Source organism: Camelus bactrianus, chromosome 12 (genome assembly GCF_048773025.1).
Source record: "Camelus bactrianus isolate YW-2024 breed Bactrian camel chromosome 12, ASM4877302v1, whole genome shotgun sequence".
Classification (NCBI taxonomy): Eukaryota; Metazoa; Chordata; class Mammalia; order Artiodactyla; family Camelidae; genus Camelus; species Camelus bactrianus.
Genome location: NC_133550.1, coordinates 33,262,928 through 33,335,016, shown reverse-complemented (window position 1 = coordinate 33,335,016; position 72,089 = coordinate 33,262,928). Strand labels below are relative to the sequence as shown.

Below are 72,089 nucleotides of genomic sequence, written 5' to 3'. Positions count from 1 at the left end.
CTCAGCTCTAGACAATGGAGCTATAAGCATGACCTTAGACTTCTAAGGGTAGCCAGGTTCTAACACCCAGGTAGCTAGCCTGGGTGTGGGATCTGCATCTTCAGTTAGTGGAGCATTGAATAGACTCTGCCTTTTGGCTATGTGATAGAGACCACAGAATGCTTATGTGCCAATCCTGGCTTGGCCACTTAGTAGTCCTCTGACCTTGAACAAGTTGTAAGATGAGATAGTAAGAGCATCACTCTTGTAATATTGTGAGGCTAACTGAGTTTAATGTTTAAACATTGAGAATGTATACATGTTAGCCAATATCAATTCAAGCCTCACAGCCTGACACCGACATCCCACCACACACTGCAGGATGCCTCAGCTTTCACACTGTGCCCTCCTTGTCTTCACACGACATTCACGAGATCATGTACTGTCATAAGAAATGATTGAAAGATACCACCTTTGAGAGTGTGCCAGCGGATGCAATTACTACACCTGTTCCCTGGCTGACTATACCACAGGTTAAGAATGTCTTTGCAAAACAGGAAGACATATCCAGAACCAGGACTAGGGTGAAAAAGAGTAAGGTCCATAGACCTCAAAAGTGAAGGAGGCACTCAGACTGAGGATCATGCAAGCGCATCTGCCCATGGCTTTAAGAACAAAAGCTGCAGGGCTATGATTTCAGAATTTGAATTACTGCTGGGTATATAGTTTATATAAGAATAATTCATTTTCTAGACAAGTTGTAGTTCTCAAAAGTCGTAAAAATTGAATTATAGCTTAAAAACGCTGGGGGAATCTGCTACTTAAAGGAATTAACTGGTGAGTGCATTTGTAGAACCAAGAATCCTTTAGAGAATAACTTATTTTTAACCAGAAACTGGATTTGCCTACATTGTATTTGGTTCTACATTCTTCCTAAAAATTTCCATGTGTTATGCATGTAATATTTGTTTTCCTGATAGCAGAAGAAGTAAATTCATGTGAGGAAATCTATGTGCAAGAAAAATGCAGCCTTGAGGGAAACACCAAAAGGTCCCCAAAAAGTGGTATGAATTTTTCTATGTTGTTGTATACCAGGTTCCTCCCCGAGGGGGAAAAAAAACTTTAAAGTGTGCATCAGGGTTTTGTGAACTCTGTAAGAAAAATGGTCTTGCTAGAGTTTTAGCCACATGGTAATTCTCAAAAAAAAAAAATCCTTTATCTTTTTAAATCCACTCTTTTTTTTCCTATTTTGTGAATATGTGTTACTGTCAAAATATTCTCTTTTTCTTTCCTTAGCTCATTCTGTGGTCCTTTTTTTTTTTAACTTCTTGAGTTGAACACAGTACATTAATTTTCTATTTCTTTTGGATAGATGCATTTACTACTACAGCTTTAGCTGCATCTTACAAGTTTTGCAATTAGTGTTTTCCTTTTCAAGTTCTAAATATTCTAAACTTTTATTAGATTTCTTCTTTGTTCCATAACATATTATGGGTGTTTTTTAAATTTCCAAACATGTAGATTTGGAGAGAGGGATAATCTTTTTAACTAATTATTTTGCTTTGTGGTTGAAGAATGTGGTCTGCATAATATCAGTTCTGGTATTTATTCAGTTTTCATTTGTGACCTTCAACAGACTCACATTTTGTAAATTTCCATGTATCATTGGAAAAATTAGGTATTTGGTAATTGTTTTATGCATGATTCTAAATATATTTTCATTGGATAAACTTTGATCATTGTTTTGTATATGGGAGTGATGTGTGAGTTATAATTTCCCATTTAAATTACAGATTGGTCAATTTCCCCTTGCAATTCATTCAGTTTTTGCTATGTTTTTGAGGATTATTTTCTTAGGGGAATACAGTTTTCTGATTATATATTCCTGGTATATATATATTGCTATTCTCTGTGTAATGATACTGGCTTTTTTGTTTGTTTTCACTAATAATGCTTTTTGTCTTCAGGGCTATTTAATTTAAATTAATATCATTATATCAGTTACATTTTGACTTATAACTGCATAGTATATCTTTTTCTATCTCTTTATGTTAAAAATTTCTGTATAAGTCTCTCTTAGGTATACCTATTATAGAAAAAGCATATAACTTAATTTGTTGTTGTAGTTTTCATTTTTGCTTTAAAGTCCAGTCTAGAGATTCTAGGAAGATGGTAGTGACAGTGACTGCACAGTTTTCAATCTTACTGACTCCCCACATTAAAGCAGACACAGCAATGTAAATAGAAAAATCAAAGATCCATGGGCAACATTTACCACAAAACTAGGCAACAAGGTATCCCCTAATATAAGCAAATGGGGACAAACCACCAACAGCCATGAGACTCACATGGTATTGGCATCTATGCAAGAGAAAGTAGAGGGAAGCAAATGGGGTTGTGTCTAATGCTAAACAGAACCCTCAAAAAGCCAATAGTTATTCACTGGGAAGCACAAAGGGCCAATTTGAGAATGTCAGATGAAACTGAGGATGGATTCTCTCTCTCTCTAATATTGAGTTCAAGGAGCATGAAGTAGGGACTGAAAGGGTTGTAGTAGCTTAAACCTTATGAACTTTTAAAGCTAAAATGGGGTTCCTTCCAATTAAGGAACCATACTGTGGAAAAACTACTAGAAGTAGAATAAAATTTAGCAAAATTAAGGGAAAATTAAGATTAAAAAAAGAGATTTCCACCCAAGTGGAGAAAGGATGACAGGCAGGAAATCTTGGAAAGCAAGTGGCCATATTTTTAAACATTACATAAAAATAACAAAAGAGGGAGCTTTGTGACATTAGAAAAGCTTTTCTGAAACCTGCTTCATTCTAAAAAGTCAGGAAAATGAATTTCACACAAAAATGAGCAACAGAGAAGTATCAAGGTCAAATCCCATATAAAGTTATAATAATAAATGAGATAATTGAGAGCATGGTAACATTTGCAGAGATGATGAAAGCATGCCAGAAAAGTATGTCCACAAAGAAATCTAAGTGCAAGTTACTGCTTCAAAAATAGTTCTAAAACATTAAGAAAATTACACAGAATATGAAAAACAACATCAATTAGAATTTTTAAAGCTGAGAACTAAAATGATAGAACTCAGGAAAGAACTAGGAATAAAAGAAATTATCCTTTAAGAAATCAAGAGTAAAGCAGAAGGATATAGTACGAAAAAAACACACAGGTAATGAGCTAAAGGAAACAGAAGGTGAAAAAGGAATTTTTTAATCAAAGGAAATAAAGACATTATAATAAAGATATTAAAAAAGAGTTCTAGAGAAAGTGACAAATACAAAGATGGGCAAAGAAGATCTAATATACATACACTAGGAGTCCCTGAAGAATAAAATCAAAACAAAGGAACAGAACCAACATAAAAATTCTTTTTAAAAACTTTCCTAAAATTAAAAAAAATGTTTTGAGACTACATATTGAAACACCATACCAAGTACCTGAGATTGCTGACTCAGAAAGACCAATATCAAGAAAATTTTTAGTAAAATCAATAAACTTTAAAGAAAAAAGGAAAAAATCCTTTGGGAATCTAGAAAAAAGTATATGCGAATTACAAAGGAAATAAAATTAGATTTACACCAGACTTTTAACAGCAATATTATATTCCTAAAGAAAACTGAGTACCATCATTAAAATATTTAAAGGAATAAAGTAAGAGCCAAGGTCTACATATTCATTGAAACAGACTTTAGAGAATGTAAGACACAGATGAACTATAATCAACATGTAAGAATGAATGGAATACTATTCTAATGGGCCTTTCCTGAGGAATTTACTAGAGAATAAGTTTCAAATAATCAAAATGAATAAAAACTAAGACTAAATAAGAGCTTGAGGGAGTGTGGTGTATAGTGGATAAATGCTCTCTCATAATGTAGATACTGTAAACTACTTTTAAAATACTATCAGAATGGTGAGAGATAGGTACCAAAAAACCTAGAACAAATGTATATTACATGATGAAGGATTCAATTTAAAATCATGAACAAGTCAAAAATGTCCTATCAACACTTCTATTCAATACTGATATTCTATTCAGTATATCAGTGCTCCAAGCCAGTACAAAGTGCAACGGAAAAAACAACTAATTAAAAAGTAAGAAAAAAATGTTGTAATTCAGACATGACAGTCCAAGAGGTGATAAAAACTATTAGAACTATTAAGTATTCAAAAACTTCTGGATATAAAATCAATGTATTAAAAATATATGTTTCCATATATCAACAAAAACAATAAGAGTATGTATTTTTTTCAAGATACCTTTGAAAACAGCAACCAAAACTTACATGATATCTAGAAACAAATATAAGTGAAGATATATAAGACTTTAATGTAGAAAAAAATCATAAAACTTTATCCAAAGACTCAAAAAGTGATTGAAATAAAAGAAGAGTTATACTACATTCATGGATGAGAAGATTCAACATCATAAAGGTATGAAGTCTCCTCAAATTAATCTATAATTTGACATAATTTCAATTCAAATCCTATTTTAAAAAATGGTCCTAAAATTCACAATACAGATCAAATGGCCAAGCATTTTTGAAAAACAAACTAGTGTCCTCACCCTACCAGACATCAAGATTCATAAGAAAGTTGTAGTAATTAGGATAGCATGTTTTAGGCAGCAGAGTAGATCAACAGACCAACTGAATGGGTCAAGGACCAAGAAAGAGAGACACATAAATAAAAATTTGAACCCTAAATCATAATTGTTTTAGTTGGTTTTATTCTAGAGTCTGAAATCAACTATTTTGTCAGGGCTTAGATTTCACTATTATAAGGTCCTGGACTGGAATTGGATCTATTCTCCTAGAATCATAACCTTGTTATACATAAAATAACTTTACATTTCAGAGTGTTCAGTTTTCACACAGGCTTTTTTTTAGACTATCCACTAAGGTAGAGTGGAAAAACTTTGGCACGGAAGGCAAGTATTAATTGCAGTGTTATTTTTTGTCAGTGGCTCATTGTGAGTGACTCCACCCTTCTTTTCTCATTTGAGGATAAAATGCAATAATATTCACAAAAGCAACTCAAAAATTCTCAGGTATCCTACTGTCTCACAGCCAAAAGTAATAATAAAAATAGCTGTTGGACCCTTTATCATGATCCAGACATTCTACTGAACATTTTATATGAATTATAGGAGTAAATCTTGGAAACAACCTTATGAGCAAGGTTCAATTATCATCCTTACTTTACGGCTGGCACATTAAGGGTAGAAGGAATTAAGTAACTTTCCCCAGATCAAGGTCAATTAGATAGTAAGTAACAGAGATGGGACTTGTATCTATGTCTGCTGAACAGCAGCACCTGGTCTCTTCATTACTTCTCCACAGTCTTTCTATAAACCTGTGTCATCGCCCTATTTGAAACTCAACTGGTACATTTTCAGTCTTAAAATCAGAGTAAAGGAAAAATCATATAATCTGAATTAATTAAAACCAACTGATTATCTCTCCCCAAAACGTCTTTATGGTTCTAAGCCATCTTTATTTTCTAACAGAATCTTTAGTCTGCTGGCAAGAAATGCACAGGTGGTCAGCAGGCACTTCTGAAAACCAAACAAAATTTTAAAGTGTGAGAAAGTTGGAAGGATGCTGTTTCCTGAAACAAGAGTCAACTCCTAATGCCTCATTTATGGACTAGGTCTTACACTGACACATGAAGAAGCTCTTTTAATTAACTGCTTGGAATTTAATATCTTCACATACGCAAGGCAAGTCGACTTGCCCAGGCAACCAGATACACTAAGCTTTGTATATTAGTTCTGCTCTTTTGGCTTCTGAATGAAACTTCTAAGTCATAGGCATTAAGGCTGTCTTCGGTAAGTGGTTTTTCACTCAAGTGTTCTTCAGGAAAATTAGGATATGCTAACCAGTGGCAGAGAATACAAGGTGACCTAGCAAATTAAAACTTAACAATAATAATATTAAGCGACAAGAGCCCAAATTAAGAGATCCAGGAGATTAATTTGCTGAGTGTCATGTGGTCCTCAATAATTGTGGACAAAGAGGTCTTCAGAGCCTTGCCAAAATATGAAACTAGCTATTAGGCAAACTATTAAAATGTGTATCTGTTTTTGCATGGCTTTTTCAGATACCATTTCAAAGAATTTAAGGTGAGTTTTGCCACCTTTCTATAGTGTTGAATTTGAAGGCATATCTTCGGTCTCAGTAACACTGCCAAACTCAGGTAGTTTTTGTATTCATCTTAGTGGTCCCTGAACTTTCACTTTAACAAACTCAGAGTAGTTTTTCCTAAACACAGAATATTATTTCTACTGATAGTTTCCTTCAAGAAATTTAAGAGTTTCACTTCAGACAAGCATAACACTTTCTAATAGAATTTCTTTGTTGTATCATTTACACCTTTAAATTTTTCTTTAACATTTTATTTGAGCTATTTCACCTGTGTCCACAAACTATATTTATGAGATTACAATCACCTTAAGAGTAATAAATATAATAATTCCTATTCATTTGTAAATTCCCCCATCAAAATTCATAATTCTTCATGTAAAAGTTCTACAAAGCTCTTCTGTCCTTCATAAAATTTAACATAGATTATAACCCAGAAGAGACAGGCAGTAATTTACTTTTTTGTGTGGAATTAAATTTCTTTAATTAAAGTTTCTAAAGATTTAACTCTATATATCAAATCTTATAACTTCCATTTTCCCCTCATTTAACGAATATTTATTGAGTTTGTACTATGTGCCAGAAACACATTTATACTACATTTCTTTTGAAACAATTTTTTCACAGTTACAGAAAATAGTACCATAGAATGTTACAGCTAGAGACAGCCTGGGAGTTACTAATTCAATACACTCATTTTACAGAAGATGAGGGAATTTTGCAAGAGTATGCAAAAGTAGTGTCGGGCCTAAGGGGAAATAGCTGGTTAGTGCCACAATGGGAACTGACAGCCAGAACTCTTGACTTTGATGCCAGGATTCCCCCCATCACAAATTACTTTTTAAAATTTCTAGCATATTTATGGGTGAGAAGTTCACCAAAATATGCCATTTATTATACCTGGAAATGGTTATTGGTTGCTGCTTGTTACAGAAATTCTACTTAATAGAAGAGAAATAAATCTGTATTAAGAACATTTATAATCACAGTCAAGAGAGGTAAAATTATTTGTATCCTTTGATTCAGTAATTCTACTTTTATGGATTTATCCTGGGGAAATAATCCAAGATACACACAAGGATTCATGTACAAGACTCGCTGATGCAGGCATTTTACCAAAATATCTAACCATAAATTATGTGACACCTATCTGGCAGAATACTGTACAGTTTCAAAGGACGTGTGGTCATGTAACAAAACTTACTTAGTATAATGTTAAGCTTTGAAAAGGTAAAATTGTATGCAGTCTAATTTCAGTCCAGTAAAATGAAATTAGATGTGTGCAGTAGGACATTCTAGTCTGAAGTAAATAGACCAAACTCATAACTGTGGTTATTTCACATTAGTAAGACTGCCAACAATTTTAATTTTTTTTCACTTTTTCTGCATATCCAATTTTATAAAACAAACATGTATGCATGTACACTAAGAGGAGTGAAAAGGAATGTTATCTTTAAAAGTATACCTCCCAGTCAAGGTAGGCCTGGCAGACGAGCAAGCTGAATGGACACCACAGGAAAAAAAAAAAAGTTGATATAAGTGAAGCCAAAACACCTCTCTATTTTCAACTTTTTAATGATTGCTTTGCTACTGGCCTGTCATAGTTATCTTTTCTTTCTGAACTGAACTTGAGGGGCACCCAGAGAGTAAGAAATGCTCTGAGAAGATAATGATCCTTGACAGCCAGGTCACCTATTCCTGGCAAGAAGTCCCTCTCCTCTCTTTCTGCACACTCTCAGCCTTACCACCCCAACCTGCATTTGAGATCATGAGGCAAACCTCATCATGCCCCTATATAGCTGTGATCCCAGGTCACTGTGTATAATTCAGACTCTGATCCCTATATGCCTCTATACATCCCCTAATCGGAACCAATCTCACATTCCTTCATGACTCCAAACCCTTCCACTGCAGCCTGAGGAAGGCTGCTTGGTCAGCAGCAAAATATCTCACATTGCCAACCTCTTCTTCAAATATCCCCTTCAATATTTTTTAATTAAAACATATCCGATTTACAATATTGCATTAGTTTCCGGTGTACAGCACAGTGACTCAGTTACACATATATATTCTTTTTCAAATTCCTTTTCGTTATAGGTTATTACAAGATACAGAATGTAGTTCCCTGTGCTATACAGTAGGGCACTGTTGTTCATCTGTTTTATATATAGTACTTTGGATCTGCTAATCCCAGTCTCCTAATTTACCCCTTCCCCACCCCTTAAATAATCCCATTCGCAGCAACATGGATAGCCCTTCACTTTATTTTTCAACTGAAACGTAACTGTCTCCTGAGGTCCTTCCTCACTGGAGAGAAGCTGTTTTCTCTCCCATCCTCTACCACCGGGACTGTGGTGGGCTCCATTCCTCTGTGTTCTTCAGTGGGACTTGCAAAATACTCTCCTCCCCAGCCCTCCTTAACAAAACCAGTTCTTGTAAAGCTCTCCATCAGAACATACCCTATCCTGGAAATGCCTTTATTTAATGTTCTGCATTCTTAGCTTCAAACCTGAGAGTGATGCTTCTAAAACATATCCCTAGAGTAAACCTGTGCTTAAAAGGTTCACCTGGCTTTAGGTCATAGACGTGCTGTGACACTGCCACTATAAAATGAGTTCTGTCATTGGTGTCCATTGTCAAGTGAAATAAATGTTCTCCATAAAAGCTGCTGAAATGGTTAGAAGAGAAAGGGGTTTGATCCAGAGGGGGCTACCCATTTGATTACTCTATCCTAGAGGATTAAGACAGGAAATGAGACACCATCCAATCAGGACAACTTCCCTGAGCCAAAGAAAGAGCCCTAAAGACCTTGGCATCTGCAGTCCTCAGCACAGTCCAGGCACAAAGTAGGCCCTCTGTATATTTTTATTAGCTGACTCACTAATGGATTTTAACACCATTCCACATGTTCCAACTAGTTTAGCCGATAAATTCCTGTAGCCTGACATTTCCCATTCAACCATCCACAATTTAGCATGTTATTTGATCTTTTGAATTGACTGGCTTACTTAATGACTGGAATTTGTAGAATCTGTCCCATAGAAAAATAGAAAACAGGTAGACCTAAGAGCAAAATAAATTATGTTTATTTAAAACTCCAAAATTAAGGTCTGAAGCTAAAGCACACTCTGATCATATGGGCTTTCATTTGATTGGCTGATTATTTTCATTTCTTATGGTTCCCCCCACACCTTTATTTATCTGGCTACCTATGCAAATAGCCCCAGGTTACACTGTCACTCATTCTTTGAAACATTTGTTTTCCTCCAGCCAGTATTTATCAAGTGCCTTCTATGTAGCAGGCACTATGCTAGGTGCTAGGGATGCAGTAATGAACAAGAATGACAATGTCCCTGCCCTGTTTACTTTCTACCAAAGTGGTAGACAAGTGCCTTAAATATTTTTATTCTATTTCATTCTGTTCTATTCTAATATACTTATATTGATATAATAAAATAACAAAAATTATTTCAATAGAAATTTGTAATTAACAAAGTCATTTCACAGCCTGTTATCTTATTTGATGCTCAAAAGAAAGCCCCACGGGGTAGGAAAGGGGACCAGTTTTACTGATGTTTTACAGATGACAAAATCAAGATACTGAACATAATGACATTCATTAGCAGATGTTGTTCCTAAGGGACTGAGAATCACATGCAGTAGGGGACCTGGGAAAGGGCAGGGGAACGATCAGGAGTAGCATCTAGTGGGGAAAATACAGCCCTTACACACTGCTCACCATAACCCTTTGGGAATTTCTTAGGCTATTTGTTCATTTTGACTTTTACAGGACACATGCTGCTGCAATAACTCTATTTATCACCATGCCTGAACCTCTAGCCTTGGGGGGTCTGTTGACCAAGGCTACCTGTGATGTTCATCTTAAACAGATATCCTTCACATGGGCATTTGGTGGGAAGACCCCTCTCACCAGATAATCTATCAGCCTTGCAGGGAAAGGACATGATCTTTGCCCAGACAAATTTACTAACGTCACCTGTGGTAGTGTTTAACTCCTTGAAGACACACACTGTGTCTTCTTTTAATGAACTTCTATGAAAAGCTTCCGAAAGCATTAAATAAGTACATTATTGAAGAAGGCCTTTAAGATCAAATCATGATAATTATATAGAAAATATATATTTTTGTTTGGAAAGGATATCAAAGTTCTGAAAACTAGATATCCAAAAGAGAAAGAGGAAATTCCATAGAACAAAATCTGTAGGACTGGTTGCACTTCTTCCTGTATCTTTACGTTACTAGCCCACTGACCTAGCCCTGGATTGGCCAATCGAGGCTACATAGGAGACTGTGTACGGACTGCGTCAGCAGAGAAGTCAGGAATAGGAAATTTCTATTAGGTTATCTAAACTGATCAGACCCTTTTATAAGATTATTTTTTCTCTATGGTTAAAGTAGCTATATTTGTATCCCTCTGTGGCTTTTCAGTTCTGAAGAAATTAAAAGAAATAACAAACAAAAAAAAAAGCAAGGGAGTGTCAACTCGGTCAAGATAAGCTTGTGCAAAAGCAGAGGCTGTCACTTCCACTTCCTCCTTGATCTAGGGGTGTACAAAAGCAGCAGTCAGATGGAGCCCTGGCTAATCTAAAATGTTTCTTGCTTAATTTGACTATTTAAACTTTTAAACATTTTTTTTCTCTTCTACATCTTAAGAGAAAAGTAGCATATTTTTAGATTAAAGAAATACCATATTTTATGAGCAGGTGGAAAGCTAGAAAATTCCAGTCACCAGGTGTCACACTATCAAACAGCACACCAGGTGTAAAAAGTGGAAAAATAACCTTCTAGGGTATCTGGGGAAAATTCCAAGAAAAGCCAGACAGTGATTATCTTAACCCCTGGCAGCCATTTTGCTTTGCAACTTGACTACAAAGAAAATATGACTATTAAAAAGATATATGCTAATGAGGGACACTTTCAAAACTAAATCTAGTAAGAAGCAGACAGAGAGCAGAGTAGAAGCAAGGCGTACCTGTTTTCAGCATCACTGGCTTTTTCTCACATTATTCCTCAGCTGCAGTGTTCATCCATTCTTCACTGGCCTGCGGAAATTCTGCAGATCATTCCAGGCTCAGGTAAGATGTCATCAATTCTAGGAAGCTTTGTCTGGTTCCAGTCAATTCACCAACACTGTGCCAGGCAGTCAGGAGTCAGCAATGATGAAAACAGACATCGGCCTTAAATTGCTGAGCCTCTCATGCAAAGAGAGAGGTCATGCATTCAATAAAAAACAAACTGACTGCCGCATGGGCCAGGCACCATTCTAGCAATGCACATTAACATGGGTAGATAGCAAGCCCTGTACAGGGGGGAAAAAGACAGTTACAATATGTGCATGTGTATGAATTCATGCAGACTATAAGCAAGTAAGCAGTATCACAGTTGTTTATAAAAAGAATTAGAATTATTTCCAAAAATAACAATAAATAATGTTTCAATAGTAATTTATACGTTACAAAGCACTTTCACATCAAAATCTTATTCAATGCTCAAAGAAGCCCCATGGAATGGGAGACCAATAGTTTTAATGACATTATTTTACAGATGACAAGTACAAGGAGTAAGTAAATGTGGTAAACTTAGAAACACAGTAACTGAACTGGTTACACTAAATTGAGGAAGGGGTTACCTCTAAAGAATGAAAAAGGGTGAGGAGTGGGATGGGAAAAGAGAACTGAGGTGACTTCAAGTTTGTCTGCAACTTTCTATTTATATTATTTAAATAAAATACAAAGCAAAAGGGGCAAAAGGTGAACTTTAATTAATTCTTGGCAATGAATAAACAGTTCTTCCTTTATGAGGCTCTACTTTTCTGCATTTTGAAATATCTCTTCAGAATAACAAAAAGGAATTAATAGCCTTTACGAGTACTTATACTTCCCTCTGTGTCTTTACCACATATTGTAAAAATTAAATGTGAGCACAGAAATGAAGATTCTAGACTGGCTAGTAGCAACAAACATCTTTTCCTTTCATTTTCTTTGTCATTCTTTTTCTTTCCTTTCATTTGCTTTCTTTCCTTTTCTTTTCCCTTATACTCAGCAATTAAATTATTCTGTTTTATATAACAATTAGAGCAAGTTGTTCATATGTCTTCACCCATTCATAGACTGGAGTATCCTGAAGGCAGGGCCTCTGTCTCAGTCACCTTTGCATATTTCAGAGACTGGCATCACACCTACTTAATTGGTACGTAATGAATGTTTGTTATAGAACACACACACAAAAAGGACTTAATTCTAAATGGTACTAGCAGAACTTGTTTGTTTTATTTATTTGTTTTTGCTTAGTGGACTGTTCTTTCATTAGGATTCAGGAATTTTTTTTAAATAAAGATTAAAAAAAAAGTCACTCAGGATCAAGCTCATGATGTCTTTTAAGTGTGGCTGTCTGAATTACAAGTCCTCCTGGACTTGTAAGCAAGATTTGGTTGCATTATACGTGGAGAAAAATGAGGACTTAGTATTGATTTTTCCCCCTGATCCAAAGAGAGTGCAGGTGTTTAAGCATTTATGAAATTGATTGACTCCCCTCTAGCAGCCAATTGATAATAAGTTTAAGCTTTGGAGTGAGGCTGTAAAAGGTTTGATTATATTAACAATACTAATAGTCATGGATTCATAAATCTTGAAAGAAAGGATGCATATGTCACATATAACGCATGAAAAAGTTGTTCTTTTATCATGGATAACTCACTATTGTGCAGAGACCTAGTTGATCAGCTATTCCATTATTTGAATAAGTATCTGATGTCTTGTTTTCTTTCAAGAAGGCAGGTGCAGGATGAAGCAGGAAGCCTGCCAAGAAAGATGATAAATTACCATTTGGTGCTGGCGACCAGAGCTCTGTGATTGCAAGGCTGCCAGGAATTAAGAGGGAGAGTAACCAGAAACGAGGAGGGAAATGACTTCTGACTACAACTTTAGAGGTGTTTACTTTTAATCTTCATTACCTTTGTGGTATTTTAAGGGTCTCTGTTAGTTCTGTAACCTGCAAAATGAAGTGCTGTTTTAAAACAATCATACACCACCTCAAAATATTGTATTACACCTACTGAGGTCAAACATGAAATCAGAGTTCACAGAGAACTGGTCAGCAGAAGCAAATAAATGGCGTAAGTAGACAAATGATGTAGTAAAGCAAAGGTGCAGGGTAGCTGCAGCTTCATTTGGGAGGGACACCTGGGCTGAACCCCTAGGAAGCACTCTGCCCAAGCCAACTGCACTGAACAGGGGCATGCTGGGATTGGGTTTCACCCTCCAAAACTCAGAAGAATTTTTAAAATAACAATAGTAGTGATTATAATCATGGTTCCATGAATACCTCCTGCCTACAGGATATCTTTCCTACTATCCTAAGTTCATAAATCAATGTTTAATATTCATGCAATGACTCTATCGGAATCACCATTGGTCATGGCTGTTCTTAATTTATTAAATTCAACCAGGATTTATTGAGTACTTAAAAAGTCCCTGTCAATCAGGTGTTGGGTATATACAGAGAGAAGACCCAGACCCTCTGACATCATGGTCTAGAGGGGGAGAGACAAATCCAGTGCAGTGTGCAAAGTAGTATGGTTATGGCACAAGTGGTGTCATGGGAGGGTACCTGAGCTCTTAGGTGACATCTGAACTAGAAAACAGTGGGGTAGTTACTTGAACCATTGAGGAAAGAAAGAACTAGAGATGTAGACATGAGTAACATAGCCCTTTTCAATATTCTAGCTTTATGAATGGAACTCAGTGAGAAAGTGTGGATGGCAAGATGTGAAACAAGAGGTTCTCAGGGTTTATACCACAAAGGATTCTGGATTTTAGATTAAGGAGTTTGGAATTTATTCCAAAATTAATGACACATCCCTAAAGGATTTTAAGGAGAGCCATGTGATCCATTAGCATTTGGAAGCAAATAAAATATGGTGGACACTCTCATGGAAACATGATCTAAGTACTACATGAACACAGAAAAGCAGCTATGTACTGTGGGGATGGATTGGGGTAAGTCTAAGAGGTTACTGTTAAGATGCGTTTTAGAGGATCAGTAGGAGTTCACCAGACACAAAGGGAATGTAGCACTGCTATCACACGACAGTGCTAGGGGAGAGACTGAAAGAGAGAGAGACAGAGAGAAGGAAAGAAAGTGAAAGAATGAGAAAAGGAGAGAAAGAAGAAGGAAAAAAGAGGAAAAGAAAAAAAGTCAACGGAGCTTTGAAAAACTAGAAAAAAAACCTCAGATTAGATTTCTATTATTGGTTTTCTGTTTATAGTCATTCAGCAACATCTAGGTCTTACAAATGAAATCCAAAACATGTCAGATGATAAGTCAAAGGAGGTGAAACCAGTACTCACTATCAAAATTGAACTTATTATCATTCTTCAGTTGTGCCAATATCAGAGTGAGATCATTTTGAGTTTCCCAGAGCAAGTGAGGGAAGAATTATAAAACAAAGGACAAAAAACAAGAACCCAGAAATGTGATTTGTATTATTTGCTTGGCCAGTAATTCTGGAAATAGTCATATTTTTTTTTCTCAGCACTAATATAGTGGACAGCAACTTGTGTGTCACTAAAGAGCTGTGTAACTTTTGTAAGCCAAAGTAGCCTACCCTGTAAAGCAGGGCATTGGGCAGGCTCCTTTCCATTTGGGGTTCAGCACCCACCTACACCCGTTGTTTGCACTCTAAGTTGGTAACCAATTCTTGCTACACTTCAAGTACAACAATGGATTAACCACAACAACCAAATAAGCCACTTTGAAATAGTTATCATTGGGAAGATACAATGCTCAGATGCAATTTTCACATAGAGGTGAAATGAAATTCACTCTCTGCATTTCCATCTGTGACTGTGTCAAACAGGTAGCCCTAGACAGTGGTTTTGAATCAGAGGAAGAGCAGAAAAATGCAAGGGAGAGGAAAGAGACCCATCTGCTGGGATGCTGGGTCTGCCCCTTATCGATTGCATGGCTCCAGCAAGGTACTGTCCTTGAGCCTTGGTTTGCTCATCTGTAAAATGGAGGCAATAATGCCTATTTCACTGGATTTTTATGAGAAGAAAATGAGATAGAGGAAGCAAAACAGGTCAGTGACTAGCGCTTAGTTAAGTATTAAGTAAACAGAAGCTTTAGTAGGATGACAGTGAGGCTGGATTGCTATGACCACAATGAAGAAGAGCAAGGACATAAACCACTGGAGGATGCGGTCATTGGGGCCAGTGGATCCACACTCAAATGAAGTGCCCAACACATCTCCAGGATGTGCACTGGAATGGTCTGACTGGTTTCCCCCATGCCAATACCTTTTGATAACTTTTTCAGAATAATTCTTTCAAAAATCAACACAGCACTGAATATTGGACACATGGTACTATAATTAACTGCCACCTTAACCACTGGAGGACACATCCTAACAATGAAATTTCAGCTCCACCACCAACTCTGTGATGTTGGGCCCATCATTTAACTCTACCAGTACATTTTCTCAACAATGAAATGAAAGGAGTGGACTCTCTAATTTCATGATTGTATCTCTGTCAGGTTGATTAATATTCAGGATGCAATGTCTAAAGATCTAAGAGGTGAGAATAGGAGGTGGTATGGGAATAGGAAGACTAATTTAAGCATGACTTTAGACAGTGTGGTGGAATAAACAGGTCAGAAGAAGACCATGCTCTCCTGGAATAAAACACTGACTGGCTGTTATTTCTAGTTCTTGAGCCTCATACCTGTGTTGACCTTAAAAAAGACACTTAGACAAACTGCTTAGCTGGGCATGTTTGGACCAAGTAAAGGAATGATGTGAACACTGAGTGCTTACTATGTGTCAAGCACTGGGCTGAATCATTTCATCCCCCAAAGAGCCCACCAGGCAAACTGAAATCCACACGCAATTTCCCACTTGACAACGATCACACAGCTCATCAGTGATGATACCAGGTATCTGCCTCCAAGGCCTGTGCCCCCAACCATTACGTTGAACTGCCCCTCATGAGAAATTGTTTTGAAAACTTGATCTCATTTAACACATTTCCAATAAAAAGCACCCTTATATTCTAACACACTGCCTCTGACATCTGGTACAGAGACTGGATGTAGAGGGGTTCTTTTCCCTACAGAAAGTAGACTCATGGGAAATAGTGCAAGATGAAGACTAGATAGGATGGTAGATATTGAATCAATGGAAGTCTGTTTCTCTAAAGAGAATTTAGTGACCAGCGAGTCTGAACTCTTCCTTATACACAGGAGAAAACTGAAACCCAGGGAGAGTAAGTAACTTAGGTCTCTGGGACACACAGCTAATTAGAGCCATGGTAAGAGGACAGCTCAGGCCTCCTGACCAGCCTCACGAGTGACCTGCTTTCTTTGTCTCTTGACTGTCACCCATGTGCTTTCTTCTCAGTACTTTTCCAAGCTCTCTGCTTCCAACAAATCATAAGTTCATTACATTCACCTGTAAAGTCTAGTTTGCTCATTTGTTCCCGTTTATTTTTATGCTACCTATATGTTCCCGAGCAGAGACGAAGGAGAATATTTTTAACACAGGTTGTTTTGTTCTATCTTCAACACCTGATGATGTTCAGCTGTTAGGACATTAGTCATTCTTTCTGTGTTGGTGTGACTCAGTATCCCACCCTCTGGGAGCTAGAATCCATGTTTCCAGCTTACAGTTACCACTCACTCACTGGGTGACCACTGGGGAGCCTTGCTCAAGGTTCAGTTTGATAAGAGAAAAGTGTGTGGCCCTCCTCTCCTCCTTAGGGTCACTAAGGTTTTAAAAAAAAGTAATAACAGAAGAATAAGAATATGCTGTGTGTACATAACATACTATATAACTAAAACTATAAATAAAAATTTAATGAACATAATGACTGCTATTAGTAATTATTTTAAAAATAAACACAGCATTTAATATTGGCCATACCCAACTATAATGGAAAACATGCCCTCTGCCAGAGGACACGCCCTAACTATGCAATTTTAATTCCACCACCAACTGTAATCTCGTGCACATCATTTAACTCTCTCAGCATATTTTCTCATCTATGAAATGAAAGGACTGGATTCTTTAATCCCTAATGTCATGACTGAAAATCTGTCTAGTTTATTAATACAAGATGCTATGACTAAAGCTCTAAGAGGTAAGAATAAGGAGGTGGTATGGGAATAGAACAATTAAATTACTTTAGGAAATCAGCAATTAGGGGAGAAAAAGAAGAAAGAGAATGAGGAAGAGAATGGGGAGGCGGAAGAAGAGGAAGGGAGGGGGGAGGGGAAGGGGAAGAGAAGTCCTTGTCTCTTGATGATTTCATGGGTCTGCAGTTTTAGATTGACATACTTGCAGAATGTCTCAGGATACTGGCTATTTGAACTAGAAAGCTAAAGTCCAGAAAGCAGAAAAAAAAATGATACTTTTTTACATCCCCGTGGTGAGTATTCAATGCACTATCCAGGGTCAAGAAAAATCCTTCCAAGAGCATCCCTCTGCCCTCTCCTCCTTTCTCAGTTCATCTCTCCTTTCCAAAGTCATGATACAATATTATTGAGGGCTTAATCAGGGCCAGAAAACATTCTAAGTGCTTTATCATGTATTCATTTATTTTATGCTCACAAGGACTCTAGGAGGTAGGTACTGTTAGTAAACCTGTTTTACAAGAACAGAACTTGAGACACAGAGATGTTAAGTAATATACTCGTGGCCACGCAGCTGTCAAGTAGCAGAGCAGGATTCTAACTCAGAAGTTGCAGTCTGTGCTCTTAACTCAACTCTCTCGAATCAGATGCTCTTGTGTTCTCCACATATGAATTGGTTAATCTTGGATTCATCTAGCCTGAGTCTCATCTTTAAACTGGGAACGAAAAAAAAAGCCTACCTCCCTGGCTTGTACCTAGTATGGCTTGTACCTAAGTATGAATAACACCTATTATATATGAGGGGCTCTATCATTTTTTTCTCTTTCCCCCAGGAGTCTCAAGTTAGGTCTCTCCATTTCTTAGTCTCATTCTTCTTGTGGGCCATTCCTCATTTGCTAACCTTTCTCACTGTGACTGATTTGGAACCTGATTTATCATACATTTGTTCATCTGGGCATGAAAATGATGTTTGTTTTTCCGGTGTGTGTGTGTGTGTGTGTGTGTGTGTGTGTGCGCGCTCTTGTTTTACACCGTATTTTCATTTGGACAGAATAAATGACTCCTTCTCGAGGTTTAGCATTTGCTATCTGAAAAAAACAGAATTACATCCTTTTCGAATTTAATAAACAGAAGTTTCCAGCTGCTACTCTTTCAATCTAGCCAAACACTTTATGCTCAATTTGAAATTGGCCTCCTTTAGTTTCCAGGGTCCTAATTGATATGCCAAGATTGAACTCCCTTTTCTCCTGATATCTTAACTGCTTGGTTCTATCTTAACTGCTCCATCTCATGTAGCATATTTTAAAGAGTTTTTTCATGAGAAAAGAGATAATCTTTGGAAGAAAAAAACATCACTTTTTTTCCATCTATAGTTCATTTTTAAAATTTAAAACAAATGCCTTACCTGAGTTTAGTGGAATTTCAATCCTTAAATACCAACCCTATATTTTTATTGGTATCTCATACATTTCCATTTTCCTGTGGCTGGTAATTTGAAAAGAAGAAGCTTATTTCTATGGATATTTCGTCTAGAAGCTTCAGGAATAATTACTGGAAAATCTGACAAAAAAGAAAGAAAACAAGTTAATAGAATTAGAAAAGATATAACAGATACATTTTAAATTATAAAAGACTATCACGAATAACGATATACCAATAATTTTGAAACCTATATTAAACACTAATTTTAGGAAAAAATGTAAAAAGCCAATATTACTACAAATAGAAACAGAAGACTAATGCACGAACTTGTTAAAGGTATTGAAATTATATGCCTAAGAACCTTTCCCTCCCCTCCAAAACAGCCCTAAGCTCAGATAGTTTTATACCAAACCTCAAAGGAACCAATAATCTTGATCTTAAATTGTTCCAGAGCACAAAACAATAAGGAAATCAGCCCAGTTCACTTCATGAGGCTATGAGTTTATATTAGGTAAATTAGGTAAAAACATATTAGAAGAGAAAAGTTAGTCTTATGTCATTTAATAAAATAGATACAAAAATGCCAAATAATAATTTTTTTTAATTTTTAAATATATCATAATGAAGTAGTTTTTTTTTTTCAAATCATTTTAAAAATCCATTCAGTTCATGTTAATGGACTAAAGGAGAAAAAGTACATGGTCACTTCAGTGTATGTTGGGAAAAAAGCTTTTAGAAATTTCAATGCCATGCCAATATTTTTTGAAATGTTAAAACTACAAATAGGAGAGAACTTCTATAACACGGTAACAAGCTATCTACCAAAAACCAATAGCAAGCATTATATTTAATGAAAAAAATTCACTCATCTTATTAAATGTTGGGAAAAGACAAGGATGACTTCTTTCATTATTATTCTTCCTAGTGTTGGTGGAAGATTATATACTTTTCCTAATAATTACCTGTCCTCTCTACCAGGCCCACTTCTACATAGCTCTTCTCTGGGACCCTCCCCTTAGGAGAGTGGACTTCCTGCATCACTGTCATCAAGTTTGGCCATGCCACATCCAACAAGAAACTCTGGGTTATCATGTGGTTCTACAATTGCTCTTTTCCCTCTGCCGTCAAAAGGCCATTTCTCAGATAGGGGCTGCTGCTTCCACTGGATCCCAGGAGAAAGGAGACAGGACTGCAGCCACCTACAATCATCTGCTCCCCATGGGTAAATGATCAAGAAATAAGTCTCTGATTTTGACAACCTCTGAGATTTGAACATGCTTTGTACTATATCACAGCATAATGAAAGCTGATCAAATACAGTCTTGAAGGTCTTTCCCAACATGAAAATTTTATTTTATCTTTTTTGGCCTTTAAAAATTTTGTTTTTTTGCGGGAAGGGAGGTAATTAGGTTTATTTATTTATTACTATTACTTTTTTAACGGGGATACTGAGGATTGAACCCAGGACCATGTGCATGCTAAACACACACTCCATCACTGAGTTATACCCACCCTCCTCAACATGAAAATTTTTAAAAGTTAGATCTAAGGACTGAAAGAGAAAAGGCAAAGTTTTCATGATTAGATGATATTATGATTTACAATAAAAACCCAAGAAACGCAAAAAACTATTAAAACTCATAAAGTTCAAGCAGGTTGCTGCATATGAAATCAATTAAAATATCAATAACTTACACCAGCCAAAACACAGAAATGATACTCATCTTAAAGAGGTGGACCATAAATCCCCATCTCTTATGTGTGGGCTACCCATAGTGACTTCCTACCAAAGAGTACAGCATGGGATGAGGAAGTTAGTTGCATGGCACAAAAATCTGACAGATATACTTTGCTTTCAAAAAACTTCATAATCTCTAGCACGTGCTTAATCACAAGCTGAACTTTTGATTCCTTGCCCCTGGTAACAAAGAGAAATCTCCAATTTAGGACTCAAATAAGTTACCTGGGTTCAAATCATAGCTTGTGTCCCCTTGAAAATGTCCAGTTTCTTTGTCCCTCTAGAAAAATAAACAGCCACTCAAATAATAATCCCATGATATTTAACAGTTCGTATTTGACTTTATTTCTTGATTTAGCAGTTTTTCCATGGACTCGGGTACATATGCAATAGATGGGAAATAAGTATGTGTCAAATGCTATCCCAACATAAATATATACATATGTGATCATCTTTTGGATCCTAAAAAGATGGGATTAACTTGAACATCAGAGAGACAAAACACAGTGGCACATCAGAGACGATGGCATTCAGAGCTAAATCTTTAATAACAATTAATACCTAATATACACTGACACTTCCTATGTGTCAGATATTACTCTAAGACTTTGACATGCATTGTCTATGTGTTTAATCCCCACAACAACCCTCTGAGGTAGGGACAGCTCTTGTCAACCCCACTTGGGAGATGAGGAAACTGAAGTTCAGAGAGCATTAGCCAAGTGGAAAACAATGGAGCCCAGATTTGAACAGCATTGATCAGGGCTGCATTCAATCGCATACAGTAGCAACCAGGCTTCAGTGGCTTAACCAAATAAAGGTTCAGTTTTTCTTACATAAGTGTACAATATATATATTCTTACAAAATATAAGTGTAGAGAACTCAGGGCTCATATATCAACTCAGGAGTCATCAAAGACCCAGTGGCCTTCTATCTTCCACCTGTCCCATCCTTAGCTTGTGGCTGTTGTCCTCACTATCAGGAGAGGACTGCTCCACCTCCAGGCATTGCATCTGTCATGAAGCAGGAAGAAGCAGAAAAGCAAGGGACAAAGGACATGCCAGCTGAGTCTGTTCTTTGTTATCAAGAAAATGGCAGCTTTTCCAGGAGAATTCCATTTATAACTAGTTGACCAAAACAGATTAACACAGCTAATTTAGCTACAAGGAAGTATGGAGATGTGAATATTTTTAACCTAGCATATTGTTGTCCTAAATAAAACTGGAGTTCTGTCACTAAGAAGCAGAGAATGGATATTGGGTAGACAACCAGCAGTACTCATCACGAATCCAGGTGGCTACTGGATATTAAAGCTCAAATAAATGTGTTCATAACCTCTAAGGCAGCACAAAGGTCAGATATTCTACCTCTACCCCCACACAAAAAATATTTTGAGGCCAACTTGTCACTTGAGTGGTAGTTTTTGTTACGTGGCTTCTTCTAAAAACCCAGTCCTGGAGCGCAAAGGAAGCCTGAACGGGGCCATGTTCTATAATCACCACTTGCCTCCCATACCCCTTTTCAATGCAGTAAATGACCATCAAGCCTTCTGCTCCCTAATGACCAAACACCGAAAATAATTTTCTTTGAGAAGACTTTGTTCAACCTAATTTGTGAGTAAAATTTCCTAAGGGCAGCAGTGAAAGGTCTAAGATAATGAAGAAGTCTTCAAACTCAGGAGAACTGATGAGATCTGCTCTCAAAGTTACCATACACCATTAATCAATTGTTACTAGGCAGAGTCATGGAACCCAGAGAGGTCAATGGATCACATGACCCATGGCATGCCAAACTGCCAGCGTCCTGCTGCTTAAACTACAGCAGAAGTGACTCTGTAACTATTCTCACTTAGCCAAATTCACAAACTTTTTCATAGCCAGAATTCAGTTCAGACTGCAGAGTCACTGAATAAAACAGAGTAGAAAACCTAAAGGTGGGTGGTAAAGTGTGTGTGTGTGTGTGTGTGTGTGTTTTGAGGGGGGAGGTGTTACCAAGTAAACAAGACAAGTTGGTCCTACAGTTTACAAAAAAAAAACAAATTGAAAATAAAAATCACATTTAACACATGACCCAGTTTAACTTACTGTTTCCTTATTTGAAAATTGTAAGTACTTTTATCCATTATTTCAATATGCATTTAAATTTAATCTTGTGCTTTTTTTTTAATCTAAACCACAGATGCTGTATTTCATCATTTTCCACAGAGCATGGTACTTTGATTTTTCAGATGCTTTGTAAACCAGCTGCTATGTTAGATCTGGGATAGATCTTGCCTTTCTTTGACTTCTGCTTGATACTGCTTATACTGTAAGATGCTTTCACTGTTTGTGAGAGCATCTTTAGATGGTTTCTGAAAGGTAGTTAAACATCTCAGCATTGCCATTAGCTATTTCTTACGTTAGTAGAATACAAAATCTGAAACTCCCTCTCTGTTAGTTCATTCTTCCTCTGCTTCTAGAATTTCCTTAGTACTAAGGAAAAACATAAATTAAAATAAAAAATTAAATCACTTATTACAGACAACAGGGTAATTTTATTTGGGAAACAATTCCCTCCTACCTTGGTTCAGCCTGTTCGTTTTAGTCATACTTGGGACAAGATGCTGGGCACCACCACATTTAACAGAAATACACAAAAGGCCTCCAGAGAAACCAACTGGGGAGTGTTAAGGTTCTATTTCCACATCTGTTTAGATACAGAACAGTTAGTGCCTGGAAGCCCCCAGTTTTAGTTCCTGAAGTAAGAGAAGTCCTCTAATTTGTCAAATAAAAACTTTCTCACATTTATACTAAAGCAGAAAAATCTGTGCATATCTAATTAACCATGACAAAAGGTGAAGAAGCGAAATGATCTAATTTAGGACTTCCGGTGTCTATTTTTGGTTTAGGCTAAATCTTTTCTAACTAATATCACCAATTCTTAAGTTCTGGAAGTCAGACAGCATGTCCAATGACATATTAAGGAATCTTTCAGACAAGGGCAAAAGAGAAGCAGAAGTTAAATCTTACTTGCCTTTTCACTGGCCTTCCACATTTAGGAATTTACCATTGTAAAAATAATCAAGAGTCCATATAAGAACATGTGAAACAAAGCCATCATATTCATTACAAAAATACTTGCTAATAGTGAACTCTGTAAATCACTGAAATGCCGCAAAATAATGGACTGGTGAATTTCATTATTATGGTGCAATGAAATTCTCTGTAGGTATTTGCAAATGTAATGAAGATCACTACTTATTGACATAGCAAAGATATTCACAGTTCACTGTGATAGGAGAAAAAATCAGTTTATAGAACAATGTATGCAGTGTGAGCTCATTTTTGGAAAAATAGTGCAAAAATGTAACATGCTAAGAAAAAAGGTAAAAGGATATGCTCCACAATGTAAACAATGCTTGTTACTCGGTTGACCAGGCCACAGACAATTTTCACTTTTTCCACGATAGACAATGCATGTCAAGGTCTTAGCATAGTATCTGACATATGGAAAGTCTCCATATATGTTAGGTATTATTTGTATTAGGGTTTTAGCTCTGTCAGCCATTGCCTCTGATGTCATTGTGTTTTGTCCCTCTCTAAGTAATATCTTTTTCTTTCCTTTTTTTTAATGATAATGACAAAACTATGCAAGAAGTGATTTCCATTTTGAGGGGAAAATAAGGTTAGGGGGTTGGGGAGGTTAGGGAGAGGTTCCTGCAGCAATGCCTGCCTTTCCATCTGGGTTAGTGACATGCGTGCAAAGAGCCTAAAAAGAGAAGTGGAGGGAAAGTGAGAAGGAAGGCTTCATCACACTAAATGAAAAGCAAACAATATGCATATCAACATCCTGAGATGTGACCACTCTGCTGGGAAAACCCAAGACAAAAGAATTATTGGACACAACAGTTCAAAGCATATTGCACCTGTCAACGCGTCTATCATCTTCTATAGAAATGCACCATTCTAAGAGAGAAAAGAGAAACTTTCGCAAAGTCACTCAGGAACAACAGCTTACTTTGTCTCCTTCCTCCAGCCAACTCCTCCATCTGAAAGCCATTTAGCTCCATGCTAAAGATTGCCTGGAAGGACCAGACAATAGGAAGGTCTCTTTCATTGTCAAGGACAGTTACACTTTGAAGATGACGCTCAAAAGAGGTTAAGATGGGTCAACAAGCAATTGTTAGGCCTATGCAAGGACATGTGAAGAGAACATTGTTAAAGTCACACACAAAAAAACTCTCAATCTCAAAGAATTCAACTTTAACCTAGAGGAGATGTGGGAAGGAAGGCACTAACATGCAATACTGATTTCACCCCAAAGAAGAATTAAGAGGGGAGGGGATCTACCCCTAAAAGGCTTAATTAATAGACAGTTTGGGGATGGTCTTTGCCATTCCAAACATCCACCCACACTGTGTATTAGAAAGATAAGCGTCTTTTAGGGCAAAGTGAGAAAAATGTGACTTATCTAAAAATGAAGCAAATGCAAGTGATGTTAACTCCATGCTGGCTATTACATTTGTTAAGAATTATATTTTCTGGATATGCTTTGGGGAATATGTGTGGCATTTAGTCAGATGATAGGTAAATGATTGGGGGTTGGTGTGTATATTTAAATAGTAGTTACTTCTTTGTGCAATTTCTTTGATATTCTTAAAAGGAAAAAATCTCAAAATCAGTCTGAGAAAAACTGATCTAAAGAGAAGTAACAAGGCAAATCTGAGTCAGCCTACCTAGGTGCCTAGGTTTACAGCCTGGCTCTGCCTTGTTCAGGCCACATGACCCTGGATGAATAACTTAACCTTAGCATTGTCGGTTTCCACCTGTGTCAGAGGGGATAACAACAGGCCAGCAGGAGTATTGGGGGAGACTGCATGCACGAAAAATGAAAACTTCTGTCTATATGAAAACTCGTACATGGAAGTTTCTCACAGCACTATTCATAATAGCCAAACAGTGGAAACAATATCAATGGATAAACAAAATGTGGTAGAAATGAATTTAAAAAAATGTGGTCTAGCCATGAAAAGCAATAAGATACTGACATGCTACAACACAGATGAATCTTGAAAAATTATATTAAGTGGAGGAATCCAGTCACAAAAGACTACATATTATATAAATCCACTCATTAAATGCCTAGAATAGGGAAATCCATAGAGATAGAAAGTAAATTAGTGATTGTTCAGGACTGGGGGGCAGGAGAAAGAGGGGAGAATAGAAAGGTGATAGCTAAAGGGTATACGGTTCTGTTTGAGTGGGTGAAATGTGAAATTTACTATGGTGATGCCTGCACATATCTGTGAACCTACTGAAAACCAGTGTATTGTATACTTTAAATGGATGATTTGCATAGTATGTGAATTATATCTCAATGAAACCGCTAAAATAAATCAATAAAAGAAACCAAGCAAGAGTGGTGGACAAATCTTTGTGGCAAAAACAAAACAAAATATTTTTTACAGGAAGGTGGAGAGATACTGTAATAAAGGAATCAGAACAGTGCTTGGCACAGAGTAAGTACTCAGTAAACACTGACTATCAGTATTATTTTTATGAGTAAATATTAAATCATTGTGAATAGCTTTGGAAAAGCTTTGGAAAAGAGTATCGCCATGTAGTCTGACTAATAGTAAGACTGAAATTTCCATTTTAATCTTAAAATATTCATCTTTAAAGATTTTAAGATTCAAGCTTATCCCTTGAAATCTGAAGACAAGCCATTCCTAAATAGTCTATTTAAAAGGTAAATTTCAAAATGAAATGCAGCTTTTTCTCTTCCTTAAAGGGTTTGCTATTTAAGTATATTAAATTATTCTATGATTGTCAAATCTTCCTTAAGCTTTAGAAATTGACTAGCCCCCAAGTCAAATATGAGAACAGTGAGAAAGTTCACTCATTTTGACATACACTTACAATTGGATTCATTCTTTTAAAAAAACCTTTGGACTATTTTCCAAAGACCACACATATTATGCCTGGATTAAAAAAAATAGCTGTTGTCAATTTTCAAAATCTCAAAACAATTCAAAAAGATAAAAATAAGGACTCATTCTCCTCTCCCAGAAGAACCCAACTCTTTTCTCCTCCCATGTGTCAACATATATGTTCCTTTACAGATCTACAGGTATATTTCAATTTATAAAATAAATTACCCATGCGTTTTGCCTTGCTCAAAGATTAATTACAAAGAAACAATGAAATTAAAGCTTCAGGGCCCATATTTGCAAAAGCCCTCTACCTAACTACATTCAGAACTTTGTATTCTTTTCCTTAAAGAGACCCCCTCAAAATATATACGCTTAGGCTCCACAAAAGTTTATCTGTCCCTGGTTGCTACGTCCTGCACACCCATTACTTTGTCCTTTCAAAACCTACACTCCAAAACCAAGTTTAAATCCTGCCGTGGGAAGCCTTCTACACTTACTATAATGCAAAGTGACTTCCCCCTTCTCTAAGTCTTCGCTGCACTTACTAGACAACTTCAGAATCCTTTTGCCAAAATTCACCAGGTCAGTTAAGTTTGGGGACTTAAGTTTTTTGTATATTATTGTGTACAAACTATATATTATATAATGGTGCATAAATCATGTATTATATAACACTATCCCATCAGGATCCCAAGTAATCTCCCATAATCAAATATATTAACACACCTTCGTCAAAATACATGAGCATTCACACTGAATGACATAAATAAAGGCTATTAATAGCCTCACTTCAGTTTGGGTGATAACTAACACTAAATGAGTTATAAAGGAACTTTTAGTTTTCAGAGTTCTTGGATTTTAGAATTATGGCTAAAGGATTACAGAGCTGAAGATTATTGTGTCATTATTTCATGTCTCACCAGCCAGGTTTGACTTGACCAAAATGGCTCTTCACCCTTGTATCCCCAGTGAAAAGTGTCTGGCATGTAAGTGGGTGTTCAAGACATTTGACAGGACGAATGAATGAAAGAATGAAGTCTTATACTAGGTTGAGCTTGTCAAGGAGAAGGATTGGGCCCTTTTGAGTAGACATCTCTAACACCAAGGCTAGTGTCCGGCATGTGGTAAATACTCAACACATGCAGTTTGAGTTGCATCACACTGCTTAAATCTCTCACCATGACTACCTAGGATACTGATTCCAAAATCACTGACTTACAGAATAATCAGATTCCCATAGAGGACGGAGAATACCAGTTGGAGGATATGAAGAGCACAGTAGGAGGAAGAGCCTAGATATGGCAAAAATTTGTGGAAAAGGATCCATTCAGGAAATGGTATTTCAAATACCTTGGACTGTGCAATAAGGACGCCCTACCCCTTAAGAATTCTGGAGCATTTTTCTTGGTGACAAGCCTCCTTCTGACAACAACCTCTTTCCCGGTTTCTACATCACTTAGAATCCTCAACATCACAATTGTATTTACAAAAACAGTGCCTTGTTCCTCCCCTTGTCTGGGTAGTTTCAGATTTTTACAGATGGGCTAAAAGACTACACCCGCTGGTAGATACTGCCAACTGGCATTATGTAGTCTAAACTGAACTCTTAAATTGGAGGTTCTAAACGGAATATTTTGTTAGTTTATCAATTATTTACTTTTTTTTTTTTTAATACATAATGACTGTGAGCATGGGTGCTGTAGACAATCACGGCGCAAATTGCTTTGTCTCTTGTGTGCCGGTTCCTCGTCAGTAAATGGGATCCTACTGTACTGCTTACCTCATAACGCTGTGACGGAGCTAAAGAATATAGAATAATAAAAATGTCCCTTTCTCTCGTCAGACAGGCCCCTTCTTCTCTACGGAGAGGGACGTCTCTTGCGACACGAATTCTTTTTTCTCTTCAGGGGGAACCCCTTGTCTTGCGAGCGATATCCCCCACTCTCGCGGGAAAAACCCCTTCTCTCGCAAGACTAGCCCCTTCTCCTCTCGCGAGACTAACTCTTAATTCTCTACTGAGAGGGACCTCCTTCTCCCGACAGTGGTAGGCCCTCCCCTCTCCTGAGGATAACCGCATACTCTTTTTCACCTGCGGGTCCCCATCTCTGGAGAGATTAACCCCTTTTCTCTGGCAAAAATAACCCCTTTTTCCCTTGCGAGAGGAGCCCCATGTCTCTTGAGACTAACCCCTTCTTCTCTTCAGGAGGAAAACCCCTCCCCTCTGCCCCCCCAAAAAACTTCTGAGAGAGACATGGTCACCTGCACCACAAACAATGCTCACTGCAAGTGTAATGCAGTTGGCTCTGTAAGCCTTAAGTTAGCCCTGCATAACCGATGGTAATATTTATGCTGATTATTGTTGATATTAGTCCCAAAATGATTATTTGCATTTGCATTGTGATCTTGCTTTTCAAAACGCTTTGATTTGATGGCAGACTTTATCCCCAAAGAATCCTTTGCAGTAAACAAAATATGTTATCCCAACTTAACAGTGAAGAAACTACAGCCAAAGGATGGAGTGACAGTATGTTCAGGTCACATTTACGGGAGTAAATTCTTGGCTCTTCATATGCACCTCAACCCCTTACACCCGAGTGCTTCCTTCTCTCTCCCTCAACAACATCCCATCCCTTCCATAAATCTGGCGTTGGTCAGCTCACATAACCTTGCAAAGTGCTGCCGTCTTTAGTAAAACCTCAAAACCACCTTCCCTGTCTTTAGTGTCTGAGACTTTGTTCACAGGGATGATGTTACTTCAAACAAAAAGAACTAGGTGATGATAAATCTCTGACCCCACTTTGCTCTTCAGAGTGTTCAAACATACCATATGCCATCCACCCACAATGATCCCCCCTTCCACTCTCCACTTTGTTAAAAGGAGGAGAGGGGATCTAAGTAGAGTTTCTATACCCACCTCACTTAGGCAACAATAGCATGGTATAAAAACTAATTTATATATGATCACTGTATAAGTCGAATACACACATATTCTTATGTACACATATATTAGCTCTAATGATATAATAATATAGTTTTATATACAAACAATATTGTATAATATAGTTTTTAAAGCTTATGTATGTATAACTAGCTTGAATATATATAATTTAATATTAACTATAACAACAATTTATATGTAATTGTTAAATATAAAGGTTCTTCATCTGTGAAGTACAAGTAATGATAATAGTAAATACTTTGTGAAGCGGTTATGAGGACTAAATGAATTAATACATTCTAAATGCTTAGAACAGTCTGTAATATAACATAGACACTCAATAAATGTTATCTGCCATAAATATTACTTATTTTACATATTATAAAAGGATTTCTCACTTGTAAATATTATTCACCAAAGACTCTCTTAAATATTTTGCTTCTTCAATGCACTAATTTTTAAAATTTATCACTATCTGTTTTCCAATGCAACTTTCAGAAAAACATTTTTTCCCTAAAGTGACACATTATCTTCCTTAGAAGACTACTTTAGTATGTGTTAATAAATATACCCTAAGTCAAATCACATACCCCTGAGGAAAGAAAAGCAAGCTGTAATTTAGAACCCTAGCAACAATTATTTTATACCATAGGACCTCGTTCTAGTCCTTAGTCATAGTATTATACACAAACACATATTATTAATTTCCTAAAACTGATTCATACTCAATTGTAACTGTTTAAATCAGCACTATTTTCAGAAATAACGACATTGGAAAAGATTAAACTATGTTTACCTCAGTGCACTTATGTCTAAGTTCTAGTGTCATTCAGAAAGACTTCAACACCCGTAGCCCATAACTTTTGACAGTCAAAGCTGGAAACACTCTTCATCCCTCATTATCTAAGCTATGGTCAAGGTTGGGCCAATGAATGTCCCAACCATGTGCACCCAAAATGAGGAAAAATAAGATAGCTTATTACATTTCTCCAAGGAAAATGGGCTCCTGGAGATATTTATGAAGAGCTGCTTTCCTTAGCTCTATTCTTACCTCACTTTTTAAAAAAGAAATCCCTACTTTGAACCTTACCAGTTTATATGGATTCTAGGATATTTAGAATAGGGTTTTAAGCAATGTTTTATCAACTGTGTTCCACAGGACACTAGAGCTGTAAGGTATTGATAGGCATTATATTTTTTAAATAAATATATGTGGACACACACACATACACACACATCACAGCTCCCTGATCACATAAAATTGGGAAACACTAGAGTTTATCTGATTTTTTTGTCATGGGATATTTTGGGATCCTTAATATAGTACTATAACTCTCTCAGAGGGAGCACGGTGGCCACAGCTCTCAGATACACATATCTATAGTCTTCATTTCACAAAGCATCTAATTCTAGTGTTCCATAGAACACACTTTGGGAAACTGCTGTACAGTATGATGTACCATATATTTCATATCTTTTGCTTGTATCCCTTTTCTCAATCTGAGCAGAATTGCTTCTTCTATTCAGTATTTTCAGTAAATTCACTATTTTATATTTCCACAGGTGAGGAAATTCATTTATTATATATCAAAAACATTGTCTACTCCTGGACTTGACCATTACAAAATTTTGGTTAATTGTTTTATATCACTTAAATCAATGATTTCTTGACCTGAAAAAAAAATCAATTGTGCTAACTCATAATTAAAATATCCCAGTATCAAAATTTTACATAAAGTTCATGATTGTGCCCACACACTTCTCCCCAGCCAAATGGCATGAAGTTGAACTTATGATTATCACGTGAACTCTTGTGAGTAGATGCCATTATATCCTCAAGAAACCATAGCAACTACCATTGATATATCCCCTTATATAAAACAGGCTAATAAATAAATCATAAAAATAAAAGCATTTTTACTATGAAGTCATATTAATCTGAAACAAGAGAAGCTCTAAAGTTTGGGGATATCTTTTTAAGTGCATTGAATGATGTTAAAAAAAATCAAATCGTCCTCAAAGGATTAAACAGACTCCTAAATGTTAAGAAATTATTGGTTATAATATTTCATTCCTATTGAAACTTTGAGACTTAAATTTGGACTTTGGACATGAGGACAAGTTTTAAATGTAGGCATATGACATATAGTATACATATAGTAGTATATAGTATATAGGCATTATATATATATTATATATAAATTGAACTGAAGGGTAAAGTGCAGTAGGATTTACAACCTCCATGTATCAATTTCTATGAATCCAAGCCTGTGGGAAAACTGCAAGAAACTTGAGTGTAAAACTGCACATGAATGTCTTGGTCACATTGATGTGTGTTTCTTCCTGAATGTTGAAAAAAATACTACATTAAAAAGAAAAAATAAACCAAAAAAAATTTTGATAAATCCATTTCCACATTGCCTCATAGTGAAAAGCTGTTATGTTTAACTGAAGCTAACCAAAATCAAAAATACTGCCTAAAACCACCAGTTTGATAAAATGTTCCCTAAGCTGTGCCAATGTTCCCTAGTACAAATCAGAAAATCCAGTACCTCTTTTGCATTAAACTTAGTTCCATGTGTTTCACGGCCTCCAAAGAGGATCCAGCTTCAGGTTTCTGACATTAAAAAGCTTAATATAGCCTAAAGAACTCCCCTAGGCACATCAGGAGTAATCAAATTTCATGTTAACTATTAAATTACAGACATTCAATTATGTTTTCCAAACCTCTGTTTAGAGATTCAAAAGGCCCTCAGAAAACATCCTTAAACTAAAGCCCAAGTTGGCAAGCGAAACCGTTTACCTGAGAGAGCGAAACAAAGAGGGGTCCTGGCCATCCCTGCCAGCTCATTGCAAAGTGGCACGCGATGTACCCCATCCTCATTGTGAGGCACAAATTCTTCGTGACACTGGGAGACACTGGAGAACAAAAATGCTATTAGAAATGCTTCAAAAGGAACATTTTTTGGCTGCGATAGAGACTTTTGACATTATTTATTAGGTTCAAAACTGCTGCACAGAAGCCTAACAATGGTTCTGTGGAAACCAGTACATCTGAGGCCCTTTCTGTTGTTCTGGGCAGGCATTGATTTGAAGATGGGCAGCACTCACGGAACAATTCCCTCGCAGCGGTCAGTGTAAGTGAGCATTCACCCCCGGCCTAGGAGGGGCCTGTGAACAAACCGTATGGAACTGCTGGGGTGTGCGGGACAGGGGGAAGAGCAAACCTTGATTAACCTCTTTGAGGGGAGATGGGTGGGAGCACCCACAAGCACAGGAAGGGGCGCTCTTGCCAGATTGCCATGGAGGGAGGCATCTGCCTCAGGCCCCCCTTTCCCCTGGGGATGCGGATGCTTGGGGAGCATCTCTGGTGCCATGGCAACTGAGCCTCTTCCAACTGTATTTCCTGGCACACCGGGGAGCCGGCTTTGGGAATCTGGGTTTGCCAGGGCACCTCCTGTGGCTGCCATCCTCTCCTCCAGCTCGAGCTCTGAGGAACTCCTGGAGACCCTGGACGCGGCAAAGGGGGTCTGGCTCCTCCTGCGGAGGTCCATGGCAGTGTGAGGCCTCAGGGTGAGACCTGGAAGGCAAAGGAGAGCCAGGGTGGCACGGAAGTGTGTGGACTGTGCCCACCCACTGGGACTTAAATCTCTCCTGACAACCTGATGTTTGAGAAATCAATGTTTGTAATGTGCTGAATGAAAAAAAAAATGTAAATCCCCTGACATCCTCACATGCTTCCCATATTTCTTTAAGAAAATAAAATGCTATCTATTCCTTTCTATTGTTTGAAAGCACCTTCTCCCCCAAAATAATTTTTACAGACTCCTCAGAAAATGTTTAATTTCATGGAAGACAGTTCAAAACTTCTAAAGAGAGGGAAACAGAAGAATTGGTGATGAAAATAAGGCCTCAAATTTGAAATTCAGGAAAAGTTTGCGAGTGGAAATTATTCAGTGGTGTTAGATACCATACAAAAACAAACAGATCCACCCATGTAGGCTTACAACTGTAAATTTAAAAATCCAAGAGGCGATTATGTACTGAGTTTTATTAGGAATTTCAAACCAGGTAAAAATTAAACCAATCAGTGATTTAATCTGATGTTGAGACCACACAGCACATGAATAAACACTAATAATAGACCGGATATTTTTTCTTTCTTTGCCCAACCATGTAATCATTGTTTCATGTAAAAGATATATATGTATATCCACATGCATTTACACATATAAGTATGCATATATATAAAATGTTGATATGTATCATATATATAAAATCTTGACATTTTTACCAAAGAAATTCTGCCCACTGACCTACAAAATTAAAGTCTAATTCTTCAGTAGTCAATTAAGGTAACTATGCTTTGAATCACTTTCTATGCACTTTTAAAAGGCGTTGAATAGCATGGAGATGTCTAAAATATTTGGAACAACCCAAGAGATAACTGGAAAATTCAAAAAATAAGTAAAAGATTTTAAACGCACACTGTCTTGCCAACGGGGAGTGTATCACTAGGTATTTCAGCTTAGCTCATCACGCACGCTTCTGCGCTTGGTATGTACTGGGCATCTCCCACTACACACAAACCAAGTTGAACTGAAAATTTTTTAGTGAGTCTGATTTCTCCAACGTGAGAATTATTTCCTGGAAATAAAGGTGGAATAGCATTTCAGGGTGGCCAGGAAAATAAAAGCTTTCAGGGAACCAATCCCATTGCTTTATGAAAACTAGATGCTTAATAACTATTTGGATCTCCAGCCTTGGCATATGATCCATTCACTGAAAGACGATTCCACCAGAGATCACAGATGTGGCTTTGGGATGTGGAGCAACAGAATACAGCATAGATGAAATATGCCGTCCTCTGTCTTGAGCTAAAGAATAGGAATTCCTTCCCTGAGTGTAATTCAATAATGATGCATTTTGTAACAAACTGTCTTAGAGGAACAGTGAGGTACAATGGAATAAATAGGCATTGGGGGTAGACCATCATAGATTTAAATTGCAGGACATCACCTGGCCCAAGCCTCTTTGTCCTTACTTGAAATGTGAGGATTGTGTTACCTACTTCACAGAGTTGCTAGTGGGATTAAATTTGCTCATTCATTTATTCATTCTTTAATATTTGAGTGTTATGTGCCTGGCAGTATTCTAGGCATCAGGAGTATGTAAAGGAGTAAAGCTGCAATATCCCTGCGCCTATGGACTTTGCTTTCTAGTTATGGGGAGAGGGAGTTGGGAGGGGCAGAAGACCAATAGATAAGCAAATGACGAAATGTGTAAGTATCAGCTAATCATAAATCTTAAGGAGAAAAACAAAGTAGAAAAGGTTAGGGAAGCCTACCCATGTAGGTGACATTTCAATAAAGATATGAAGGAAGTAAAAAAAGCAAACTAGGTAAGTATCTGAGGAAAGAATATGATAAAATGTAAAACATCTAGTACATAGTAAGTGCTCAGTACTCAAGAGCTATTCTTGCCATATTTGGAATCTTAATATAGGAATGCTCTGACCTGGAGTCAGAATGGAGGCTTGAATCCTGACTCCACCCCTAAAGTTACAGGATCTCAATGGTCCTCCAATTCTGCATCTAAACCATGGAAAAACAACAGTTCTTGTCTCAGAGGGTAGCCATGTGGACCATAATTGAAAATGAATGTTCAGATTTTAGCACACTGCCTTGGACATAAGACTCAAAAAGTGTTAACCAACCAGCATCTTCAACATTCATCAGCAAGCCCAGCCTTCCAGAAGTGTAGAATCTCTGACTCAGCACCTTTGGTTGAAAGTCTCCCAGCCCCTACTTTACCATTTACAGCCAAATCAGGACATTCTCCTCTAGTTCAAAGAAGGTTCCCTTTGTACTGTGTCAATATCTGTCTCTTCTATTGGCCAGTTCCAACAAACTGTACACATGTTTCCAGCAAAATCTACCCAAAAAGTACCAGGAAAGAAAGCTACAGAAAATTAGTCTAATTCTTTGTCTACATGACACTTCCTAGAATGTTTGGAGGTATGCATTGTTTCTTTACATTTTCTCTCCTGCAGGCAGACCATCAGCACCATAAACACCACGACCATCATCACAACCACCATTTACTCAGCTCTGCTATGTTCAGGGAATTTTATGTCAACCCCCTAATACCAACATCTCTTCAAAGTAGCGATTGTCAGTTAACAGAAAATACTGTATTCAAGGAACATTTATGGGACTTGATCATGGCGACAAAATTCAAACAGGAGAAAGCAGAAATTTAAGCCCAAGTATTTCTGGTACTGAGCTCAGGATTCCCTCATTCCAAAGCTCATCCCTTCTAGTCCATCTTCTTACCTTTAAATTATTCCTCCTATTATCCAGTTCTAAGATACATCATTTTTTTATACATTATGCTGTGCTATGAATTCACAGCTTCCTTATCTGTAAAGTGGGGATAATAACATTATCTAAGAGTATTATATGATGATTTCATCAACTAATGTAGCATACTTAGCACAGTATCTGGCACAGGGTGAGAGTTTCATAAATGGGGCCTGGGATGCAATACCCGAATCATCAAATCTTGTCATCAGCTCACACCTGTTCTCTCCTCCAATACAATACGTGGAAACAAGTATACTTCCATTAAAGATCGACAACTACAGTTCTTATAGAATGTTCTAGAATAGGACCTGCCGTTGATTCAAATAATGCTGCTCTTTCTGTTGAAGTGAAAAACAAAATGTGACCAGTTGAAAAGAGGGGAAAAGAGCTAGGAACCACAAAATGATACTTACCAGATGGGACAGACTCTCCCTTGGAATTGCGAGAGGGCTAAAGTCTCACGTGCCTGTTGATGTGGGTGCCTGCATCCTCCAGGTGCATAGGATTGGCTGAGTGGGCTTGAATAGACTTTTTTATTACTCACTGTTCCAGGAAGGAATTGCTCCAGGCCTGCTTGGGTGCTCCTCTGGCTCCGATATTAATTTCTCGTTTAACAGTGAAGATCAACGGGGTCTCTTCCCATTCACTGGATGGTGTCGGGGAAGGACTCGCTCCCCCAAGGCTCTCTTCCTCAAAAGAAGCTACACTTACAGCTGGAGGCCTGGGGATACTACACTGGCGAGCACAGAGCAGTCTTCTGCTTGCTATTGGAGTCTGAATCCTTCCTGGAAATACTGTAAAAGGTGAACACATTATTTTAAAGGACGGCACTTCAGTATCACCTGCTAAATGAATAGTAGGAAGGATGAAATCAGGTAATACATGAATTTTTTGTCCATTTCATGTTTCTACCCTGAACAAACAAAATGAGAGAGAAGCCATGGACCCAGGTGCCTGAGTGCAAGAAGAGGAGGGAAAAGGTGTAGAAAGGGAGGGAAAAAGCTGAAGATGCTTTTGTTGAGTTCAAGCCGTGTTGCAGGCATGGTGTGAAGTCATTTAGTCCTCTCAAGAATCTTAATTAACAAATATAATTATCATCTCCATTTTTTCAGGTCAGAAAGCTAGTTTGAGGCTTATGGGTTGAATTGTGTCCCCCAAAAAGGTATGTTGCAGTCCTAACCTTCTGTCCCTGTGGCATGACCTTGTTTGGAAATAGTGTCCCTGTAGCTGCCATCAAGTTAAGGCGAGGTTGTTAGGGTGGGGCATTAATCCAATATGACTAGTGCCCTTATAATGAAGAAAAACAGACACAAAGGAAGAAAGTCACGTGATGACAGAGGCAGAGAGCAGAGTGAGGTGTCTACAAGCCAAGGTACACCAAGGACTGCAGCATCCACCAGAAGCTAAGAGAAAGGCATGAAATGGATTCTCCCTTAGAAACTCTAAATGGTGCCAATCTTGCTGACACCTGGATTTCTGACTTCTGCTCCAGGACTGTGAGCAAACAATTTCATTTTAAGCCATCTAGTTTGCAGTTCTTTGTTATGACAGTTCTTGGAAATTAATATACTCACAATTGTTCCAACTCACACATGTCCCAGAATAATGATTAACAGCAGCCCTTTCCACTAAAGAGAAAGTGTTCAGACGTGGAGGGTAGAAAAGAGGAAAAAACGTAGGTGGGACTATATGGAATCAGAGGGAGAAAGGTAGTCAGTATCTTGAGTTCCCCTGTGTGGAAGAAAGTGTGCCAATGCACCAGCTAATACCAAGACTCCTATTCCCTGTGCTCAAGATTCAGTCAAGTGGCAAAGAGGATGCTGGCCATATTAGGTACCAGGACACCCTACTCCTGAACCACAGCTCTGCCCCACAGATAATAAAAATAAAAGAAGGGGCCAAGTAGGAGCACCCTGGGAGTATATGTCCCATCAGAAAGAGTAAGCCACTTACTTCTCAGATGGTATCTTATTGCCCTGAAAGAATGTGGGTCCAGTGAAGCCAGATTTTTTTCTGGATTTTCAGGAGAAGCAGACATATGTCTTTTATATACATAAAAACTTCTGATTTGTAAATGTTGGTAACTCCCACAATTAAAAAAATACATATGGTAGGGACTCCACAAACATCTGCTCTCTGAATTACCATAGGCCACCAGTGTACATCTTTGGCCTATGGTCAGCCCTACGAAAGTCACACCATCATTTACCTCCTTTACTACTGCCATCATCTCAGAACCTGATTTTCTAAATATTCTGCTTGGAACTGTGGGGATGCATTTGCAAGCTCTGTGTACAAGTACATCACAGAGTTCTAGAAGTCTCATCCACTTCCAACACTGAGATTTTCACTTTAATCTTAATTGAGTACTCCTTTTCATCATAAAGCCTAGAATATGAAACGGCAGAGAAGTGTATCAGTCTTTCTCAAATGCAGAGAAACTTCTATAATCCTTCAAAACAGTAGCTCTGGGGCTCTTGATCCCAAAGGAAAATCCACAACCCTAGAACGAGTGGCATTTGATCTGCACCCATTCTGTTGTTCAAATATCAAGAACAGGTGTAAGGCTGAAGGCATTTTACACACACTCACATCCCAGAAGTTCTGTGTTGCAAGAGACCTTAACAGTCATCTGAGGCTGACCCTCACCACCCTCATCATCCACCTCTATTTAAATACCTCCAGAGGCCTGAATCTCATTACCTCTGTCAGAGACTTCACTGCTTATCAGAAGAGTGAATAAGTAACTTTGTATTCTCTATACAAGAGGATAGATAGATATTCTACATAGGGAATAATTATCAAAGTCACCTTAGATGATGTTGAGACAGGTGGTGACTGATGGTTAGTTATTCAACCAATTTTTATTGAGCTCCTACCATTAACCAGGTACTACAACAATGACAAAATGTTACTCAGGTCAACAGAATTGATCATTTTTAGGTTAAACTGATCAGCTGAGTTTTGGCAAAATGGACCTCAGCACAGCAACCCAGAGCCTCCCAATGTCACAGACTCCTGCACGAATTTCAGGTTTCCTCTATGATACAACTACCAAGTTGCCTGAGTCAAACAGAACAACCAGTGGTTTGGGCTTTAAACAATCAGAGACTGTTGTTAGACATGGAAGGGCCTTTTGCAATCTCTAAGAGCATCCGGCATGCATTAAAAAATACAGGTATGTGGTCCTGGGCCCCAGTCTCTGTAGTCTGTAAGCCTCCCAGGGATTATAATGAGTAATCAGGGAGCCACTGGTCTAACTCACTCAGCAGAGGTTTCATGTACTGTTGTAAACTGCATTCAGTCTAAACATCTATGAACAAGCTAGAGCCATGACATCAGGGCTATCTTTCTCCTCCGAGGATGATCTCCCTGTGAACAGTCTTCATTTCTGACACCAGCATTATCTACCAGTTTGCAATCTGTATATTCGTTTTTATCTCATTTGCTTTCCCACCAGTAACCCTGCTTGAGCCAGACCACAATCCTTCAGCTTACCCACTCTACTGAGGAGGAAAGTGAGGTCAGAGAGTAAGCGTCTGTCCACACCACTGGTCAAGCACCAGAGAAGCTGGGGTTGGGACCCAGGTCTTAGATTGTGAAGGGGTTTTGTTTTGCTACTGCGCCATCGATGCCAGCAGTGCCAGAAGAAACACATGACTACTGTGAACTGGGCCTGATGCAGGAAGGGGTGCAAATAACCACAAGAACAGCTGGCAAACAGTGGGCACTGGCTGCCGTACCACCATGCCTTAGCCCGCAGTCAGTGCTATCAGTCTGACTTCTACTGTACAGAAGAAGAAAGGGCACTTCAGGCTGGGTACTCTGCCCGTGGCCCAGTGACTGAAGTCAACTCCCATGAGAGCCCACATTCTAACTGCACCCTCAGGTACTCACTCACTGATATAAGGGCCCAACTTTTCTCAGCTACTGAGGCACCCTCATTTTTTGGTGTTTCTCATCTTAAAAAATTCTGACATTCAAGTTTGACAAGTTCTTTCAATAAGTAGGCAACTCTGCCTCTTATTTTGCAGCCCAGGTCTTCTATCTGTTTCTAATTCCTTTTGAGATAATATTGTGGCAGACAGGAGATTTCAAGGCACAAGAAGATAAACCTCAGAGCTGAATGTGTTTCACAGAAACAATTTATCTTTCTCTTGGGCTGCAAAGTAGCTCATGATAAATCATGACAGATGCTGATTTATTCCTTTTCTATTCATTAGAAAAAGACAAATATGGTAACCTTAGCACATTCAGCCCCTCAGGGCTCCCAGGGAGCATGATGGTGCACCTCAGCACACCTGCTCCCAGCAGCTCCCCTCAACGTATAAACTCTATGCATTTGTATCCCCACCTTGTCTCTTCTGCTCTCTCAGGCTTTTAACTCTAGCATGTTCATGTTATGAAAAGACAAGAAGCAACCATCCTAGAAGGAAAAACGAAACCCAGAGACAATTCCCCAAAGCTCATTTTGCCCTTAACTGTAGGCACAAATAGAGGTTGAAGCTAATTGACTTCATTTCCTGCATATATAAAATCAAACTAAATCCTAAGCAGGTCTTTAATTAACACTAATAACTCCAATGATATATACTTTTAAAGGACTCTTAGACCACATAATGGAATTTAATGCCCCATCACACTCACCACTTCTAGCTGCAGAGTGAGTTTTTAAGTTAATGGGGTTGAGCCCATGGAAGGAGTCTGGAACACCTCAACCCCTAAACAGTGGTAGAGCCTAGAGGCCAAGTGTACGGGCTCTGAGCCCAGACTTCCTGGATCAAATCTTTGTTTTACCTCTTCCTGGCTGTGCTACCGAAGTCAAGCTATTTAAGCGCTCCATGCCTCAGTTTTCCCATGCATCAAATGGCAATAATGATCATACCTAACACCCAGGGTTGAGATGCAGATTAAACGAGTTAATAAATAGGAGCTTAGAGCTGTGTGTGGCAGACAGGATGTACTCAGTAAGCCTTAGCAGCTCTCATCACTGCTGCTGTTGTTGAAAATATTCCTTCCTCTCTCTCCCTCTATGCTCCTGAATGGCCTCTTTCAGCAATAGGGATTCAAGTGGAAAATAGTATCCTTTCCATACATCCAGCCTCATTTCATTCATTCCTGCATTCAGAAAATATTTATCAAATGCCTACTATGTGCCTTGCTCTGTATTTGGCCCTTGGATATGACAAAATAAGGAAACATGGTCCCTGGCCATATGGAGCTTGCAATCTATGGAGAAAGATAACAAAAACTGGTCACAACTAAGTGATTACAAATTGTAGTGAATGGTATCAAGGGAAAAAACAAGGCACTGAGACAGAGAAATGTGGGTGGAGAACTATGAAGGTAACATTTAACGTGAGACTGCGCTGAATGCTGAAAAGGATGTAGTTGTACAGGAGTGGGAGAAAAAGCATTCCAGCATGACAAGGACTGAGATATGTTCTCAAGACTGCTAGTCCCAGTGGCTGAATGGAGGTGAGCAAAAGGGAAGGGACAGGCAAGGTCTGGAGGTGGCACAATGTGTGACAGAAAGCTACTAAAGGCTTCACAAAGATGAGCAGTGACAGCCGCAGTTACCCATGAAAAAACTCTCTAAGGAAAACAGGCAGAAGGGGATGAGTGTAGAAGCCAGTCAGAAGGCAGTTAGCAGTCAGCTACGTGAGCAGTGGCCACTTGGATGTGCATGGGAGTTTCGTACGGTGGTTGAGACCTAGACAGTCTGGGCTTGGCTTTCCTCATCTGTAAAATGGGGACATTGCTGATACAGGTGCTAGGGAGAAAACATGAAATGGACTTCCAGTTTTACCTCCACCATGGAAAGAGCTTGGAACTCAACAGTCCTATTTTTCCAACAAGGAAGAGCTGAACAAAGTGAAAAGCAACTTTTCTCAGACCCATCAGAGGACTGAGTTGGCAGGGCAAAAGGCCACCCCAACATCTGGAGAGACAGGCATCCAAAGAGTCAAACCGAGATCTGTTTACCTGGAGTAGAAGCCTCTGGAACTGTGCACTGGCAGGCATGTTTAAACGGTAATTTTAATGAATTGCTGGAGGCAAGGGATAGGCTAGCTTGAGAGTGAGAAAATCCTGAAGACTGCAGGGCTAGGTGGTTCCTACACTTCAGTGGATTTTGCATAAAAGAACTCCACTAGTCTCTCAACGTGAGAGTCTGAGAAAGATCCCTTCAGAGTCCTGGTACAGGGAAGAGAAGAATCGTCACAGTACAATATGCCCAGAGCACCCTCTAGAACAAAGGCATGTCAGAACCTTACTGCAGCTGAGGGGAGGTCATCTTTCCCACTCCGGTCTCTTTAGCCTTTTTGTCTCACCTAAGGGGGAGTAAAAAGGCTAAGAAATAGTTGTGAAGGTCACACCACAGACACAGACCCATTAAAAGACTGAGATTAATTATAAGATTGTAGAATGTTTCCCCTCCCCAACACCACCTTGTCATCACACCAACAGGTGTCCAGTATAATAACAGGAGATTTCAGCTGAAAGCAGCAAGATATAGATCCTCTTTCAGGAAGAGTAGTCAAAGCCCAAAGTCTGGAGGGAGGGCAAAAGTGAGGACACTGGAGAAATGAGAAGCCCCTGGTACCTACAGCTACAACATACATTAAACGCAGCCCAACCACCTAGCCGGACTGACACAAAAACCCATGTCAAAGATCTGTTTACACCAGTTCCTATTACCTGATACATCATGCTTGGCTTTCAACAAAAAGTTATGAGGCATGTCAAAAGGTAAGGAAAAAAAAAACCAATCTGAAGAGACAAAGCAAGCATAAGAACCAGACTCAGCTATAACACAGACTTCAGAATTATTAGAGAAGGAATTTCAAATACTATGATTAATAGGCAAAGGGCCCTAAATGGAGAAAGCAGACAACATGAAAGAACAGATGAGTAAGGTAAGCAGAGAGATGGACACTCTAAGAGTCAAAAAGAAATGCTACACAATCTCACTTATATGTGGAATCTAAAAATGTTGAAAACATAGAAGCAGAGAGTAGAACAGGAGTTACCAGGGGCGGGGAGGTGGGGGAAATGAGGGGATGCTGATCAGAGGGTACAAAGCTGCCATTACGGCAGATGAGTAAGTCTAGGGATCTAACTTCCAGTATGATGACTATAGTTAATAATACTGTATTAAACACTGGAAATTTGCTAGAGTAGATCTAAGGTGCTCTTATCACACACACCAAATGAGGAGATGACATGTTAATCAGTTTGACTGTAGTCATCATTTCTCTGTACATATGTGTATCAAGTCATCATGTTGTACACTTCAAACATATACAATTTTTATTAAAAATAAAATCCCCAAAATGCTGCAAATACAAACCACTAGCAGAAATGAAGAATATCCTTGATGAGCTAATCAGTAGACTGAACATGGCCAAGCAAAGAATCAGTGACAAAAACTCTTAAACTATGAGGGGGAAAAAGAACAAAACATACAAGACCTCTGGGACAATTTTATAAGACATAACATACACATCATAGTTGGAATACCAGTAGAAGAAAGAGAAAATGGGCAGAAGAAATCTTTGAAATAACAATAGCTGAGAACTTTCCAAACCATATATTCAGGTAGCTCAGAGAACACTAAGCAAGATAAATGCAAACAAACAACAAAACAAAACACACACTACGTCTAGGCACGGCATATTAAAACTGCCGAAAACCAAACACATAAAAGAAAATCTGGAAAGATCCCGGGGGGCTGAGAGAGGAGCGGGGAACCCTTTTTAATAAGTGTTTAATAAGAGTAAGAATTAAAGAGGATTGTTTGTCAGCATTATAGCTTACCCTTCTCCATGTCTACCTCATCATCCTCCATCCTCCCTTTCTGCCAGCTTGTCTAGGGGTAACCCCTTCTTTTCCCTTGGGAATTAGTCCACATTGCTACATTCACCATAATCACCCATTCCAGCTCTAGTGTCTTGACCCCTACCAAGGATGGCAAACAGCTTTCATCTCAAACACCAGTACCCCTTGCAGCATCAACTTTTTAAAGACAAATTCCACGGCTATGCCTCAGTTCATGCGGAAATTATCGATGTCTACCATAGATGTGGGAGAATGAAGTGCCTCAAGAGGGACAGGCACTTGTCGTAGCTCAGGTACTCTGCTAAGTATGAGGTTGCCTTCCCTGCTTTCTAGGGGAGGGATGTTCCTTCTCCAGATATCAGTCAACACCTCCCTTCCTCTATAAAAGGTCCCACGGAGTCAGCATCTCACCACCCACCAGAAGGTAACTCAAGAGCATTCAGAAGCACTCCTCCCATAACACCTCTTCCCCATGACACTGCCTGCCTTATTCAGTTGTACTTAAGTCACAGAAAATCTCCAGCCCAGGGACATAGATGTGTATTGAAATGTTCTGTTTCTAAACTTACTGGCTACACCACAAACTGCTTCAAACATGAGGTATAATTTGAGAGCCACTGCATTTGGTTTTCAGTGGATTCATTGAATGAATGTCTGCAGGCCTTGATTTCCTCATTTATGGCAGAATCAAAATAATCTCTAAAACATTCTCCAGCCTTTAACTTCTAAAAATATACAGACAGCTCCTACAACTCAATAACAAAAAAAACAAACAACCCCATCAAAAAATGGGCAGGTGACCTAAACAGACATTTCTCCAATGAAGACATATAGATGGCCAAGAGGCACATGAAAAGATGCTCAATATCAGTAAATCAGAGAAATGCAAATCAAAACTACAATGAGGTATCACCTCACACCAGTCAGAATGGCAGTCATTAAAAAGTCTACAAATAATAAATGCTGGAAAGGGGTGGAGAAAAAGGAACCCTCCTACACTGTTGCTTGGAATGTAAATTGGTGCAGCTACTAGGGACAACAGTATGGAGTTTCCTTAAGAAACTAAACTCAGACTTACCAAATGATCCAGCAATCTGACTCCTGGGCATATATCTTGAGAAAACTAATTCAAAAACATCTATGCACCCCAATGTTCACAGCAGCACTATTTACAATAGCCAAGACATGAAAACAACCTAAATGTCCATTGACAAATGAATGGATGAAGAGGATGTGGTGTATATGTATGTACACCACAAGACAAATATCACATGATACCACTTACATGTCGAATCTGAAAAAAGGACACTAATGAACTTACTTACAAAACAGAGAGAGACTCACAGACATAGAAAACAAACTTATGGTTACTGGGGGGAAAAGGGGTGGGTAGAGACAAGGGATAAATTGGGAATTTGGGATTTGCACATACTAACTACTGTATATAAAATAATGAACAACAAGGTCTTACTGTATAGCACAGGGAACTATATTCAATACCTTGTAATAGCCTATAATGGAAAAGAATATGAAAAGGAATATATATGTATATATGTATAAATTAATCACTATGCTGTACACCAGAAATTAACACATTGTAATTCGACTATATTTCATTAAAAAAAGAATGAAATAAAATGCCATTTGCAGCAACATGGATGGACCTAGAGATTATCATACTAAGTGAAGTAAGTCAAAGACACATATCACATATCACTTATATATGGAATCTAAAAAAATAAGACAAATGAACTCATTTACTAAGCAGAAACAGGCTCACAGACATAGAAAACAAACTTATGGCTACCAAAGGGGAAGGGAATGGAGGAGGGATAAATTCAGAGTTTTAGATTAGCACATACAAACTACCATATATAAAATAGATAAACAACAAGGCCCTATGGTATAGCACAGGGAAGTATATTCAAAACCTTGTAATAATATACAATTAAAAAGAATATATATATACACACACACACACACACACGTGTGTGACTGAATCACTACGCTGTACACCAGAAACTAGTACAACATTGCAAATCAACTGTACATTAATAAAAAATAAATTAAATAAAATATTTTCCAGCCCTAATAATCCTGTGAGTCTGAATATTAATTGCATGAAAATTAATTGCATGAAACATTTTTCCCTAATTATCTTATTTATTTTTTGAAGCATTATTCCATCATATGAAATTGCTGTTTGTAGGACAAAAATTGCCAGATATAGGAAACGTCATATGTTACAACTTATATCATGATTACAAGAATATACATGACATATACACATTTTTTGAAGAAAACAAATACCTAGAGATCAACCCAGTTTCATTACATGAATACCTGCAAATTATTCGTCCATTCTCTTAATTATGGGCATATGCATGAAATCCAGTTCTGCTTTATTTTTTAATATTATAAACAAGGCTGCTATGAACATTCTTTCACATGTCTTCTGTTGCATATACTCGTTTCTCTAGGAGTACAATAGCCAAGTCCTAGGGTATCCACATTTTCAACCTATTATACAATACCCATTGTTTTCCAGACTGTTTTTAACCAACTTACACTCCCGCCAGCAGTGTATAAGGCTTCCTATTATTCCACATCCTTGACAATACTCGCTATTTTTGTCATTCTGGTGGGTATAAAACAGTACTGCATTGTGGTTTTAATTTTTTATTTTCCTGGTAAATAATGAACTTAGCATCTCTCCTCCCACCACATTTTTAATCTGAATTGCTCACAAGCTAAGTAATTGTGGTTTGAGTTTCCACCCTTTTCCTTTCTCCAGCTCTTCATATTCTAACCAGCTGGTGAATAGTGACATAGCCCTGGAGGACACAGTAGGGAGCACTTGGATAATCCACAAAGTCGATAATCTGCCAGGAGTTGACCCTCAGGGATTGTACTCATGCAATTCAACTGCTGTGACCCAATGTAATATTTCATGTCTTGCTAAAACTCTGGCCAAGCACTATTTTGCACGCAACCAAGTATTTGGACAAGTCTTTCATCTGAATGATGAGCTTATTTCAGCCACAGCTTGCTTAAGACACAAAGGGCTTCTGCTACCTGCCTGTGGTATCACTCCAGATGGCACCTTAGCCTTCTTACACAAAATGGTTTTCAAGTTGCTCAGCCTTCCCCCTTGAGGATGTGCAGTTTCTCCATGACCCTTTAAAATGTGCTACTAAGACTGGAAAACATTTTAAATTGTGTCATTCAATTGTACCTGTTCAGGAGAGAAACACTTCATTATATTTACTATTAAGAAACAAAGCAAAAGTGTTTCCCCCTGAAGCTAGAAAATGCAACAGGAATGATGATCTTTCTTAAATGATTCTGTAAATAAATGATGCTGATGAATAAAATTAAAGAGAAGGATGGGGGAGGAGGGGAAGGCACACATAGAATCAGAAACAATTGAAAAAGGAATCCAGACTACCCCCAACCCCAGTCTTTGTTGAAGGGATCACCAGAGATCTATGTAGATATTATTTCGAAATTTAGAGCTTCAACTTGTATGAACATGAATGCTCATGCTGAGCCTTTGCATGCCTCTGTGAAACAGCAGAAAGGACCCAACAGACCCTATTCTTGCCTTATAGCAACACACTATGGAAAGCCTGAAAATAAACCATCTATGCTTGATTAATTAGGTTTGTAAGTATTGTTTCAGAACCAAACAATATTTCTAAAGATTTCAATAGTTCAAAGATTGCCCTATGGCCGTCTGGCCAATACATCTTCTAACACACGCAGTTTACAAGCATTTTTCTTCCCAATATGTTGTCTTTGGTTGGTGCGACATTGTTTGAGTGCAGGGCTATTTGGGTCATAGTGGTTTTCTCCCCTGCACAGCAGTGGTGCTGAGCACAGCACTTTGACCATACATCTTCCATGTCATTTCCATCAAAGGCACATGATACTTCCTGGTGACCAATCAGGAGTGGTCCAGCATCCTAACAGAGGGCATATTGGCAAACCAAGCTTTCTTAATGACAGCCATTGTTTGAGGCCAACAAAAGGGAGTTCCTGAATATTAACATGTGGCCTTGTGTAAAGGTCACTTGTGTGGCACATCCATCATATTTCACAGTCGAGAAAGAGAACTTTATAAGTTCTGTCAGAACCTACTGTTGTCCAAATAAATGTATTAGCCTGACAACTGACACCAATGAGGCAATGATCTTGAATGATGATCTCCTCTTTTAAAGAATATTCTTTCACTTCTTTGAAGCAGCAGCAGACATTATGGTGAGAAATCATGTATCAAGAATATACCTCAAGGCCACAGGGCATTGGAATAACCAGGCAACCCAATTAAAATATTAATTTAATAACATGTAATCATTAGAGCAAATGGCATCTCCTTCTAACAGGCATAACTTTCCACACTGAAAAGAGAAATCACCTATTTTAACATCTCAGGGTCTTGAACTGTCTCCTTAATGGTAAAGACCAACAAGTCCGAGAATTCTATCAGTAAGATTTAATACAGCTGGTGTAAAAGAACTCTAAGGCCTGGATCTACAGATGACACTGCATCTTGGTTAAAAGTGATACAAAGTAAAGTATGATGGCAGAATTGAATGAAGCCAGATGGTAGCACGTGCATTTAACTCTAAACCTAAGAGCAGATAGCAAGCTTTCTTACTTGACAATCTTGATCAGAAAGACTTCTATGCTCAATATTAGAAATATGGGGTTCTGGTTATTAAACACCATCTTAAAACAAAAGTTGAAATTCATTTTTATTTAAGAGCCCTGAAAGGAATATAAGCAAGAGAAAGATTAGTGAATCAGCTCCATCTCTCTGACTTCACCATCATAGTCATGGAGAGGGTGGAGAGGGAAAGAGGGAAACAAAGAGAAAGAAGAGAGAGTGTTCTATTCAGTCTTAGACACATCATGCTCTCATACTCTTGTCTGACCTTTCGACAGCTTCTTTTTATCTGGCATATTTTCCACAGTCCCTATTCTTCTGAGCAGTTTCTATTCCTTCCATTCTTTTTCCCAATCCCTAAACTGCTTAGATTTGTCTGCTGTACGTTCTCATAGTTCCTTGGACTTGCTTTATCATAACACTCAACACTTGAAATTGCTCATTGATGTATCTTGGCTTGAAAATTATTCCCAACACCATGAGGAGAGAGACAGGATAGGATAGTACCTACAATTTCATCCTTGTAGGTCCTCCATAAACTTTTGTATATAAATAGTAACTTTCAATAATAAAACTGAATCAAAGTCTGAATTCATCACCTCTTAACTTGTAACAAGTTTCTATAAAATAAAGGAAATTCTTGTGCACATGAAGAAAGGATTCCACATAGGAGCAACTGGCTTTTATTGTACTCTAGAGAAGACAACAAGTAACTAATAATGCAGCCTCACCAATTCATATTCTATTATTTCCAAGCAAGGCATAACCAGATAAGGTCTACGAGGAAGTCAGCTTTTAACCATTTTTAGAAAGGGTGTTCGCTAGGCAAAATTATTGCAAACATGATATATCATGGGCAAAGTTCCGAAAATAATGGTGTTTCAAAACACTGAGCCACTTATCTTGGCACTGAGTTCTCCTTTCCACCTTGACTCCACTTAGAAGGTCCTACACTAGGAGTGTTGCCTATGTGTCTTCATCCTATCAGGTTCAAGGCCCAGGGTAGGTACCACTTCTTTTATAAAGCCTTTCTCTGTTGCTCATGCTCACAACCCTCTCCCTGAACTATGAGTGGCTCTAGTTCTGCCTATATTCTCACTGGACATGAACCTCATTGTAACTGAATGTCTTAGATGAGTGTGCCTTTTTTTCCTAACAAAAAAGTTGTAAATTATTTGAGGGCAGAATCTGTATACTTATACTTTTCTGAATCCAACTCAGTGCCTAGCGTTGAACACTCTGTGAGTGTTCAATGAATATTTTCTAAACAGATATACAAATAATCACTCCAAGTATTTAAGCAAATTCTTAAAAAAAATCTCTGTTGCTAATGTTTTCTTAAACTTACGTAGTAATCATGTTTTATTCTGTCTGCTCAGACACACATGCATATGTATCTTCTTCAGGCCAATGATCCTATGACTCTAAGTGGTTTCAATGAGAATTTCCTGATTGTTGCATTCTTCCTTCTTTAGCTACAGTGGGAAAATCATTCAAGACAGTACCCTACTCCCTGCAGTTGATGGGTCCAGATTCATGCAATTGACCCAAGCTTGGATAGTCAGACTCTTTCAATGGATTTTTGTTCTTAGGATCTCAGAGACTACATTTCCATTTCTTTCCAGAGGGAGATGCTGTGACATATGAGCTGAAAGCTATTGGATCCCATGTTTACAGTTTTCACTGAAGAAGCTGCTCTGAGAATATAAAGATGACATGCAGGGAGAATGAGAAGCACAAATGAAGGGTCTTAAGGATGCTTCCCTGAGGCCCAACTGACCCCAAGTTCCATTTGCTTTAGATATAGAAGACAGCTCTCCTTCTGACCACTTTAATTCCGATTGACCTCCGTGATGTCTACTCAAATATCTTTAATAAAATTAATCACTATTATTATATTACATTAACTGAAACTGCACTTTTTTACAAGTTTAAACTGGTCTGTCTTCTACAAATGTCTAAATTCATAAGAATGCTATTAGGTTTACCTGCTGTTTCTCTTAAATGGAATTTAAGAAGTTAAGACACTTGTTCAGGGTTGCCTAACTCTTCACTGGTAGAAACAATCTTCTAGGCTTAGCACAATGGCTAGCACCCCACAGGTGTACATGTCCATCCATTAGTTCTCTCCCATCTCTTTTTTCCCCCAAGTTCTGGCATTTTTCCACCACATCAATCCCACATCCTTAGGGATTCCTGAAGCCCAATTCTACAACCTCCCCTCCTGACTTAAGGCAGCCCCTAAGCCTCTCTGCCTCTGTTTCCCATCAGAAAGAAAGACAGAAATAGTTATTATGTTCATCAAACAAAAAGGGAATTAATGGTTGATTAGATGCCTGCTCAACACACTGAGGATGAAAACCAGCCTTCATGGTGAATTATTGAATTAGGGGGCCAACTTACAGTGAGGCTGTGTCTACACAAAGCCAAACATCCAGTCACTTCAGCCAAAAAAAAAAAATACAGTTTAGCAACAGGAAAAATGAAAGTAGTTGATCAGGTCTGTGCAGACAAAATAAAATGAAGATACAAATGTCAATACAATAGCACGGTAAAAATCCTGGCAGGGACTACAAACTTAAATGCAAGAATAAGTTAGGGAGATTTTTGATGCTCACTGTCAGAAAAATAGAAGTTCTATTGAACATACAAAAATAGATTAATTTTTTGTGGGGTTATATGCTTCATTTTCAGAATTCAAATATAAGATGTAAATCAAGAAAAAACAAAGCCAGTATCCAAAGATCTCAGTTACACCCCAGCTCAGGATATTAAAAAGAAGCACTCTCCTTTGCTAAGTCTGTCATATATCACATTAGAATGTAATCATTCAATGTGGCTTAGTTTCTTATTTGATAAATCAAATATAATTTTCATTTTCTACAGGGCAAAAAAATATATTGAGATACATATTATCTATGGAGAATTCTAAATAACAAAACTCATTTGATGTTCACACTGATTTCCCCAAGCCACTTTTATACTATGGCAAAAATCAGAAAATCCTCTGTAAGTTGTATAATGTTTTAGTTGACTCTTAGATAGTAGTTGGTGACTAGCATTAGTAGCGTATGTCAACTCTGTTTTAAGGGAATGTCATTTTAATGTCCTGTTATCATCTTTAGGTTGATGTTCCAATTGCAAGCCCAGCAACATTACTGGGATGTAATATGCAGAGGCCATAAGCTCTAAATGGGCTCTAAAACTGCATTCAGTTTTCACAACTATTGACTCATAACAATTTCAAAACTACTGACTTTTAAGAAGGGTAAGAGGAAGAATGATGATGATTTATGAGTGATTTATCACTTCATTAAGAGTGAAATACACTTAATTAAAGTTGCCTATTTTAACTAATAACTTACTAAGTCTTCCCCAATCCTAAAAGAATTAGTCCCAGGAGTTACACAAAGAAAGCCTTCTTCAAGACAAATTGGAAAGTACAGTTTCATGAACTGAGTCCTGAACCCCAAGAATGAACAGTCACAGCTGCAAGATGAACTGTTTTCTGTTACCTTAAATACCACTGGGCCATATGGACCATTTTGGAGGACCTTCTATTTTTAAATGTTCTGTTCATATTTTATGCTTTTCCATATGTCTCATTCTTATTTCAGAGTTTCTATTCATTTCCATAGGAATAAGACCCTTGTTTTACAAGAGATCATTTTTCTCTCTCCCCTTATCTCTATTACGGCCACAAACCCCTACGTGGGTTACCACAGCCACTCTAGGACCAGCCAAATGTGACAAGACGAATGGAGAATTATCTGGAAGGAAAACAGCAGCCACAGATGATCCGTGGGGCTGCAGAGCTCCTGTTTTCTTTGCTCCTTCCACCCAACCCGGTGTGGAGGATAAATCTGACGCTGGTGTTGAACTGTTTCAAAAGGAAGAAAACACTTACAGAAATCATTGCTGAAACCCTGAAGGAGATGCTGAAGGAAGATATAATTTGGTTAACCGAAAATTGACCAAAACGTGCTCTCTGAAAAAGGGAGCTCCCTGTAGTTTGGGGTTGACTTTGAGCAATTATCCAAACAAAACAGTTGGCGCCTGTGTTGGCGACAAAACAATGTTTGCATAAAGTAGAGGGAGAAGACAAATATGCATGGAAATTAAATTTAGGCCTCTGGGACTCCCCTTTTGGGGCCATAGAAGAGTTGATTACATGTTCACAGCTGGAATTGGTGTTGGCAGGCAGGCCTTATTCAGGGGCAGAGGGAGGGACTCCCTTTTTGAGTAACCGTCTTGCAGAAAAGCAAGAACGGTAGCATTAAAAGCATCTGTTTACAGACCTCCAGCCCTGTGGCCCCAAGCTGCTCAGCTCTGGCATCCAACTGGGGTTGTCTCCACTGAGAAATCCTGGCTCAAAGTGTCTGTGTCTGCTCAGGCACAGGTCCTCCCTCACATCCCTCATCACACTCTCATCCACCAGGACTGTGTTTCTGCAACGGTTCCCTTAGAAAGTAGCAAATCCAGCCAAGAGAACAGCCAGCACTTTGGATGGCAGGAAAGCGGGATCTTGTAATATCAAGGTCAAAGATCACGACGTGATGCTGAAGCTGTCTTGGAACAGGGCCCTTTGGGTACTTAAATGACCCACAGTGTGTGTTTTAGCAGCATTTGGCAATAGTTCTCAACATCTGTAGTGGCAGATTCAAAAATGGCCCGAATTCTCCACTCTTCCTTTGCAATGCAACTTTGCCCCCATCTCAAGATGGAATGTGTTTCCCTACCCATTAATCAGGGCTGGCCTTATGACTTGTTTTGTCCAAAAGAGTCACCTGAAGGCTTCCTATGACAATTTAAAGGATGAAGGATGAGTGGAAATTAGCCCAATGAATAGGGAAAAGTGGACAATAATGTCCTAAGGCAAGAACGAGCATGTTATGCTGAATAATAACAGTATGTAACATCCAGTGGGTGCTCATGATTTACCAGGAACTGTTCAAAGCATTTTACATGTACTTACTAATTTAATTTCCCACAACAACCTGATGAAGTAGATATAATTATTATCCTCATTTTTTTTCAAATTGAAAAAACAAGACCTAGGGTAGTTAAGAATCTTGGCCAACATCCCATGGATAGTAATTAGCAGGGTGGGCCAAGGCCTTTTGGTTTCAGAGCTCATATTCTCTCACCATTATGCTCTGGAGCTCTTGAAAGAACTGGAAAATATCAGCAAGGTAAGAACAGGCTGTGAAAGGCAGGAGCCAAGACCTTGCCATCAGGGTCCAATGTCTAGTCTCCTCAGTCTATTCTCAATAGAACCACCAGAGGGATTCTTTTAAAGATTAAATCAGATTTTGTTACTTCCTCATTCAAACTCTTCCAATGACTTCCCATTGCACTCACAGAAAATTAAAACATCTCATCATGGTCACCAGGCCTTCCGTGATCTACCCACTTCCTGCCTCGATACTTCCTACCTACCTACCTTACCACCCTCTATCTTTTCCACTCCACTCCAGCTTCTTGACTTTTCTAAGCTTGTTCCCACCCAAGTCCAATGCCTTTGCTGTTGCCTCTGCTTGGAATGTTAAGTCTCCTAGATGTCGGCAATGGCTTAACCTCTCACTTCCATCAGACTCTGCACAAATCTCACCTCCTCAGAGAGGCCTTCCTTGATTGCCTTATAGAAAATGACACCTCTCAATCTCAGTGCTCTCTCCTTACCCTGATTTGAAAAAATATGAGATGAAGAAAACTTCATAGGACTCACCACTGCCTGAAATTATGAAATGATATATCTGTTTGTTTACTTGTTTACTGTATGGCTGCCTACTAGAATGCACATTCCATGAGGCAGGGCCCTAGGTATTCTTGTTCATTGCCTAGACCAGTGTCTGGCATATAAAGAACATTCTGTATGTTTCACAAAACATCCCAGAGCCTTGTGCTGCTCAAGACTGATTTATCCTTGAGCATTTCTAGAATTTGGAATATTAACCATGGCCCAAAAAGGACCAGAAAGGGTGTGAAGAATACTTAAAGAAGTGCTTCTCAAGCCTCAGTGAACAAGTGTGCACCTTTTGCATCAGGACCTCTGGGGTGGGGAGCTCCTAGGTGATTCTGATCCAGATGCTCTGTGTATAAGGTTGTCAGATTTAGCAAATAAAACCATAGGATGCCTAGTTAAGCCTGGATTTCAGATAAACAACAAATATATTGCACAGGACATGCTTATACTACTAAAAATGGTCTGAAGGATAAACTAAGTGTTCTATATTCTACCCAAAAACACTGAAAAACTCTATATTAAAAAGAGAGATGATACTCAGTCTGGAGAAAATAAGTTTGATTGATTGAGAAAGGGACACGATTTACTACCATATTTAAATAACTGAAGAGGAAGGACTTCTAGCCTTTGGTACTCTAGAGGACAGAACAAAGACTAGAGGTTGAGTTACCTTTCCAGTACATGCAGATGGGCAGTAGTGGAATGGGCTGCCTCTCCCAGCAGTAGTTTTCTGTCTCCAAGAGTATGCAAGCCACTTTGCTGACAGAACTGAATGAATGTTGAGGGGGCAAGTCAGTTCCAGGTGAGGGTGGATCAATTCCAAAAACTCTTCCAACGCTAGGAATTCAGAACCTTAGAAGGAGAGGGAGATGGACCTCCTATGTATTTCTTGACCATCTCTGAACTGAAAACAATTATTATGCACCTAGTATGCTCTAGGTACTGTGCCAAAAATTAAGCATACAAAGATAACTAAAGCATGGTTCGTGCCTTCGGAATATCCTGACCTAGTAAGGGAGGAAGGAAGTGCAGAAGAGATTGTAAAATGATGTGATGAGTACAGCGAGACAGATATTTGTTCAGGGTAAAGGCAGCACAGGAGGTAACATACAGAGGGCTCTTATTACTATCCTTTTCATAATGCCAGGGGCATATGTTTGTGTGTAAGAATTTTTAACATCTTTTTGTTTGTCATTTTGATATTTCAGTGCTTACTAAGGTAGTCCAAAAGAGACTAAACCAAATGATGCTCTTTGCAAAACACAGATACTCTCAGTTTGCTAATAATAAAAGCATATGTATTCATTGTACAAAGTTTGGCAAATAAAGAGATTAAAAAGGAAAAAAATATATAACCACTATTAGCATTTTCATGCTATTTTTATTACAATCTTTCTCCTTTTTCTCTCTACAAATAGATACTTGTAATATATATGTTTTAATATATGTCAAATGTATAATGTATATGTGTATCCATGGAGATATATATGTACATACATATGTGTAACACCTGTAGTAATACAGATGATTTTATATTCTGTTTTTAACTTAATCCTTCATCGTTAGAAATTCCCCATGCTGATAAATATTCTTTTAAGGCTTTCTTATGACTCTATAATATTGCTGTATAATATCACTGTTCCTTTTGGATAGTTTTTTGACAGAGGCAATAAAAGAAATTGTCAAGTGAAATGACTCATCTTAGCAGGCAAAGATGTCAAACTTCAAAACAGACTGAGATTTACAACTCTGAAAATTTTTAAAAATGAAAGTATCATAAACTTTAAGGGAGGTAAAATTTACTTCCTTTGCTCATTTACCTTTCTAATTATACAAGCAATTATGAAATATAATTTTAAAATATCTCTCATGTGATTTTTATAGTATCTTCCTTCCCATTCAGACCAACATCAAAGCATTCTTCATTCTATTTATGGTGTTGGGTGGGGTGAGTATCAGTTACTCTTAATACTCTATTTAAAAGAATTTAATGAGTCAATTGTATTGCAGATGGAGCTATAAAAAGAGGATGTGGCTCTTGATTTTACAGACCTGCATCTGTGTTCAAAGTCACTAATGATTTTCAGATTATCTTATCTTATTTTGTAAATTCAAGAATGAGGAGGTAGTTCCACTGGAGGTAAAGGAATTGATCCCAGGAGTGCACAGGGAGTTCTAATAGGATTAGACCCATTAGTGTCAATAAATCCCGTGGTGTCAAAGTCTGGATAATCTGTAACCATTAACTTTAAACTGAAGTGGTTGGCTGCTCAGGTCATAAAGGCACAATATGGGATTGAATTTATTTCAGAGAGTTGCCCGAGACAAGCATGACTCCATGGGGAAGGATGAAGGTCACTGGTCCACAATCACTACTATTCCTAAATTCTCATATTCTGCTCTCCAACAGTATTCTTTTTCATCATTTTTTTCTGTTCTAACTCCCCATGGGCTTTGTATCTTGAATTGCAGTCACCTGTGTCCTTACATGACACCTTTGTTTGCAAGGATTACCTTTGCCTTCCTCATCCATTTTGTTCCCACGTGTCTATATTTAAGTGTAGAGGAGCTCAGTGTCCAGGTCTCAACAGTCCTCTCTCCCACCCCCAAGCTTACTCCTCTGCTCAGGGTAGGACTGACCAGATGATCAGCTACAGAAATCACTGATCCTCAGAGCAGGAAAATAGGATGTATGCATTCTGTCATCTTCCTGTTTTCTTACACGCCTACTCTCACGCAGGGCAGATTTACCTGGTGCTTTTGATGCCCATGCTATAAGAACACCAGACAAAATTGCCATATTCTTCCACCCAGATTTACCATTGGTTGATGAAACTGAGGCTTTGATCCGATTCTAGCTTCTTGTGTCTACTCTCAATCAGATGGAGAGGGATTAATGGCTACCTTCCTCCAAACCTCCAGCACTCCCATTCCAGTGGAGCACCCAAAGGCATACGTGCTGGGGATGCTTCACTGAGAATGCAACCAGACACACCCCTCACCTCCTGGAAAGGCCTCTGCTCCATGCAGAATTCACTCTCAAGGAAGACTTACAACTTCCACCCAACAATTAATCTGTCATCATCTACTATGCCCAAGGCATTGTGCTAAACACTGGTCTTCGAGCAACAAATAAATGAAGCCCAATCTCTACCTTCCAAAGACTCCAGTCAAGAAGAAACAGACTGTCACCACATACTGTAACAAAAGCTGTCAAAAGAATCCTGTGCTGATGGGATAGGAACATCCCACAGTAGTCTTGCGGTGTAGAGTCAGCAGACATTAATATTTACATTTTACAGATGAGATAACTGAGGCTCAGAAACACTAAGTTCCTGGAGGTTAAAATGGCACAAAATAGAGCCAGGAAAGGTTCTGGTCCATTGCATTTCTGCTACATTATGGCACTTCTGCAGAATCATAGGACCTCATTTATTCTAGATGGGGAGGGAAGCTAAGCTGATTAAGGAAGTCATCCATTATTGCCTTAGGTTTATGATGGGTTGCTCTAGCCCATACAGATATTCTGATGATCTGAACCACTCACTCTTCTAGATCTTCCTCCTAATGGGAAATCATCTAGCACCTGATTTCAAGCTATATTTGTCAGTCAGTTTAAGACTAGCTTACGTTGCAATAACGAACAATCCCCAAATCTCAGTAGTTAACAGAAACAAAGAGTTATCCTCATTCTCAATTCATGTCCATCTGCACGTTGGCATTAGCTCTGCTCCACACCATCTTCATCCTGGGCCTCATACAGAAAGAGCAGTCTCTATGTGGGATGCTGCTTGCATCACAGCAGAGGCAAAAGAGAACATGGCTCTCATAGCTTCTGCTCAGAAGTGACACACTCCTGTTCACACTTCACTGGCCAAAGCAAGTCACATGGCCAACCCTGACGTCCAAGAGGCAGAGAAACAAAAGCTTCCCATAATTCAGGGCAGCAAATGCACTATCTATAGTGCACCTATAGAGGTGCAACTAAATGTAGAGACTGAAGACTTGGAGATGAATACTAGCTCATTCACAGCAGGTAAACGGAAATTAACTCTCTGAACCTTAGTAAAATCACCCATAATACAAGGATAACTATTTCCCTTTATCTCAGGAACTTGACATGAGATTCAAGTACAACGTGTAAGAAAGATACTTGTAACTCAAGGGACACATTGCTCTTGTTCTTGTAAGTTGATTCATGTTCAAATATTGTGGCCCTACCTGTAGACCAGGTGTTACAAATTCAAATATCCACAGAGCCAAGTAGGTAACACAAACATAAATATGTAAGTTGCTTCTTCCGGAAACAAAAACAAAAAACCTTAATACCTACCTACATACATTTTCTTTCTGATCTTGCTTGCTTGCTTGCTTGCTTGCTTGCTTTCTAATCTGCTTTCCAGGGAAAACCATGCATATTTGAAGGCTAGGTTTAACCTACAGAACCAATACCATAGACTGTGCATCCCTTAGGAAAAAAGGTATGTCCCCAAACCATAGTTTTAAATACAGTTCTAACCCTCAGCAAATCCATGATGAGGTTAATAAAATTCAAGTCCATTTTATCAAATATTTATCTTAGAAAAAAGTATGAACAATAGCCTAACATAAAGAACCTAGAATGATATTTAAGACTCACCTGCTAACTGGTGGCTCTTTTTTTAATCAAAAAAGCAAATCCTCAGCATAAAAGATATCATACCTCATGCCCAACCCTGATAAAATCATCAGCTGCTTCAACTGCAAGGAACTATCCAATCATTTCTTCATTCCTTCATCGAATGCTTGAGTGACTGTTATGTGGCAGGAACTGTGCCAGGTCTCTGGCTCTAGTTTACAGTATGGTGGAAAGACAGCAACTCTCATAGTTGAAGTGGGAAGATAAGGTAAGTCTAGGTAGCTAAAGGGGAACATAGGAGGAGTATGTGGCTCAGTTCCTTGGTGTAAAGAAGTGGAAACAGTCACATTACAGAGGGAGCCGCATGGTGACAGGCTGAAGCAGGAGAGATGATGCAGGATTATAAGGGGAGCACAGAGTGGGAGCGTGACTTGAGAAACAAGGACCCCGGGGAGGTGAGCAGGTTTAAATGACGCAAGGCTGTGGCAAATGTGTCAGCAGCTGAAATACATGGAATTAAAGTAAATGATGTAGTAAATGACTGGATGTAATAGTCCTTGCCAACCAGGGGAGGCGGGTTAGGACACAGCGCAGCAGTGATGGCTTCCAGGCATGAAGCCCTACAGAGAGTTTGAATGGGGAAGGGTTCTAACCTTCCCACCTACACAGTGGGGAGATACACAGTTTTTGAAATGGACTCTGGAAAATGTTGAGGATTTCAACAGAAAGTAGGAGAAGGGAACTACAGGAAAGACACAGAGGTAGAAATTAAGAGAATGTCAAAGAAAGCAATTTGTGCCAAAGAAGTATAAAGACAGGAAGAATAAAAGAAGGAAATGGAAAATCCCACACTGTGGAGCGATTGCTTATCAAGGACCTGTGTGCTGGGCTCTGAGCTTAGAACCTGACACAAACTAGGTTATTTAACTTTCACAACAGCCTCATGTCACTGATAACCACACTGACGCTTTCTTCTAAACTAACTTTCTTTGAAGTCAGAAAGTAAGTGGTGGCCTCTCCAGCTCAACCACTAAGCCAATTTATTCCAGAGGCAATAAGTCAGAGTGGTGAAAGCAGTGTTTGGGGCAAATTCCTTAGGCAATGAAGTGCAGACTGAATTTAAGATGAGAGACTAAGAACAGCACAGGGAAGTTGCTGACATAGCCATTTAACTATCAAAAATCTACCAACAGGGGAAGGGTATAGCTCAGTAGTAAAGCACATGCTTAGTATACATGAGGTCCTGGGTTCAATCCCCAGTACCTCCATTAAAAAAAAAACAAACCTGATTAACCCCTCTAAAATTTTTTTTAAAAAAGAAAACAATCTCATTCACAAATGCATCAAAAAATAAAATACTTGTAAATAAATTTAAGCAAGGAGGTTAAAGACCTGTACACTGAAAACTATAGAACACTGATAAATGATATTAAAGAAAACACAAATAAATGAAAAGATATTGTGTTCATGGATTAAAACCAATACTGTCAATTCAACAATAACAAAAAAATCTGATTAAAAACTGGGGCACAGGACCTAACAGACATTTTTCTAAAGAAGACGTGTAAGTGGCCAACAGTTATATAAAAAGGTATTCAGTATCACCAATCACCAGGGAAATGCAAATCAAAACCACAATGAGATATCACCTCACACCTGATAGTATGGCTATTATCAAAAAGTCAAAGGATAATAAGTGTTGGCAAGGATGTAGCGAAGAGGGAACCCTTTATACACTGTTGGCGGTAACGTAAATTGGTGCAGCCACTATGGAAAACAATATGGATGTTCCTCAAAAAATTAAAACTAGAAGTACCATATGATCCAGCAATCCCACTTCTGGGTAGATAGCCAAAAAAGATGAAATCACTATCTCTAAGAGCTATCTGCACTCCCATGTTTAATGCAGCATTGTTCATGATAGCCGAAATACAGACACAACCTAAGTGTTCATCAACAGATGACTGACAGTGAAAATGTGTGTATAAGTAAATGAAAAGATTATGTAATGTAAATACTATTCAGCCTTAAAAAAAAAGAAGGAAGTCTGCCATTTGCAACAACACAGATGAACCTGGAGGCCTGGGGAACATTATGCTGAGTGAAATAAGACAGAAATAGAAAGACAAATACTGTCTTACATGTGGAACCTAAAAAGTTGAACTCATAGAAACAGAGTAAAACAGTGGTTACCAGGGGCTGGAGAGTGAGAGAAATTGGGTGATGTTTGTCCAAGGGTACAAACTTTCAGTTATAAGATAAATAAATTCTGGAGACCTAAGTGTGACTGTAGTTAATAATACTTCATTGTATACTTGAAATCTACTATAAGATCAGGTCTTAAGTGTCCTCATTACAAAAAACATAAACATATGGTAACTATGTGAAGTGATGGATATGTTAATTAGCTTGAATTTGGGAATCATTTCACAATGTATACATATATCAAAACATCATCTTGTACACTGTGAGTATATACAGTATTCATCAAGCATACCTCAATAAATCTGAGGGGCTAAAAAGGAGTCCTTAATTGACTGTCCTAGCTGAAAAAGCCACCTGAGTTTTTATACTATTATCCTGTTTTTCTAAATAGTGCTCATCCCTATCTGAAAAACTTTATGTGCTTTCCTTTCTGTTTATTCCCTGGAGGCTCCTTAAAAGCAGGACTGGGTCTCGCTGGTGGCCATTGCATCCTCAGTAATGCCTGTCCTGAGCTAGGCACCTGTTGTACGTTGAATTGCGTCCCTAGGGTAAGATATGTTGAGGTCCTAATGGCTAGTACTCGTGAATGTGACCCATTTGAAAAGAGTCTTTAGAGATGCAATTTAGAGGGAAGTTAAGATGAGGTCATACTGGAGTAGGGTGGGCCCTTAATTCACTATGGCTCGTGTTTTTCTAAGAAAGGGAGAAGAGACCCAGAGACACACAGCAGGAAGGTTATTTGATGACAGAAGCAGAGATTAGAAAGGTGCACCTACAAGCTAAGGAGCACCAAGGATTGCTGGCAAACACCAGGAGCTGGGAAGAGACAAAGGAGACCCCTCCGCTAGAGCCCACCGAGAGAGCGTGGCCCTCCGACACCTTGATTTCAGACTTCTAGCCTCCAGAACTGTGAGAAAACAAATTTCTGTTGCTGAAGCCATCTGGTTTGTGGTACTGTTTTATGGTAGCTCTTGGAAACTATCAGGCACTCAACAAACATGATTCAATGAACAAAGTGTGAGGTGATATGAGTGTAAACAGCGAGAGTTGAAAGTGGAAATGGATGGAAAGAAGAGGAATGAGCTACATGGGAGGCACTGATAGGACCTATCGTCGGGAATGACCCCATCTGAGCTCCCCTCGAGTCAAAAAGGTCATTCGTGAGAGAATTCACTCAGACCTGGGAAGATTCTTGTTGTGGATCCTCATACTCTGGAATTCTAGATCTACAGGCAGTATACCAGAATGGTTAAGGGTAAATAGGGCATTTAACGAGACAGGCCTGGGGGGAAATCCGGGTTTGGTTGCTTATTGGCTGTGTGACCTTGGGTAGTTTTACTTGACATCTCTGAGCAGGCTCTGTGGTCTAGCCCAGTGCTTCCTCTTTCAAAATGCAGATTCTGGTTCAGGGTAGGGCCTGTGATTCTGCATTCTTGACAAGATCCTGAGGGATGTCCATGCTGCTGGTCCTCAGACCACAAGCAGCAAGTGAGAGAATGTTAGATTTTCAGAGAAGCTGAAAGATAGATTCAGCAGAACCCAAAGAGGCTAAGATGAAAAATGACTTAGGCTAGAAATATGTTAACAGCTGTCTGGCGAGAAATAGAACACTTACCCAGCAACACTGTGTAAGTCAGCCATCTACAGCCCCAGACCGTATCCGGCCCACCGATGTCCTGCAAAACCTGAAGTACTTACTATCTTGACCTTTACAGAAAAAAGTCTGTTGACCCTGGATTAACAGGTCTGCCTCTCTGTTTTGAGAATCAAACAAATATTTAGGAAGCCACTCCAAACTGCATAATACATAAGCCAAAGACTTGGTACACAAAGACAGGAATTTCAGATGAGAAGGAATGAAAATATAAAACATCAGTTACACTTGTTTCATAGGGAATAAAGGAAAACTACCCAGATTTGAGAACAGAGTGCCAGACTTTTGACTAATAACACAAGTTAAGAATAAATTTCAGAAACAAAAAAGAAACCTAAAGAAGAATTAACACCATTCTTTCCCTTTTTCAGCACTAGCAGGTAAACTGTGGCCTGGCTCTAAAAAACTCAAAACATCACATCTGAGGTAAGTTGAAAACTCTCAGTGTCCTCTTTCAATATTGTCTTGCACTAGAATCACATTTTCCATGATAGGATTTCAAAATGTAAAAAGACAAGAAAAAAGGCCTATAATTCTTCAATTCCAAATCACTAAGCAATTTTGCTTTTCAAAGCTCCAAAATGTAAACCCCTGTAGTTGTCATGCAGGATGTCTCTCTCTCTGAGGACTCCGCCTTGAAAGTCAATCTCCAGAATTAAGACCAAGAACAATGCCTCATATTTAGTGGGAGCTCCAGGGCTATAATTGAAAAGCAAGAATGTCAGCATAAGTCCCTTCCCAGGGCTGTGACTGGGGTACCCTAACTGTAAGTGCTTCTTAATTAAAACTGAAGTTGCTCAGTGAACAATTTTAACTTAATCTGTTTTTATGCATTTTAATACCTCACTAATCTCTGACTCGTAACTTTCTCTTCCTTGTTCTATTTTGTTTCTTTCGGACAATGTAAAATTCAGAAAGTACCCACGTTGTGCCTATTCAACGTCCATATGAGTCTCAGCATTGCTGCATCAGATCCTCTGGGGAGGGAAAAAAAAATGACGCCCACTCCTTCGTTTCAGGAGGTTTGAGTATCCTGAATCTCAACCAGCTCTTATCTTAACCTGCTTATGTGAGATTTACAAATGGGAAGAGAACAAATAAGGAGTAATTTAAATTTTAATTTAGGAAAAAACCCTGTATTTTCTTATCCCTTATCGAACTGCCAGCATTTTCCCTGCTGACAATGAGCAAGTGTCATTGGCATGGCCAGACCCTACCCACAACCAAGGAATCTCTTTCATCTAAGACCTTGATCCCTTTAATAAACAAAATACGAAAAGGCAGTCAAAATTACGCTGTGGCTTTATAAAAGAAGGCAGGGAAATCCTCCGAGTACAATCCCCTACTTGTTATTTTCACATGCCATGTGACTCCAAGTCATTCTGAAGGATAAAGAGACAGGGGCTGCCACCAGATCCCAGCCACGATCTCCCCTCCGTTCCCAGCCCTGGCCCATCTGTTCTCCAGAGGCCACATGAATGGCATATGTCAAGAGAGTCAGAGCTGTGCAAACTGCCCAAAGAAATCGCTCGGCCAACTTCTCTTTGCTTCCACGGCTTCGGCAATTGTTGCTGAGCCAACCACCATATGGCGAATAATTAGTTTTTCGACCCCACTCAAGAAAAACGTCCGCTTCATTGCCAAATGTTAGCAATATGTGGGTTAATGAACAGTGGGAGTTGAATGCCTATACATTAACAAAAGTTGGGATTTTTTTTTTTCCCGCTTCAAGCTCTGTCCCTTTTGCTTTGCTTCCTTTTAAGTAGGTGACGATCAGGAGTCCACAGTATTTTAAAGCAAACTGTATTTTTTTTCTTTTTTATGAGAAACTGCAATCCAATGGGAGATGCCCAGTTTTCACAACCAAATGTCTTTCTCTTAATAAAATGGCTTTAATCTTCTTTTTCTCCAAATGATGAATTTAGTCCATGTGAAGATGGTACGTCAAAGCCAAGTACCAGTATGCTCTCTGCCCTTGACATGTAAGAGGTGAGTATAGATTTATAGAGAATGCCATTAGTGCTATCTCAAGCAGGATGCACTTCTTGGCCTCTTTAAATAAACACCTCCTCATTCCAACAGAACATACCTTAGATGCTCGTAGCATGAAGATTTAAGAACCCAATTGAGATTTCAAGTTTGCTCTCCCCAGAGTAGAACCCTTCATCAGCAGATAATTTCTCTCAAAAGAGGGAAAGATCTTTGTGCAGTCAGAAAATCGACATTCACTCAACATATATAGCACAAGACAAAAACACCTCAGTTTGCATCCGTTTTTGCATTTTCTAAGGCAAAGCAACACTGATTTGCTCCTGATTGGTTTTAAATCTAACTGCTTTTTGATCTTGGCCTTCACATTCTCTGCAAATGGACTAACCCTGAGAAAAAGAGATGGGAAATTGAAATGTTCTCTAATGCAATTCTCAGAGCCTTGATATAGATCAGTGGTTCCCAAATATCTTTAGTTTGCAGACCACTGTACCATGGCAGAAGTCCCCCAAGATCCTCCCTCCTATCTGTGGCTGAAAAAGAAATGCCTCACTGGAATAAATCAGCACAGGGGTGCTGACTTAATGAGACAGTCAAGAGAAATCTCACAAGCAAAATGTGAGTTAATGCCAGAAAATGACAACTGTCATTCTCTTTTTATAGTTGTACACAATTAGGAAAATACCCACATCATGCTCTAAACTACAAACTTCTGTCTGCTCATCACTGTCTCACCAGTACCAACTAGATGGTTGGAGCTACAGCATATGCATTTTCAACAAGCAGTTGTTGAATGGATACCTTAAATACTCTACACAACTTTGAATATTACACAAGAGCAGTCTAGGAGCCACGAGCATTTTGTAGATGATGGTTTGAGAATCTCTGCCAGTGGGCACTGGAAGTTGATATTGAACATAGCACCTGGGGGCATCTTCCATCTCTTCTAATTAGCCCTGTCCCTCTGACTACCACTGGCCTATAATTATACTCTTTATGGCTTTCTGCTCTAAAATTCTAATTGTAGGAAAAACATGATCCATTTTTGGTCAAAGAGCACATGCTGTGGTGTTTTCTGCATAGTTTTGGCCAGAAAATGTAGAGGCAACAGGATAAAGTGGAAGTCACACATCCCAGGCTACGTGCCAGATTCCACTGGCTAGTTCCTTCTTAGCTCCTCTAAGCCTCAGTTTCCTTGTGTGTTTATAAAAGGTGAAGAGAAGGGGAGAAGATAATACCTCCTTTGCAGCATTTTGTGGCTTAAAAAGTAAGTTGTGCAAATGGCCTAATATGATGCTTAACACATAGTTTATCATCTATGAAATGTGGTTATTTTGGGGTTAACATCAATTAATATCCTGAAAGCATCAAATCTACTTAATCCTAGGGCTTCAGATTTGAAGGAGCAATCAATAAACACTAACCTGAAACAAAGGAGGAGCTGATTACAGGTCTACCTTTTTATTTTCAGCAAAGCCTTTTTCCCATACATATCAACTCATAAAACAATAAACATGCTTCACTGGGAGGAAAAAAAAAGATTGAAGTGACTCTCTTCATGGCTTAAACAATGCATTAGAAATGAATTTCCTTTTGCTCCCCATTCTGAGGGGAATAACAATAACCTGGTCAAACAAAGGGTTCTCCAGTCTCTGGCCCCCTACATCCTGTTGGTGGGCATCAAACCTGATTTGAGGTTCAGCCCTTGAGGGAAGGACAGACTTCACCAATGAAGTTGCTCTTAAAGAAAGTGTTTCTGCTGCATAACCAAAAATATTCTGCAAAGTTACAGTTACATGGGTTGGAAACTCTAATATTAAAGCAGAGTTGCATTTCTGATTGGTCTATAGTCAAGACCAATGGATTAGTTTATGAATACAAGACTATGTATTCAAGAAGCCGAAAGGCAAAAATGAAAAGTCAGCTGTTGTGAATGAGGAAGTCACTGCTTGCAGAAATGGGCTGTCCCCATCCCATCGGCCCCTCTGTACACAGCTGAAAAGTTTGTTCCCATACGGCAGCTTCTACTTCCCAGTTGTAGGGCTGGGGACAAGGGTCTGAGACTGTGAGGAGGAAGAGAGAGTAAACTAGGAGGGGCAGGGGGTTGGACTATAAGACATGACTTAGCACTTGGACCGTTTCCCTCCAGCTGGGTAACCTCTCAGAAGCCACACACACTCTGGTCCTCTGGCACCAACCTAAGCTAAAATTCTCCTCTTTCACTCCATGGTCACCTTTCTCCAGCCTCCCTCATCACTGGTGAAGTGGCTTCTTTGTTAAAATAATTTCCTATATATTCCCCTGCAAAATGCTGCCCTGTTTCAAATGAGCTGGTTGGGCAAACAGGAAGTGACAATCAGGGTTAACTATATGGAGCAGACCCCTTCCCACGGGAGGTGAGCTGAGGTGTGCTATAAAGTTTCCCTTCCTTTCCCAATTTATGTCTTTACTAGGTTACCCTGAAATTCTTAGCCTTACATGTAGTCATGGTTTGGGGCTACGAAACTCTCTCTAAAAGTTCCCCATTTAAAAGCCTATATCATATTTGGAAGGGGGTCCCACATTAATTCCTTAGCACTCATTACTTCACCTCTGTAGGCTTGCCACAGTAACCACACGGACCTTCTCCATTCTTTTCTAGCCCAGAACCTCATTCCCGTCATGACCCTTACACCACTGAGAAGATGAAGCCATCGGCCATGATCCCCATCACGTGCTTCCTTTCCTCTCTGTCTCCACCCACCCACCTCGTTTTCTGTCCTCTTTTCTTTTCTATTTTTTTTTAACATTTTTTTATTGAGTAATAGTCATTTTACAATGTTGTGTCAAATTCCAGTGTAGAGCACAATTTTTCACTTATACATGAACATATATATATATATATATATCCACTGTCACATTTTTTTCACTGTGAGCTACCACAGAAGTTTGTATATATTTCCTTGTGCTATACAGTATAATCTTGTTTATCTATTCTACATTTTGAAATCCCAGTCTGTCCCTTCCCACCCCCCGACCCCTTGGCAACCACAAGTTTGTATTCTATGTCTATGAGTCTGCTTCTGTTTTGTATTTATGTTTATTTTTCAGATTCCACATATGAGCGATCTCATACGGTATTTTTCTTTGTCTTTCTGGCTTACTTCACTTAGAATGACATTCTCCAGGGACATCCATGTTGCTGTAAATGGCGTTACGTTGTCAGTTTTTATGGCTGAATAGTATTCCATTGTGTAAATATACCACCTCTTCTTTATCCAGTCATCTGTTGATGGACATTTAGGCTGTTTCCACGTCTTGGCTATTGTAAACAGTGCTGCTATGAAATTGGGGTGCAGGTGTCATTTTGAAGTAGGGTTCCTTCTGGATATATGGCCAGGAGCAGGATTCCTGGGTCATATGGTAAGTCTATTCCTAGTCTTTTGAGGAGTCTCCATACTGTTTTCCACAGTGGCTGCACCAAACTGCATTCCCACCAGCAGTGTAGGAGGGTTCCCCTTTCTCCACAGCCTCTCCAGCATTTGTCATTTGTGGACTTTTGAATGATGGCCATTCTGACTGATGTGAGGTGATACCTCATTGTAGTTTTGATTTGCATTTCTCTGATAATTAGTGATATTGAGCGTTCTTTCATCTGCCTTTTGATCATTTGTATTTATTCCTTGGAGAATTCCTTGTTTAGGTCTTCTGCCCATTTTTGGATTGGGTTGTTTGTTTTATTCTTATTAAGTTGTATGAGCTGCTCATATATTCTGGAGATCAAGCCTTTGTTGGTTTCATCACTTGCAAAAATTTTCTCCTATTCCGTAGGTTGTCGTTTTGTTTTACTTATGGTTTCCTTTGCTGTGCGGAAGCTTGTAAGTTTACTTAGGTCCCATTTGTTTATTCTTGTTTTTATTTCTATTACTTGGGTAGACTGCACCTAGGAGAACATTTTTGAGATGTATGTCAGATAATGTTTTGCCTTTATTTTCTTCTAGGAGGTTTATTATATCTTGTCTTATGTTTAAGTCTTTGATCCATTTTGAGTTTATTTTTGTGTATGGTGTAAGGGAGTGTTGTAGCTTCATTGATTTACATGCTGCTGTCCAGTTTTCCCAACACCATTTGCCGAAGAGACTGTATTCCATTGTATATTCTTGCCTCCTTTGTTGAGGATTAGTTGATCAAAAGTTTGTGGGTTCATTTCTGGGCTCTCTATTCTGTTCCATTGGTCTGTATGTCTGTTTTTGTACCAATACCATGCTGTCTTGATGACTGTAGCTCTATAGTATTGTCTGAAGTCTGGGAGAGTTATTCCTCCAGCCTCTTTCTTTCTCTTCAGTAATGCTTTGGCAATTCTAGGTTTTTCTGTGGTTCCACATAAATTTTATTATGATTTGTTTTAGTTCTGTGAAATATGTCCTGGGTAATTTGATAGGGATTGCATTAAATCTGTAGATTGCCTTGGGCATTGTGACCATTTTAACAATATTGATTCTTCCAATCCAGGAGCATGGGTTATCTTTCCATTTTTTTAAAGTCTTCTTTAATTTCCTTCATCAGTGCTTTATAGTTTTCTGTGTATAAGTCTTTTATCTCCTTGGTTAGATTTATTCCTAGGTATTTTATTACTTTGGGTGCTATTTTAAAGGGGCTTGTTTCTTTACTTTCTTTTTCTGTTGATTCATCGTTAGTGTAAAGAAATGCAACTGATTTTTGAATGCTAATCTTGTAACCTGCTACCTTGCTGAATTCTTCGATCAGCTCTTGTAGTTTTTGTGTGGACCTTTTAGGGTTTTCTATATATTGTAACATGTCGTCGGCATATAGTGACACTTTTACCTCTTCTTTTCCAATTTGGATCCCTTTTATTTCTCTCTCTTGCCTGATTGCTGTCTGTCCTCTTTTCTTTGCTAAGATTCAGTCAACCCTCTATCTGGTCTCATTCCATTCCCTGCCACTTTGCCCTGCACCACACTGTGTTAACTGTCCAGGTTTCCCTGGGGAATTTGAATTTCTTCTTCTATATCCATAAATGACTCAGATCTTTTACTGCTAATATTGCTGTCTTATCTTTCTCTTTCCCTTTACAACCAAACTTCTGGGACAAGCAGGTATCGTCTACTCTGGTCCTCTCCACTTTCTCTACCCCAACATATTCCTCAATCATCCTATATGATATTCTGCCTTCACTACTGAAACTGCTCTCCAGATAGTCATCACCAAACTTTAATCACCAAATCCAGTGACCACCTCTATGTCCTCTTCCTCCTTGTCCATTAGGCAACATCTCCCTATTTTGTATGTTCCTCCCTTCACAACTCTTCTTGTCTCTTGAGACACTGCCCTCCATGGCTCTCTATTCATATTTCTGATTTTCTCATTTTCTACCCACTAGTTCTACCTCCTTCTCTGTCTGACCATCCATCTCTATAAGATGCAAGCATCTCCTTAACCAGCACTAAACAAGAGTATTCTGCAGAGATGGGAATGTTCTATATTTCCACTGTGGCGATGGCTGCTAGCCAGATGTAGCTAGTAAATATTTGAAATGTGGCTAATGCAATGGAAGAACTAAATGTATTATTTTATTTTTTTAAATTAATTTACATTGAAATTGCTGCATGGGGCTGGTGGCTAGCGTATTAAGCAGTGCAGCCATAAAGTTCTCTCTTCTTGTGTGCACCCTCTCTCAGGGGCCACATCCTCTCCCAGAGCTTGTCCTACCTCATCTACGCAGAGAACAACCCAAGTTCTTCTCACAGGACAAAGAAACAGATGCATGTTTCCAGGTTCCTTCTGAAAATCTATACCAGTTCTCTCACCAACACCTGGAACTCAACATTTCAGATTCTGTGTTTCCCTGCTGTACTCATGTACTTGAAACAGAAGTCATCCTGGGAAAGCTCGGAGCAGCATTCAGCTTCTGTACAGCAAGCTCTTCTGAGGACAGAAGCAGTGTTTCCTGGCCACCTGCAACTGCTCTGTTGTATTCAGTCATTACAATCCTCTCTGCCCAGACTATATTTCTTCAGAGAGCCCCTTCTCAAGGTATAGGCTTCCGAAGATGTTTCTATTTTTCCCCAATACTTTTACCCCTTTCAGTTTTCAGGCCTGTTCCTGGGTCCCCAACACTTGTCAAATAAGAGACAGAGCCTCTGTGGATTCTCTAGCTGATTCTCAGTTCATGAAGGCCAACAATGCTGGCAGACGGGTTGGAATGGGAAGCAGTGCAGTGGGCATGACAGCAGGAGAGGCAGAGAAGGTAGGAGCCATTCTGACTGATGTCACTCCTCCCACCATGTATGAGCTGAATCCAGCTCTTCTAGACACAGCCACCTAGCCTCCAGGGATGAGCCTATCTCTCTTTTGTTATAAAGATACATAGAAAAGCACATTTTTGACAGAAACAATATGGAATATTTATTCACATTCAACATAAATATGCTCGTGTTTCATCACTTCACTGATTTTTAAACCATAAAGAGATCAGATTTAGAAGATTCTCTTTTCTTAACCTTCACAATAAAAACAATTTAACACACAAATTTTACCATCGACCCTTGAACAAACACCAGTTTGAACTGCCTGGGTCTTCTTATACACAGAAATTTTTCAACGGTAAATTCTACAGTACTATATGGCTCTTGGTTGGTTGAATCTGTGGATTAGGAACCACGGACACAGAGGACTCAGGGTAAGGAGGGCCGACTCTAAGTTACCTGTGGATTTTAGACTGTGTGGAAGGGTTGCACCCCTAATGGCTGTGTTGTTCGAGGGTGAACTGTATTTGCATTTGGGGTCTCTAAGGCAGGATGACATAATGAGATTCATATATTGTTGGGTAAATTCAAAGATAGATTTGAACTTATATTTCATTTATATGCTATTTGTACTCTAGTAAGCTCATGGTATTTCAGAATTTCCAGTAATATTCAGATCATCTGCGCTCAAATAATTCACTCAGAATTTAAATAAAATAAACTATTGTCTATTATGATGCAATGAACAGAGTTTCTTGGAAGGCAAGACAGACTTCTTAAAATCTACTAGAAAAAAAATTAACATGGAAATTGAAAAGGACAGCAACTCTACAGAGGTGGGTGAAAATGAGGCGACTGCTAAGACTGTCTAGCTTACCACCTTCCAAGAGTTTCCTGGCTGTGGTACAAGGAAGGGGAACCCTGGCAAAAGATTTGAACAGACACTTCACCAAAGAAGATGTCAGTAGCAAATTAGCTTGTAAAAAGATTCTCCACACTAGTTATAACATTGCTGAGATTATAGAGCAACTGGAACTCTCACACACTGCTGGTGGGAATTTAAACAGACCAATGACAGTGCAAACAATCTGGCAGTTTCTTAAAAAGTTAAGCTTGTTAAGAAAAAAGTTAAACTGCTGGATGATCTAATCATTTCCCTCTTAGGTATTTATCCAAGAGAAACAAAAATATTTGTCCATATGAAGATTTGTACACAACTGGTTGTTACCAAATTTATTTATAAAAGCCAAAACCTGGAAACAACCCAAATGTCCCTTAACAAGTGAATGAATAAACAAATGATAGTATATCCATACAATGGAATACTACTGAGCAGTGTTAAGGAAGAAACTATTGGTATGTGAACAGCATATATGAATCTCAACATAATTACTCTGAAAGAAGACAGACCCCTCCCAAAAAAGAGTACATACTGCGCAATTCCATGTTTATAAAATTCTAGAAAAT

The 72,089-nt window shown here is 38.6% G+C and overlaps 1 protein-coding gene across 1 annotated transcript; it reads right to left on the bottom strand.

Annotated features, from left to right (window-relative positions):
• Positions 1–32,424: 32,424 nt before the first annotated feature.
• On the bottom strand, positions 32,425–43,506 carry C12H12orf42 (chromosome 12 C12orf42 homolog). Its single transcript, XM_010970559.3, is given in 4 exon segments — positions 32,425–32,504; positions 32,507–32,954; positions 36,120–36,451; positions 43,476–43,506. Coding segments are annotated over 4 exon segments (891 nt in total).
• Between the last annotated feature and the right edge of the window lie 28,583 nt (positions 43,507–72,089).